This window comes from Nicrophorus vespilloides, unplaced genomic scaffold (assembly GCF_001412225.1).
Source record: "Nicrophorus vespilloides isolate i.1.1-1 unplaced genomic scaffold, Nicve_v1.0, whole genome shotgun sequence".
Taxonomy (NCBI): Eukaryota; Metazoa; Arthropoda; class Insecta; order Coleoptera; family Silphidae; genus Nicrophorus; species Nicrophorus vespilloides.
In genome coordinates, this window is record NW_017096265.1 from 3739 (window position 1) to 75827 (window position 72089).

General features: G+C 37.7%; 3 protein-coding genes across 5 annotated transcripts; 2 read left to right on the forward strand and 1 right to left on the reverse strand.

Moving 5' to 3' along the window:
* The first annotated feature begins 13285 nt into the window (after nt 1-13285).
* On the forward strand, nt 13286-49324 carry LOC108556465 (transcriptional activator cubitus interruptus). 3 transcript variants are annotated; one of them, XM_017912595.1, is made up of 10 exons: nt 13286-14102; nt 41587-41711; nt 44922-45649; nt 45711-45860; nt 45919-46083; nt 46304-46537; nt 46598-46762; nt 46826-47206; nt 47271-47522; nt 47622-49324. In XM_017912595.1, the coding sequence occupies exons 1-10, from the start codon at nt 13918-13920 to the stop codon at nt 49263-49265; spliced, it is 4029 nt and encodes a 1342-aa protein (XP_017768084.1). In that variant the 5' UTR covers nt 13286-13917; the 3' UTR covers nt 49266-49324. The 3 variants fall into 3 exon arrangements, with proteins under 3 accessions (XP_017768084.1, XP_017768086.1, XP_017768085.1); XM_017912597.1 differs by lacking the exon at nt 13286-14102 and adding an exon at nt 26141-26430; XM_017912596.1 differs by lacking the exon at nt 13286-14102 and adding an exon at nt 35450-35722.
* Nucleotides 49325-50724: 1400 nt separating this feature from the next.
* LOC108556464 (60S ribosomal protein L7) lies at nt 50725-52463 on the reverse strand. The gene is made up of 3 exons (XM_017912594.1): nt 52366-52463; nt 51800-52099; nt 50725-51244 (listed from the first exon to the last, which is right to left on the reverse strand). Exons 1-3 carry the CDS (start codon nt 52374-52376, stop codon nt 50788-50790), a joined length of 768 nt encoding a protein of 255 aa, XP_017768083.1. The 5' UTR covers nt 52377-52463; the 3' UTR covers nt 50725-50787.
* A 251-nt stretch (nt 52464-52714) lies between these two features.
* On the forward strand, nt 52715-57195 carry LOC108556466. Its single transcript, XM_017912598.1, has 8 exons — nt 52715-52862; nt 52916-53154; nt 53217-54444; nt 54503-54684; nt 54742-54972; nt 55026-56282; nt 56341-56556; nt 56618-57195. The coding sequence occupies exons 1-8, from the start codon at nt 52745-52747 to the stop codon at nt 57155-57157; spliced, it is 4011 nt and encodes a 1336-aa protein (XP_017768087.1). The 5' UTR covers nt 52715-52744; the 3' UTR covers nt 57158-57195.
* The last annotated feature ends 14894 nt before the right edge of the window (nt 57196-72089 follow it).

Here is a 72089-nt window from a genome sequence, read left to right on the forward strand (position 1 = left end):
CTACGATGACACCATCATCATCATAAACATCGTGATGATCATCATCATCCCCTTCTTCATTTTGATGATGATGATGGTAAAGACAACGAATTTCGCTCACACGTTACTTATTTATTTACGTTCTTGGAGATGCGACGACGAGTCTATCTCGAGGATTGGTCACGATTCAAGCTAATCCGAAGACCATAAACTGAAATATTATACACACACACACACACACTCTCACCGAGTGCAGCCTCCGCGGTAAGAAATTGCATTTAATAAAGGTACGAGAAAAAGTCTTTATTACTTCATAAACTAGTCGCGGCCCCGAGACGACCGCTCGTTTTTATTCCCTCCAACCTTCTTCTCGCATACCTCTTCTTCGCCTCAGTCTCTCATCTTCTATCTTATACATCAACATAAACAATGCTTTTGCAAATCTTCACCCCCCACACAACAGTTTTACAAGTAGTTCCAAACACTATAAATGTAATTACTATATTAGTAGTTTTAAATTGCTTCAAGTACTTAATTTACAGTATTACTAGTACTTTTTAGATTTGATGTAATTTGAGCTTTAAATTTGTGGCAAATTTAATATCAATTTATTAATTATAACAGTTGCGATGTTTGCGTAATTTACTTTCAAGTTATTAAGGTCTTTACAAAAAAAAAAAGGTAAAACTTTGATTAATTGTAAATGAGACGACGTTGTTTCGTAACAAACTATTTACGTGCACTTACTTAGCTTTGATCTGGTTAAAGGAAAATGAACGACATTCGCGTAAGGGGAACGGATTTATTTGTGGTCGCGAAGATTGGCGTTGGTGGTTTTCACTGCGAGAATCTCGTTTCTCTCTTCAACTTCGAGAGTGCGTGCTCGCGTTTATTCTAAAGATGTTGGAGAGGAAGGAGCATGATGCAAATTGCGTCGAGTACTTTTTTCCCTCTATATCCTTCCTTTCCGAAGCGGTGCAATTACGCAAAATTATTATCACTTAAATAACTTAATAATCTGGCCATACGTGATATTGTTTTGCATGCGAGAGAAGATGAAGATGCATCGATGAAAGAGAAAGAGTGAGAGAGCGAGAGATGAAGAGGTTCAGGCCCGAGGATGAGAAGCGGGTCTTCCCTCTGTGCTCTGGTCTCTGGGCGAAGAACGAGATTGGTTCTTCTTCGTTCCTCATTTTGTTTTCGTTTGACTAGACAGGTGTTCACAACAGCTCTTCATTATCGTTTAGATGACTTTATATGCCGCCCCATTACCTGATCACACACATGCTGTTCGCCCCACGCGGCGTTTTCGCGAAATTCGTCTTCGATGTTCGTGTGCGTGCCACATCTTCTTCATCATCATCATCATCATCTTCTTCGTCATCATCATCCTCTCTGTGCAATCATCTTCGTTTCTGCTGTCTCTCTCTCTTTGTGGATCGGCGAAGCATTACCATTTGAATCGAGTCCAGTTGTTAGGGAGTCGCCCCAAATTACATGTTATTACGCCTCAAAACGCTTTTCGCTTCTTCCTCTCCTCTCCAGAACCCAATCTCGGCACTCACTCTCTCATTCCTTTTATCCGAGTGCAAACATCTTAAACGAAACATAATGGAATCATTAAAATATTTGCATCTGCATCACGAACGAACCATTAGATTCTATGCAAATAACTCATCAAAAATTGAAAAACAAACAACATTAATAATAATTATAATTTATTTGCGTCTCTTAAAAAAAATGCAGATATTCTAGGTTGTTATAGAATTTAATTTAATGATTTTGTCTGTGCGCCCGTTGTTGGGTTTTTGTTTTTTCTCGTGCATCGATAATGATGATGTCGTTGTGGTCGTCGTGCGAGGGTTGCACGTATCGAGGTGGGAAGTGGAAGATGGAGAGAGGCGAGCAAACAAAAAAAAAATTGTAATGGAAATAAAGAAGGAGCAAGAGAGAGTTTAAGTTCTTAATCGAGAATCCGCTCGGATCAACACTAATGAAGACACAATTTGCATTTTACGCGCACGCTAAGGCAAATGACCCGAGCATTTTGGCCTTCGAATATCCACGGCGACATAAACTATGCACCAACACACAAATACATGCATGTGCAGACCAAGTTCCACGTAACCATCGTGGTGGATGAGGAGGCTTCCACTTCTGCTTCCATCGAGATGACGGTGATACGAATCCATCCCGTGACCGAGCAATTATCACATGCTTATTTACACCTAGAAGATCTTCGGGTCAGCAAATAAATAGCGTTTGCTACAACCTTTCCAAAGAAGAAGAAAAACCAAACATCGTGGGATACAAATGATAAGTGCTGCAGATTTACGGCTGCGTAAATATATAAAGATCTTTGCAAAATCATAAATTGTTAATAATAAAGAGGTCATTAAATCGACCGATGAAGCTGGACGCTCGTCAATGCTTCAATGCGGATTATACAAATAAATCAGTTTAAAAGATGCAATTACACTCTGATTATTTCGCTGCGCCGTTATTACACGTTCGGCCTTAGATAAAACTTAATTAATTTATATATACTAGCTGTTTTATCTCTTTTTCTTCGAATTAGTATAATGAGGTTCGGATGATGATGATGATGGAGGTTTTTTGCGCGGCGCTCGACTTTGAATTGGTATCGTTTTGGATTTAATCGGTAGCAGTTGGTTAGGTGGAATTTTAATTCGCCGACGTGCGGATGGGAAAACTGCCGCAATTTGCGTGGAATTAGCCGGAGCGTAAATGTATAATAATAATAATGATAATCCTAAAACTCTTGATGGAGGGATGCAACTGCATAATACCAAATCACGGTCATCCTAAGTATGATATTGAAGCGGCGGCGGCGGCGGCAACGGTGGCTAAATCGTCGTATCGGATGCTGGAATGCATCACATCTCCTCTCTACTCTTCTCTTCCACTCGGATCGGTTAGCATTTTGACGAATCTACATCGCCGCCTGTCGCATTTCAAATGTATCTTCGCCGTCAATCTGCGGCCTCGCGAACACAACACAAGACTTCTTGCACTATTCCTCCTCTTCTTCTCCATCGTCTTCGTCTTCTCCTTCTTCATCTTGAGCTGTTGTTGCTCTTTTTTTGTGCAGTTACGGTCCGCTCCTCGCGCTCTCCTCGGCAACTTGTAAAACCGTGTGTTCCTTCATGTATGTATGATTAAGTTGTTTCAATAAAAACCAGTACACTTGTCCCACAATCACTTACTTCTCCTTACTTGGAAACTTTTCAATTACACAAGAAAACTACAAGGAAACGTTCGCGCCGTGCCGTACTGGAAACAACAAACCGTCGCCGTTTACATCACAACTTTTTCTGCAGCTCATTTATTACCACAATAACACACTCATTCTATTTAGCATAATTAAAATATTCAAACTAATTACTGCGACTGTTACTACTATTAGTATAATCATGAATGAAAAACGAATACGAAAAACAATTATAATTTCAGATATCAATAAACTTCTATAATTTAATGAAATTAAGTTTCAGATTCGTTTCGAAATCCAAGTTGAAATCGGTGTTCCCACAATGTGTTAATAGCGTCGATTCGGATGCGGAGTTTATAAATCCGGGGATTTTATTCCGTGCCGTCGGTCGAAATCCGATAGCAAATTTTGTAACACAAAACGGGGCCAAATTTGGTCGCAACCAACGAGACGGGATTATGATCGGATGGCTTAATGCGATTTATTGGGGTCTTCGCTGCTGCTGCTGCCGTTAAAGAAAGAGAAGATGAAGAAGATGTAGAGACGGAGGATGAGGATGGTCTCGCGAAGCGGAATTCGCTTCCTTATTAGTTGATGCAGACATTAAGCGACCGGAGACAACAGTAACAATCGGAGAGAAGAGGTTTGGTGTTGAAGAGGTCGACGGGTTGCCTCATTACCGAGTGTGCATGTTTAGTGTACGTATGCAAATAGTCTGCTGCTACCGGCGATATCCACTTAATAATGGTGGCTATGCATGCGATGGTTTCAATCCAGAGACCATCGATTTCGGTGCAACATCATCATCATTCATCGGGCATTTATCCAACACTTTAGAGCTTAGAAAATGAGGTTGCTCTTGATTTCTCGATGATTATTATTACAATCATCATCTTTTTGTTCTGGAGGGAGAGATGAGAAGAGGTGTGTGCGTGTTTGAATGCGTTAGTGTGTGCATTATGGGTGGAGAAGACGAAGATGATGAAGAAGATGATGATGATGATGATGCATATGAAAGGGGGCTGGGGCGGCGTTGCATGGAAAGAACAGGGCAGTCGAGTTAATGATTAACATTAGCTAGTCTGGGCTGTTTATAGTGGGCAAAGTATATGAGAAACAAGCATAACGACACACTGACTAGCTTTTAATGAGGGGGTTCCCCGCGCTCCGAGCGCGCACCTCTCCACCTCAACCTCATCTTCATCCTTCAATGCGCATTCCGCCTCGCGACGAGCAAAAAAATAATTACTATATGTGTATTATTTCATAAAAGTGTGCTTATTAATTTTATGTGCTCACGTTTACAACTAGGAGAGGAACCTCATCATAGATCAACCTACCACCCATCCATCCAACCGTCCATCCATCCGACCATCCTTCCACTCACTCACTCACTCATCTTCTTCGTTCTCATCTTCAAGTCGAGTCTTCGGCAAGAAAGCGCGCACACACACTCCGCGCGTCGCACTTTTCAAACCCAATAATTACAAACCGTACTCGGAAACCGCAAATTAACTTTCAGGGAATTCACAGGGTCTTTGCGTAATTGCTAATCCAACAAACATCAACAGCTTTTATTCGCATTTCATAAATTAATTTTTGAAACGCGTTTTCTTAGGACGATGTTGTTCATGATGATGATGATGATGATAATGCTGTTGCTATTGCTTGTTTCTTCTCGTAGAGCACAGGTGCACTTTTTCCATAATTTCTGGGGACACGAATTTGCAATTTAATTCGCGGACTCGAATAGCTACGACCGAATCTCTTCTACTCGGACTCGTCGGTTTCGGAGAAAAAGGCTCGGAATTCGCGGCTCGGAAATTATTTTTCGCACGACATATTTGGCGACGATAAAATCATTATATGCTAACTAGGAATCCTTTCGTCCGTCCCGCTCTGGAACGAGTTTTAATCACGTCACGTTTCGTTTTTCACTTCTTTTATTTCAAACGGAGATAGAGAAAGAATCGAAGAGAGAAAGAAAGAGATTCGTGGTACCTGGATATCGCCAAGAAAAAAAATATGCTTGCTCAAAGAAATATTTAACTTACTTGAACTTGTAAAGACATTAGTATAAATGTCTTTACTGGAATCAATGTAAACAGTTATTAAATTTAGATGAATTATGAAACAAACAAAAAAACGATATGAATTGATTCATCATAAATTAAATGAAAATACCCGAATTGTTTCAGAAAAAAAATAATATCATCGACATTCCGATAGTGCGCTGTGAAACAAATGAAAGATGGCAAAGCATTCTTTGTTCCCCGCATTAATTATCGACGCGTCCATTAATTACTGTACGATTTTTCGTTCTCCTCGTCGCGCTCTTCTACGTCGGATGAAAGAAGATGAGGGAAGAGAAAGAGAAATAAATGTTGTGACCATCATCATTAATTATTACGTAAGGCCGTGTTGTGTTTGGAGAGAACAATCGACTGTCGGGTGAGTTGGTGGATTCCTCCGTCACGTCTTCTCCGTCGAGTGCTTCCAAATTGTATTATTGTTATTGTTGTTGTGAAAATGTTACAACGATAAACGCGATAAAGGGCCGAAGAGCAGAAACGGCGTAGTCATCCCACCTTTTCCTCTCACTCCCTCGCACTCACCGACAACAATAATATGACAATTATACGAAATGAGTCGGTTAGAAAACATTTGCATTGAAGAATCGAGGAAGAGGATGATGATGATGAAGATGGTAGAGGAGCGAATGTGTGTATGTGTATATACGATGTAGAGATTCGATCGGACGAGTAAGTGAGACGTCCGATTCTTGTCGTTTCGATGTGTGTTTTCTCTTTTGGGGGGCTTTATTTTTAATTTATCACAGGGCCGTTTATGGTGCGGTTTACGTAACCTGGGTGGACTCGGACCGAAACAGTTTTATTGATGGAAACAACACCTTCTGACCCACTTCTTTTACGACTCTATCTCGGAACCACACCAGTCGCATAATCTCTCTTCAAAACTATATATACACACACTAACAAAACAAAATAATAGTTTTTTTTTCTTTTGTCTTAATCACACATTTTTGAACCACATCCAAAACGCATCTGCATACAAACGTTGCTGCAATTATTACCCAACAAGGCGCGAAGGAGTCGAATAATTTGTACTGCGGTTAATTGAACGAACGCGCCGGGATTATTTTCAATTAACGCGATACTTCTTCGCCATCCACCGCAACGCACTAATCGTATCGCTTTTCCTGCTTACTCTTTCCCAGCTCATCATCATAATTATCATCGTTTCTCCTCAATCCTAAAACGAAAACCAGACTTAATAAACAATTCAACACAGATTCAACATTAAAAAAAAAATATATGCATACTCTACATCGCACAACCCGAGGGCAAAGTAAACGCAATTTCGCGAAGACCACCATTCTCCGACAGCCCACCTACAAACCATCGAATTAAATGCCAAAAATGACAAGCAACCTGACATGTGATTACTACAGTTTTAATTTTATTTTTTGGCAATATTTAAATCACTTTTATGTTTTCGTTTCAATTGAAATATAAAAAAAATAAAGAATTTTGCATTAAATTTTGCGTAATCACATTTTTTTTTATTATTGACTATTGTATAGTAATAAAATGAATTATATTTTTATTACAATTTTTGTTTGAAATATTTGATCCTGAAAAGTCGGTATATTTTGGAATGTAACATTTTCATCATTGTGAGATAATTGAGAGATTTCAATTTTTGAATGGATGTCAGAAATTTGTGAAATTGCTTGTTCGAAAGGTGTGCAACATATATTTAATTAGATTCCTGAGATACCTGTGGCTTTGGCAAAGGTCGAAAGAGGAGGAGGAAGAGAACGAACCTTGTTAGGTGCTCGTTTCGGTGCCCTTGTTTGCCATTTCTCCATCTCCACAACCGCCCTGTTACAAATCGATTTCGAACTTCTTTCCCCTAAAAAAAGGAAATTTGTAATGCACACAATGGACGGACATCATCTCTCCTCCACAGATCGCATAATTAGCTTTTGTCAGGACCTTTTTCCCCGAACATCCATACCTTTCACGCTTTGTCTCTGCATTCCTCATTGTCTCCTGCATCTTTTCTCTTCCTCATACAAAAATAGAGAAAGATATCTCATCCCAATAATGCACTCGATTTCTGACGTTTTTATTATTCATCTTTCTGGCCTCGAGCGCAAAGGAATCCCACACTCTCTCTCTCACCCTCGGATGACACAATTAAATACGCGCTCTCTTGTATTTTCGGCTGCTGCTGCTTCGGAATGGTTTTCGGTTGCGAGGCGATGCAAGAGTATAGAAGAAGAGAGGAGCAAACAGAGAGAGAGATTGTCAAAGAGGAGAGTTTATAAATCGGCAGTTGCGTGTGTAAAACTGGTAAGGCGCTTTGAATAAATAACTTTTTGTCCAAAATAAATTTCGCTTATGACAGCAGCAACAGTTTTATAACCGACGGCGTTGAATTACGGCCGGCGCGGAGCGCACAAGGGCCTTATTGAAAGCGGCGCGATTTATGGTCGCGCGAGCGATTTTTATTTTCGCCTCTCCGCAAATAAATAAATTACTACCACCGTCGTCGTCATCGTCTCTCTTCTTCCAATCCGCGCAAAACGCATATCATCATCAAACTTATTTTGGATCTTCTGGTCTTTCTGGAGATCCTTCCACAAGCTCCGCCACTGGATTATACTAGCAAAGAAAGAAAAAAGATGCAGGTTCTCTCGTTCGCTCTTTCCGATACCCAAAGAAGATCGGAGGGCTCGGGTTCTCTCGCAGAGCGTAAGATGAAGCAGCAGAAGAGAGGAATAAGACGAAGTAGAAGAAGAAGAAGATTGGGTTGGCCTTGAATATATAAATGAAGTTATTAAGACATTAGGCGGTTGCAGCCACACTCTCTCTCTCTCGCTTCTTTCTCTCCCTCTCTATCTCTCCTTCCTTCATTCTTCATCTCGCATCCTCGGACTCTCCTACTCGCCCGACTCGCTTGAATTATATTATTATATCTCTCAGCGAAATCACAGGAGCTAAATCCAATTTACTCGATGTATTAATTATAGAAAACAATTCATGTCACTAACTACCCACCAAAAAAATAAAAACAGAAAACAATATAAGAAGCCAAAGATTGCTCAATCAATTCAACCATCCCTAAAAATTCCTCTAAGCCGCTTTTACATTTTCCTCTTTTTTTTTCTACATCTTCTTTTTTATTCAGTAATAAATTGGTAGATTTAGTGCACTTCGGGATATCTCTTTCGTTCTTTAAGAAAACCGGCGACAATAGATTAAGTATCGTAAAATCTTTGAGAGAATTAAAAGAGCTTCGAGTGGTTTCTTCGGTTTAGGAAATAATGTCACAGCACGAGTGTAGTTTCTTTATGTCGGACGCTCCCGCTGCGCGCATTTAGGGGAGAACTTTGTTCCAAGCACATTTTTCCTATTGTAGGTAGTCCAGACTCTGTGAAATTCTTGTAATTTGTAATAACAACAACAACATCGACAGAGAAAAAAAATACGTCTTTTTCAAATTGCTTTCATTTGAGTAATAGAGAAGAAAGAAAAAAAGAGATAATAATGAACATGGTGACTTCCTTCACGACGTGAATTTTTCAGTAGAAATATGTGCAAAAATGTATCTGCTTTTTTTTTATAGTAAAAATGAAAGCTGCTTTAATATTGAATACCTTAAGTATATTGTTATTAAATTAGTAATTAAAATTACATTTTTTAATTTTATTTCGTACGTAAATAATAAAATTAAGAAATTTATATCTATTGATAATGGTATTAGCATACTGGTGCTATTTACCGAATTCGAGTGGCAAGCTTCCAAATTTGGTATTGGAATTGTCTGAGAAGAGGTGATGATTCTGATATCGAGGAAAGCAAGTTGCGTTGATTGCCGATGGAGAAAAAGGTGAATTAATTTGGGTTATCTTAATTTATCCGGTGGATGTACACACTACACTCACTGGAGATGGAGAAGGCTGGAGCCCGCTGATTTCTCAATTATCTGAACGCTATCTCGAGGAGAGAGGACCGAAAAAAACGCAACGACCGAAAACAAAGCATAAAAAATGAAACAGAGAAAACAAGAGTCTCTTTCGTAAGTGGAAAAAGGTCCTGGCTCGTAAACCTATCACGACGTTTATTCCTTTATCGCCGGAATTATTATTCGGAGAGCCCTCAGTACTTTACGGCCGTCTCCGATTCCTTATCTTCGACCGGAGATATTCGGTCACCTAACTACAACAGCAGAAGAGAGGAGAGACAACATCAACTTGATGAAGAGTGGAGAAGAGAAGAGAAGAGCGGAACGGTCGGCACCTCTTCGTCACATTCTCGCCTCCGCATTCAGACGCAATTGGAGCCATAAAATCTGCGTAAAATCAGGCGACAAACGGCACGGATTGTCCACGATTTTCACGCCCTCAAACCATGGGAAATCGCGCGCTGTATAAAGTAGGAAATGTTTTCTCGTTTCATCGCTCCGTAAAATATCGACCGGAAGAAGTTTTAACGAACGAATCGAAGAGCACTCGAAACGAAGAAAAAAAAATAACACACTCGCTAACGAATTCGTCGCTGCTTCTGCTGCGATAAACAAATATTTACCTTCCACCTTTTACGAAACGGTTACATAAGCAGTCCCGTAATTAGCTGACACGTTTAGGTGTGCTAGTGTTAATTAATAGGTGAGATCAGAATGTGCTATGCTTCTCGAATTAGCGACTTATCATCCTCAACTGAACTACACTACATTCACAGTTACACAATGCATTCATTTCCTAACTTACACTAACTAAATACATGCATTTACACAATTCACAGTAAAACAAGAGCTTTAATCAAACTAGTTTAGCATCTTTAGAATCAGATATGTAATAATTGTATATTTGTTGATTCAAAAAAGTAACTTATTGAATATCATAATTATTTTACATAAGTATCGTATATCATATATAAACTTATAATAATTTATAGTTTCTAATAACATTTATTACCTGTACACTAAAAATTATTGGTTTTTAAGTAAAATATTTAAATTTGACGATCGTGCAATTTCTCAATACGTAATAAATTTCAGACAATTTTATATGTTTCAACAGAAAGCTATAATAACTTAAGACATAAGCTATATTAATTTATTCTTTATCATATTAACACTACTATTTCATTGAAATTTCATATTTAAATAAAATATATAAATTTGAAGTTCATAAACTTTGATATTTTTTTTTAAAATAATTTATTACATAATTATATAAAATCATTAATGATTTTAAAGTAAAATATATGAGTCACATTTGTTGTTAATTAGATTTTAATTAATTAATTTATATTGGATTGTTTAATTATTAAGAAATATATTAATTGAAAACCAATTTTTAATTAAATTATGAACATTTTATATTAGACTTATTTCTAATTATTGTATTCTTTCCAAAATTTAATGTAATTACTCATAATCTAATGTTCATTTTTTTTTGTCAATTTATAAACTATTATTCAAATGAAACATTCAATTAAACTCAATACAAATGTGATTAATTGCTAGTTGAGAGCTCATGATTTGCTCGAGACGGCGACATCTTTCTCGTTCGTTCGTTCGCATCGAAGAAACCCTTCTTCTTTGAACGATGTTTATTACCTCCGATTATACATCTCTCCTCATCTGGAGCGAATTCCCCCGCGTGCAAAAATGAATTGCCCGCCGTCGAATTAATTAAGAAAGGAACGCGCGTTGGGTCGGCGACGTGTAAATCGTCTAATTAAGAAGTGAAATTCCTCGGCCTGCAGCCGCATTTAATATTCATCAATTAGCGGGCGTCCAGATATGCGTTTATTCCTTTTCTTTTTATTTCATTTCATTTCATTTAATTCCTCAGCCGTCGTTGTTTCTTCTACTTCTCCATCAAGAGAAAACAACAAACAAATAGAAGCATAAAAATAAAAGCTTCGTGGGGGTAATTCAAGTGAATTAATCAAGACGTCTTTCGATGCTCTTCCATTTTCGTGTTTCCACCATTTCTCAAAGAAGTGGAAGAAGAAGGGCATCAAAGTAATAATAACAATAACGAGGCGCGTCATTACAAGCATCTGGTTAAAATATAAAATACCTATCATGGGACACAGCACACTTTACACATACACACACAAAGCATATGAGAGAGAATTCCTTAAGAAACCTGCTCTCGCAGCATTCCACCTTTTTTATATATATACACACATACACACACACTAAACATTTATTCTGTTTTCCTTTTACTTCTTTCTTTTTATTATTTCATCTTCCCTTCTCTCTGATTCCCGTTGTTATTGTTGTTGTTGCCGTTGTTCTTCACCATCTCTTCATCTCTCTCACTTCTTACGGCCGCTCCTCTTATTTTCCTTCTTTAATGTGTTAATTTACATCCCGAATTTATCTGTTTATTCAGGCACCTGACCAAGCCAAACTAATATTTATATTTTCAGAATTACAACTTACTCCTCCGCAGCTCTTCCTACGCCCGTTGCGTAATTCCAGCCTTTCCTCGTCCTTTCCTTCTACATCTTTCAATTATGTAAATCGAGCAGGTTCAACGAATCTCCCCTGCAGAGATTCCTCCTTCTTCAACTCCCAGAAAACACAAAATTTAAAATGATTATTATTATTTTCACGTAACTAAAGTAAATATTTGAAATCTTGACCCATGGATTAATTTTATAATAATTTCGATAATGTATTTGTTTTCTAATTCAAGTTTGCAAGAAGTCATTAAATGAAAGCTCGTTCACTTTCAGCTCGTTTTCTGCGCCCCGGTCTGCGAATACTTGGACATAATTAATGCAATTTATCACCGCACATGGGATTATGGCATTGCTTCATTAAGATTACGCGATTAGTGCGCTTAAATAGACGTTTTCGTTAATTAAGCGTTGGCATAATCCCATAATCGATTCGATTGAAACGAAAGTAATGAAAGCGGAATTAGGGCGTTTCATACAACATTAGAAGATTTTTTATTCTTAATCGTTTCAATGAAAATTTTCATATAAATTTAGTCGAAACTAATTGAATTTGTATGTCTAATTTGTTTTTTAATGTATATTATTAAAATAAAAGAAATAATGAAATTTTATTTGAATTATAACTATAATTTTGAAAATTTAAAAATTAAGTATTTGTGTTTAAAACTATTTTGTTATTTGAATACTGTTACTTTGTTTAACTGTAGTAATAATGTATTTTTATGTAGATATTTAATGTAGTGTGAAAATGTGTTTAGCTCTTGCGTGATGACTAAATCGAACGTGAATTGATGTGTTTTTTTTTCTGAGAGACCAAAAAAAAAGTAAAGCTGAATGGATGCATTTGTGGATGAGACTATTTGTAAACCAAATACACTGGCGCCTCCACATTTATCGCAGACCGAAAGCTATTTTAGAGTCTCCTTCGAAATCCGGTATTGTTGGTGCGATTCGAGAGATGGAAGAAGTATAAATGTAACGAAAAAAAAAAGAGGCGATAATTAGGTGAAGAATAGAGTCCAGTTTCTGGGAAAGAAGCCTGGTAGCAACTGATGATGATCATCATAGAAGGTAGAGAGTATTTGGGCTGCGTGTTTGCGTTCGCATCCTCCTAATTGCTTCCTTAATCTTCGACAGGGCTTAGAGTCAACATTGAGGAGAGTAGAAAACAAAAAGAAGAAGAAGCTGGAGAAGAGCATCATCGATTTCGGTGGAGCGAAATTGGAGGTTTGCAGCAGTGGAAAATAGAATGCAAGAGCCAGAGCTATGCAGCATCATCATGGACACACGCACCGAGAGATGAAGGAGTCTGGATGCGGATTGGGCGTGTGCAGGAGTGAGAGGAGGCGGCGTTGTGCAACGAGGATCGAAGAGGGTAAGAGTGGGAGAGAGATGGAAAGGGAGAAAGAAAGAAAGAAGGTCGGATGGTGGAAGGCGGCTGAAGGAGTGGAGGAAGAGGGTTTTCCGTCCTTCGCGGCACACGGTCTCTGTCTCGTGGAATGGTTTTTAGGCCCCTCCCCGAGCTCTCCTCTCCTCCTCAGCACACAGTTGTTAGTTGAGTTGTAAGGTCTGGCTGTCAACTGTTCTCTTGCCTCTAGTTAGTTCTCCTTAGTCCGCATAGCCTCGTGTGTCGCACTTTACCCCATTAAGCAACAAAACATGCGTCCGCTGCCGCACACGTAACAATTAGCAAATGTCATCGCGATCAGCGCAAGAACTCTCAAGAAGAAAAAGTCGAGGAAGGAAGAAGGAGACGTTAAAGAAGAAGTACTTATCGCTCTTCGTACTTACCACTCAAACGCAACCCCTAAGTTGATTGCAAGGATCCAATTGTAATTGCAATCCTTTCAACAACAAACAAAAAAAAAACATTTCTCCAATACGATCTGCAAAACAGAGGACAACCTTTTGAGCTGCAAGGATAAACGGTGGTAATCGTCCACCTTCAAAGGGTTGTTGATTGTTTAGTATTTTTTTATTTGTTGAAACGAGCAGAGAAAGAGCGCGCGCGCGCTTCTTCGCCGCGATGAAAAGCGATTTCGCCGGATGCGGAAGTGGGTGATGTGTGATCACAGTCGTTCGTTTTGCAAATAGTTGTGTGTTTGTTGTTCAGTTGTTGTTGTTATTGTTGTTTCGGTTGTTTGCTGCTGCTGCTGCTACTGCAGTCGGTTGTAGGTTGTTGCGCGTGTGGCTATGCCAGAGAAAGAAGCGGACTTCCAAGCAGCGATGTCGGCCGGTCTGCCGCTTCAGTTTCCGTCGGCTTTCGCAGCCTTCCACGCGCCTCTTCCCGTCGACCAAAGGACCCACGAAGGACGATACGTCTGGGATCCTAGGATGCAGCCACCAGGAGCACCCTTTCATCCACCTGCACCTCCAGGGTAAGTCACACAGAAACAACAACATTATAAATTTCAGCAACATTCAACAAGGAAAATTATACTCATTTACAATACTTTAAGTAATATTTGCAACAATTCCACGAATAAACACTTGATAAATTTAGTTTATAAACTTTAAACAAAATTTGTTTGAATTCAAGTCTAAGTAAACCAAATTGAGAAAACACTAATTACAAAAGAATTCCCCAAAAACTATTAACAAAATAAATTGACTTATAATTAAAATTATTGCAAATGAAACACATTGAGACAATATGTTTAGAAATGAATAAGAAATAACTCTTTATGTTGTTAAATCGTCTAAAAAATGATTCTAAAAAATAATGTAATTAACTTATATATCTTAGGTAAGTTAAATTATTTGTTACAATAAAAATGTAATATATTCATTTTCTAAAATATGTAATAAAATTTATATCAAATGAATTATTTTATAAACCAAAAATATAAGATGAAATTTTATAATTTACATAGTTTAGGTATTATAAATTTCATAATAGTAATAAAATTGAATACAATTCAATAAACATTCATGACCAACACTTCATAAGATTGAAATCATCTTTATGTGTTGTAATTTATGGAAATATTCAATATTGGTAATTAATTACTGATTTTTCTCTGATTATGCGTGTATTCTTTAAACGGTCTCTGTTTTTTTTTAAGAACGTGGAAAAATGATGAAAAATAAATATACAAATTATGCGGAGATATACAAGAGTTGCAGTGATTGAAACGAGAAGTTAAACCGACTTAATTAAGACATGCGACTCGATCTTTTGACGTTTCCTGTTGTCACGCCTCTCTCAAAACACGCGTAAATATTTCGAAAATCCGTGACCGACGATGGAAAAAGTCTTGTTTGTGTTGTTTGTTCGTTCGTTTCTAACGCGCGCAAAACAGCAAATCAATTACCGCTCGTTCGTTCGTTCGTTCTCTTCCTCTCCTCAGTCGAAATAATTCAAGCCGTTTTAACGCCCGGAGAAACACGAGAATTACACATTCAATTATATTCTCAACTTTACACACAAACACGTCCAATTATGAATGAATGAATATAATTCAATTCGCTTTGAACGTGCCCCAATTAAAAAGAGTCTATGCACGTTCGTTTGTACACACTTGAGACAGGAAGTCCGTTTGTATGGTAACTCGTAAAGTTGGGAAGGTTTAAGGAAGAATCTTAGATCCAAATCTGGAAAAGCGGGAGTGAAGAAGAACAAACACACACTTAAGTCCAATTACCGCTGGACGAATTCCGTAATTAAAGGTTTCCGTTGCATTAGTACACTACTTCGGATCCATAATTCAACTGAATGAAGAGAAAAAAAAAACAAGGAAAGAAAGAACAAATCTATTTCCATTTCCAATAAAGGATTATCACAGCACAGTTGGAGAGGAAACAAAAATGAACTAGTAGTTTCCTTTTTAAGCGAAGCATCCATATGTGGGATTGAAAAACTAAACTAAAACAAAAGAGAAACGAAAATAAACAAAAGTTAATACATATTGGATTACTTAACGACTGTTAATGTTTGTTGTCGTCGGGCGACTTGATTTTTTTTTTCCTTTCCTTTCTCCCGGTGAAACTGAACTTGTCTTGTATTATTATGAACTTGCACTCGTAGTTTGTAGTTGTTATTACGAAATAACGAGTGATTTATTTAATTTTCCTCTGCGCTCCAACCAATTAACGAACTCAAAAGAACAAAGTACGTTTTGATATATATTTTTATACACTGAAAACATTACAAAAGCGAAACGCTTTTGTTCTCTTTTATTAGTGAGCGTAATTTAATTTAAAGAGCCAACAGATTTCTAATTAAGAAATAACACGAAGAAGTTTATGATTTATTGTTTCTTTTTATTATTACTTTTTTTTTTTGCCTCGTATACACTTAAACATTTATTTTACTGCCAGATTTCTTTATGCGAGATGAAGATTTCAGCTTGTAATAAACACTTCGTAAATCACCACATATTATTTTTTTTTTGGGGCGCTCACTTTTTAACTTTATTTCTACTTCATTTTTCTCCATAAATATTTGCCTTTTCTTGACTACTCTATTTTTGGATGTGAACTTAATTAGTTTCACGCTTACAAACTTAATTCATATATTTTATCCTTCAAGTAACAAACAGTTATTTTTGAAATAAGTTTTCTTTTGTCGAAAATTTTACAAAAGATTCCTTTTTCGTGAAACGTTTTAAAAATAAACACTCGAAAGCTGTTTTGCGCTCTTTGAGATTCATATTTTCGAAGCGGATTTTGTCTCGGAGATTAGGTTGAATCATTACGGAGATTTTGATACAAAAGGTATGTAAATATCTTTTTCTCGTCTTCGTAATTCCGACATTGTCCTCCATAATTCTTTCCTTCTTAAGCAGCAAAAGAGTTTCAACCACTTTTTTCTTTCCATCCTCAAAGCGGATTTCATCAAACGCACTTTACTTCTTCTTTATTTTTTTTCTGTTCTCTCGCGAACAATAGTCAAGGTTTTTCGTGAAAACCTCTTCTATTTATCTTTTTTTTTTGAAATCGAATAAATATTCCTTTCGAATTCTTCGCTAATGATGATCGCGTCATAACTGTTATTCTTTTTTTTTAGTGTTCTGTTCTTATTCGCTTTTCAAAACCAATTAAATGGTTGTTAACTTCAAGAACGACATAGTTTTATTTGCTTTTTGTTATATCTAATTTCAATTTCGCTTAATTTTTTTTTTTACTATTTCGTTACCAAATTGCGATTGAATCGTTAAGTATTAATTGTTATTTTACGGTTTATTTTAAGTACTCAGTTGCAATTTAGTCATTAACACTAAGAAATATTCGATTTTCTCTGAATTTATATTTCAATTGAAATATCTTTGTTAATAAGAAATACTTTGTATTCAATTCGACTTAATCTTAGGAATTAAAAAAAAAAGGATATTTTCTTTCTATTAAATCCCCACAATTATTACTTTTAATCCTTTTTAACAGAAAATAAATAAACTTTAGCCGAAATCCCTTTTCTCGAGTGTTTATTTTTTTGAAGCGGTTGAAAAAGGGTACAATATTTGAGCTTCCTGAAGGATTGGCAAAAACCATTGTGTCTATTCATGATGTGTGCAAAGGGATTAACAGAAACTTGCATTTTGGAAAGAACGAAATGTACAAGTTGTTAATCTAAGACTTGAGTTCAACGTTCTAATCTAAATCGTTGGAAGTATAATTTGGTGAGAGGTGAGAGAAAAAAAAATCGATGGTTAATTTGGTGTGAATTGGTAAATATTTTTGGTGATTAGTGGAGGAGTTTCGCTGGAGGAAAATTTCTACAAATATTTGAGGGCCTAATTTTCTGACCGTCTGGTGTTAAAAGTCGGGTGCGGATGGAGCGGAGGGAGAAAAATAAAAAAGGTTGGTGAAGAGATTGTGGATAAATAACGAGCGCCTCACTATTACCATCGTACACATATAATAAGCTTAAGTAAATTTGAGAGTCGTAAAATATAAATATTGTATTAAGCGGAAGGCGAGTTTACTTATCGCTCGTTTTGTGTGCGCTTCTCGCTTAGCACGAAACACGGTAGCTCCAGCACACACATCTTCTTTTCTATGTATTTATTTACACTTTGCTGCTACTCTACATTGTGTTAAAGATGAGTGTGGCGAAAATGTGTAAGAGAGTCGAATTGAAAGAAGTTTGTTTAGTTTGATGACGATTTATTAAGTGGAGGACGTTCGTTAGAGTCGACGGTCATCGAACGGTGATGCTGATGATGATGATGATGATATTAAATGGACGTGGATTTATAGCGATGGGAAAATCATAATAAGAAGTGTTTGTGTTATCCTCGGTGTTATCCTTTCGGGTATTTCATCACATGCATGTTGCCAGTCATACGGAGCCTCCCGATCATTTATTATCAGAAGGATTGTCCTGTCAATAACGGTCTTCGGATGGAAAAAGGCCGAAAAGCCCCCCAACTGATTGGGCTGGTTTTTGTCACGACGACGTCTCGACTCTCGTGTATATGTGTGTATTGTCGGACGCATTCCAGCCGACATGTCTATAGATCACTCGAAATGCCAGAAAGGCCAACAGCGAGACACACATTTTTACTCTCAACCTCCACTCTTCTCCTCTCTTCTTCGCTAGTCCGAGTCCGGGGCGGATGAAGCCATCCCCGAAACAAATCATAAAATTTCCCATTCAAAGAACGAGCAAAAATTCGGACTGACCCTCGAGTCCGAAATCCGCTGCGTTACGTGATTCGCATCACAACGTTGCATGAGTTAAGAAAGAAAGAAAAAAAATGGAGAGAAGGGAATGGGGGAGGGACAAAAGTTTCCCGAAAGCGCATTCATCCGATCTCTCTATATAGGAAAGTATAATGTCGATCGGGTGGATGGATGCATGGAAAGAAAGAATGAAAGAAGGAACACCCCAAATACAGAGACGGGTTTTCTCCGAAATTCATATCGCTTCAAAAGGGATTAAAACCAATAACAGCTCAAGACGGAAACAGCGACAACAAAAAAAGGATCACCACATTTGAAAGGCTAATTGGATTAACAACATCTTTAAAGACCGCTACGTTTCGACAAAGAGAGAAAAAAAAACAAACATTCCGCAAAAACTTATTGGAATATTGAGACAATTTCAACAATTTTTATTTGCATTATTATTAAGTAATCACAATCACAATCTTCAGATAATTAAACTTTATAACTGAAGTAATAATAATTTCTTAATTAATATTAAAAAATTATGAATTTAATAACATATTCAAAATTAATCTATTACTTCTTTCTTTGTTGTAAAATCGAAACAGGATTCGGTTGTTCGATAATTCGAAATCAGGTATAATGACCCCGCGGCTAAACTAATCACCCTTAATTCGATTAAAAATTAGAATAGTCTTCGGTGATTACCGAAAAGAAAAAAGAAGTTAATTAGATGAACACCGGACGGAGATAATGTATATAATGCGAGGATTTCAATCAATCCCCACGTTGATTAAAATGTCGATTTCTTCTTCGTTCTTGGAGGGAAACACCATTAGGTTTTAATGATTTCATTACGGCCGCCTCCGAGAAGAAGCGAAAAACAAGAACAACACCAAAAAAAAAGCAGATGAAGTAGCTTTTCGGGGCGGAGAAGTACAGAAGTCGGCGGCTCGAGGCTCTCTTTCTATTTTTGTTTTGCTTGTCTTTTTTTTTTTGGGAATGTGTTTATGTAATTAATAATAAGTTAGTGTCATTTTTCAAGTCGCTAGACGGCTTCTTAAATCTAGCGTGATAATCTTACAACGCTCGCATGCACTCTGACAGCGCCATCTGTTTACGTATCTTTATAATATTCCTCCTTTTGTAGATTAAAACTACCTAACTATATATATATATATACATATTCATGCATATACATATATAAGCGCACACCTTCGGACATAGGCAGCTACCGCTGATTACGGGATTATGATGAATGCACCGCGCTTTTCTCCCTCTTCATCTCCATCTTCTGCTTTGTCCTCCTCCTCCTCCTCCTTCTACTCTTCATCTTCTTTTTGTGTTGTGTTGGTCCTTGCGTTGGAAATACATTTCCATGCGCGCATCGCATCGAGACAATGGTAATTCCTCTTCGACCCGGAGTCTTAATTGCCCGCTCCTCACCTGTGCGTTGACAAACGCCGCTCCAATTAACCGGATCGGCGGTAATTATTGAATCCAGTTTTCGGCTTTCGATTCCGACATCAGCCTTGACCACAGCGCACTCCCTCCCTCCTTCATCCATCTCATAATCATCGTCGTCATCTTCGGACTGGTGTCAACCGATCCCGACATTTGTCTTTGTCAAGATGACAAATGATGTTTACACTTGTCAGTGGGTTTATGCAACGAACAGCATGTCGATGTCTTCCGCCGAGAACAATGAGGACGCGCACCAGCGGGATCTCAATTAAAGCACCTCTTCCTATCATCCCCGAGTCCCGACGATGCGAAATCTCTTCGACCTCGTAGATGGATCCATTAAAACGAGGCGATTCAAATTCGTTGCTAATCTTTCCTTTCCTACATTCTCTCCTTTGTATACCTCTTCACCGTTCATCAACCGCTGAGCTGTTCCTCTTTTATATATAAATTTTTATTTACTTTTATTAGTATTTTCGTCATTTCCTCTCTCTCTCTTCATCGCTCTCTTTGTCCCATCCTCAGCTCTACGCTCAATTTATTTTCAGTTTCCGAAGAAGCGAGCGCGTCTTTCTTAGATAGAAGAGAAGTAAAGAAGAGAGGAGAGAGCTTCTCTCGCGCGCGCTCTTCCCTCCGCGAACTCGGAATGCGGCTCTATTACGGATTCAAGTTTCTTCCAAACACATGCATTAACACCGAGCCTCAATCCAATTTACATCTCAATATTATCATCATTATCGCATCGATCCCTTATGCATCGGGATTCCAACGATCCTCCTCGTTTATTCAAATATGATCCCCGCTAATGACTTAATCCACCATTAAAGTAATTGCCTTTTTCATTTGTTTCTAACTCGCATTTATAGCACACAAAAAAACTATAATTTGCTTCTTTAGAAGTCTTAGTAAACGTTTTATTCTTTTGTCAATTAGCCAACAAAGTATATATTACTAATAATTGAATCAATTAAATTAATTATAAAATTATATCGATTTTTTTTTTTAGAATTTTTATCTGATGGTCTTGAAAAATGTCATTGAGTTATTTCGTAATTGTTTCTGAAGATTAGAAAACGTTCGTCGGATTCTTATTATGGAACAAAGGATGATGGCTGAAAATAAGAAGTCTTTACACGTGCCCGACTAATGATCGGGCGAAAGGACTCTGAGGAATTCAAATTTGATGTTTCAATCGTGCGGGGTTTGGGGGTTGCGCACGAAGCTTTCAACTTCTTCGACTGCTGTAGCTACCACCACCACCACCATTCTTCGCATCTCATCGTCTTTGTCTTTGTGCGATGCGTTTTCGTCGTCGTTGTCGTCGTCTCTCGTTCTCATCTGGCATCAGCAGCGACAACAAAAGCCGCCCATAAAATTTTACGACAAACTCGAAAACCGTAAGCAAGAAGAGAAGCGGCCGCAGCGCAGCACGAAGAAGGTTCTGATTTTTTTTGCCCTTCCCCGCTTAATTGACGTGTAAGTTCTCTTCGGACTGCGGTCTTTATTACTGGCCAGCAATTAGCGACTCTGGCAGACTGTGGAAGGATGTTGAAAAAGGGAGAAGAAAGGAAGGAAAAAAAAACCAAAGTTCGACCGACTGGTGGTATTTTCGTGTGTTGTCTGAAGAGGCAGAGGAGGAGAAGGAAGGAAGGTATGAAATCGATAAGTAAGACGGATGGCTTCGCGGATTTTCAATTAAGCAGGAGAAATTGATTGATGCGCTCGCATCTCAATGAGGATGAGGTTGATGATGAGATGAGGCGACGAGCAAACATCAATTCCGATACGAGGAATCTCTCTGTCGCTCCTCACCACGGGGAAGAGGAGAGAGGAATGCGATGAGAATGAGGAGAGAATACGGGGAAACGAGTAATTATAAACCAGAGGGAAATTAAGTCCAGGTGCTCGCGCGCATTTAATTTATGGCACATTGTGCCAGGTCATCGTCTACAGATAATTATTTCGCTCCAACGTTCATCAAACATCCTCCTCCTCCTCCTCTTCACAACATCAAACAACATAGAGCATCCAGAATCTCTGGATGTGAGACTATCTCCGGAGATTACGTGGAAGCTGTGGTCAGCCGCGGTTCGCTTCTCCCGTATTTTTATTTTTATTTATTTATATTTATTTTTATAATTAATTAATACTCCGGCTCCGATCGAGAACAACTATAAATAATTTAATTATCGCTCGCGTTTTCCCACCGACCGGAATGAATCCGACTACGCAAATAAATCTCGACATCATCGCGCATTGCCGCTGACGTGCTGCATCTAATTCAGCATTCTATCCAATCCTCCGCAACGATTGCATCTAATTACCTTCGAAGACGGACCACCTCCTTCTCCACTTATTCTCTCTTCTACTCTCGCGAATATTCATCGTATATCACCAATTCGCGAACAGCGTAAAATGTGTGTTGATTTTCGTATTCAGCTCCGATGCGCAGGAAGTCGCCGTACGCAAATACAAAACACCTAATTGAATGCCATCTAATAAACCGAACCTCCTCATATCTAAAACAAAAGACGGACACAGGGACGAAAGGAGACGTGAAAACAATTAAGCATGCATAACTGTTGCGTCTCGGAAACCGTGCCATTTCAAAGAACTGTTGCCAAGGAAACGATCACGACATCAACTTAATTATGATCAAATTAAACGCAATCACGTTACATCGAATTATTATATTAATTGAGTTTAAGCATGCGAGGACATAAAATTAAGACATTATCAAATATTCAACTTAATGTCTGTAACGAAATGAAATCATTTATTGCCGCAATAGTTTAATTGTTTTCTGGTTGCAGCAGTTCATTCATTCATACATTACGAAAGAACAATTGAGTTTGAACTTTGCGCCAGTTTTGGATCTCGTTTTATTTATTTTTTTTTTAACAGATTAAGTAGAAACTATGATGAATGTCGATTATCATTCAAGTTTGGAGTGGAAACAAAACGGTATTTAGAATGATGTAATTGAAAAGAGGAAAATGATAAAAGTATGGTAATAGATGGCGTAATAGAATGTGAAATGAAGGTTTAGATTATGGTTAATTTAGTTGTTTGTATTGCGCGAGGGTATTTGAGGATGACCCATTAGATTACCATGGATTTCTCATAAATTACCATTGATTAGGAAGCAGGCGGGCTTCGGGAATAGAGCGGAATGGATCCGTCGGGGATTGAACACGAAATAGAGTTGAAAACAGAAACATGCAACGAAACGAAAGAAAGAAAATAAATTGAGAGAAACTAAATAAAAAAGCGAAATGAATGGAAGAAAGAAGGAGATCTCTAAGCGGTCGTGATTTAATTATATGACTTCTTCGGATGGGCCGTAAGTAGTACAAAGGCATAATAAAACTATAACACCAGAAATAGAGGGGGCGCTTTTTTGCGCTTGCTGTGTGCGGCCGGGCCTAATAAGTAGAAAAGGCAGTCGTCTTCTCTTGTTGTTTGTTCTTCGGCTTCGGCTGTTGCTGCTGCTGCTGCTAAGTCTTGTTCTTCGCCGTGGTCTTCTTGGATTCGCGGCCGCGAAACAAACGAGCATAAAACGAGAACACGAAAAAACCTAGTTGAGACAAGTTTTTTGTTTTGTTCTTCATCTTCTTTCTGCGCTCTTTCCGATCTGCTCTTCTCTTCTCTCCTCTTTGAATCGCCCTCCGTTCCGTCGCTCTTCGCGATCTTTTTAATACACATATATATAAATCGTCATTATGTGCAATGGCAGCATAAAGACATACCAGCGGGAATGTAGCTCTCAAAAATAATCGCTCCAACACACATCCATACGTCAATCTCGGTTAATATACGATCGGGACCTTCGCAAACCGTGTACCTTGTTGAAGCAGAGATGAAGAGGAGGAGGAGGACGAGAACAACAACAAGAAGATGAAACGGAGATGGAGACGAGAACTTTTTTTTGCCCCGAACCCAAACAGCAACAACAACAGCAACAACAAGTTGGGTATTTCAGCCAGAACCACCTCACGAACGTCTCCTTTCCACACCAAAATTTTTGCACGCGAAAAGAAACTGGCTGGAAAATCGGGTGTTTGAAGAAGCGGTCCGAACCGAGAAGTCGCACATGCAAATCGGTAACCCGATATCGGGTCGACTTTATTGTTTTCACGCCGCATTTACACCATTTTGTATTGGATTACCACCGTGCGGTTTTACCTTTAAGCATCGCATCGCCGAAACCTTTAAACCGCTTCAAGTAATTCGCATCAAGGGAGAGAGAGAGAAGAAAAAAAAAACACGAACTTTGCATTGGTTATCCAATCATCATAAAAATTATTTCAATTTTAAACGGATTACAATTTTACACAAATCATCTTTGAGATTGAAGATTTAAAAGAGCTAATAAATTAAGTTTGTTTTTATCGTGAGAGAAATGGCTATGAATATGGACTGGAATTATTTTCGGAATCTCGATCGAAGTCGAAGCCGGTCGTTAGTTTCAGTCTTCCTTCCATCTTCTTCCATCTATACTGATTTAGTTGTCTAGCGTATCGTGGGCGTGTAGTGTTTGTATCTGGAGGTCAGAGATAGTATCTCTCTTTCCATCGGAGGATGAGGAGGAGAAGAAGTAGAAGAGAATAGTGGAGCAGAGAAGTGTAAGTGCATCTTTCTCGCTCCTCCAACTCTTCTACTCGATCTTCTCTACTTCTCTCTGCAGCACTGGTACACTTCTTCTCTCGGGGATGCGCACGATTTATGAGTTGAAGATCCATCCGCTATAACTCACGGCCGTCGTGATACCGCGGGGTTACTATATCCCATTGTTGGGAGAGACCGTGTTTATACCCCTGGAGAAACTGTATCATCCATAAATCTGTCCGTGCACTCAGATTTCTCTCGGCTTCTTTCCATCTTCTTTTCCAACATCCACCACCACATCGGAGATGTTCCCAAGATCGAACGAAAGCTCACGGCTTAATTGCTCCTAATTGAGACCCGGACTAATTCCAATTGACACAATTATTACTACCGCCTACTCGACAGCCAATATTCGAATCCAACTGTATTTACTCATTGAAAATCTGATTTAATTGAGATACAAACTTTTTTTATTTATTTGTACAATTAGCATAGGAGAGGAATGACACGGAGACATGACGAAAAGTCATCGAGAACGAAACGAATTCGACGCAACGAGTGGAACAATTTGCATTAAGTGAATCGAATTAGCGGCGGTCGGCGAGGACGCACCATTAGATGGAGACGGATTTGATTGTTTTCAATTAAAATTATTTGAGAAGAAGACAAAAAAAACAACAACGACGACGACTACAACAACAACATTAGCAATGAAACGGAAAGAAAAACGTGGAATTGGAGAGCCGTTGCACTCTCGAGTAGTAGTAGTAATTGGAGTTAATGCGTTTCGAATTGCGGACAATCACTTGTGAAATTTTCGGTACATTCACACAGATCTACCAATTCTTCTGGCATCAATAAAAAAAATACAATTTCAAACTTATTATAATATAATTGATGATTCAATCAATGTTTGGATACTTGTAGTTTTCGCGAGATGCGAAAGAGCTGCAAGGTTATATTGGTGAGGAGGATGATAAAAGGAAGAGGTGAAATAAAAGTATCGTTTATGAATTATCCTGCTTGCACCACAGAGTATGTGTGTGTGTATGTGTAGATGGTCGGAATTGTTCGGAAACAATGAATCAACTAATCACAAGCTGACACGGGATCAGTGCATTCGTTTGATCGGATAGCATTGTGCGGTGTAAACAAGTCCCCCTTTTCACCTGCATCAAAGAGCGCATAATTAAACTGAATGCCATCAGGTAGATAATAGACCCATTGTTACGACATTCTCCTCTTGTTACGACCGAAATCGCCGTGGCCGAAAAAAGACGAAACGAAGCAAAAAAAAAGAAGAAGAGTGAAATAACATTGCGAGAGAGAGAGAGAGATGAGATGATGACGATGAAGAGAAGGTCCGAAATAATCGAGGCGATGGAAGAGGATCGCAATTACGCCCGGCAATTTGTACTTAATTAACCCCCCGGCTTTTATTACATAATCAGAGGAAGAAGCGGCGGCAACTCTCGTAGGTGGACTTTCCTTCTACAATTCTATTCGCATCACCTCTATCATGTGGCGGAGGAGGAAAGAGGGAGGTCGCAACATCCGCTTTTAGCCTGGAATACCGACGGATGGACGAGAAAGGACGTTTTCCCAGAACGCACCCTCTTCTCTCTCGCAAAAGGGCATCGCTTTTTCTCTCTCATTTCCATCCATCTCCTCTTTCATCTTCTACTTCTATTCCTCTGCTGCTCATCGTCGTGTCCCTTTCGCATTTGGCATTCAGTTATTGCCCCAAAGTCCGAGAACCAGGATCGACTGTTCGTCCCTAAAACCTCATGAATTATGCGTCACCCGAAGAACGAAACCCCCGAAACTAGTGAGCTCATGTCATTCATTACACGCCTACTTACTTACCTGTCCGTCGTCGTGTACCTTCCTCTTCAGTGCCGAAGAAGTGCTCGCAATGCTTACGGTGACGCCGCGCTGAACCGAAATCATTATTAACTTTCTGTTTCTGTGTGTTTCCATCGATGTACACCAGTTTGTTCTCCGGAACGGAATACACGCAATCATGTAAGTTGGAATTTATGCATTTATTCATGCACAAACATACACACACAGCCAGAGCACAAGAGCATGAGCCCATTGTGCGCCGCATCTTGCATTCATACACTCTCGCATTCGTACACAAACACACATACCATCATCCATACAAACACAAGAAGAGATGCATAAAGCAAATATTCGATTCATAATTTATGGCGGTCGCTGGAAACACAATTAGTTCAACAACTTATCGGTTAATTACCTGCCTCTCGTCCGAGCCGCTCGCGGATTCCGCGACGGACCGTAAAATCTCTTCTTCATCATCATCATCATCGTCTACCATCACCCAACGCCGCATCACTCATCCTAATCACTTTATTAACACACTTCCAATTTTGGCACGGATTCTCCGATTCCCCGCATTACATGCATACCTCCTCTCTCAAGTCATTTCCTAAACTCAACATGGAAAAGTACTACTGACGCTAAAAAATCTTAATGTCGATGTTTATTATTTCCATTTGAAACTACATAAAACTGTTTTCATTCTAACATAATTAAGAATGAGTACTGAGGATACTTTAAATCAATTAGACAATTGTCAAGAATGCAGTTCACACGATTCATCATCATGGTGTGCGTGTATACTTGAAAAGACCGAAATCGTCTTCTCGGAAAGCAGCCGCCTTGTTTGCCTTTCGTTAGTTTCCCTGACTCGCAACCCCCTGAAATCCGGGAGCCGCAGGGGCGCAACGTTAAGAAATCTTTTATATTTAGATAGACGTGTATAGTCTATATATATATATATTATACAAGTCAACCCCGAACCTACACCTTTCTCTGAAATCCTCGAACGTTCAGGTATTTCAGAATTAACTACAAGTGGCATTTTCGTTGGAGGAAAAGAGAAAAGCATACGCACACAAAAAAGGAAGAAAAAAAAAACGTGACAGGGCCAAATACAGGTGAACGAAGAATTATGTTTGAGAGAGGGTTGCTGCTGCTGCTGGGGCGCTGTTAAGCATTCCTTCACGAACGTTAATTGTGATGTATATGCACGATTCCTTCTGACATTTTAAGAGGTGGCGAAAACAAGCACCTTCGCGAAATTGTCACTGTGGAAAAAAACAAAAAGAAATTACGTTTCGCTTCAGTTTCAGTCGAAGTGCAAAGGTTCGTAACCTTTTGGTACATGTGTATGTGTGTGCAACAATATCTGTATGTGCGATTTCAGAATCTATATTTGCTCACTCCTGCTGCCGCCTTTTATTATGTCTAAAGCTCGCCGTTTGTTTCCGACTTTCGAACGTCGTTTTTCTCTTTTGCATTTCCATCGCCTCCCTTGTTTTCGTATCGGTTTCGGTTTTACTTCTTCTACTTCTTCAGTCGTCCTCAACTCTCGCGATGTACCCAGGACGGAAAGAGACGAGACAGAGAGAGAGAGAGAAGGAGTCTTTTGAAAATAAATACGTTTCACTGGGACATTTAAAATATGTGTTGCAGGGAGAGAGAGTTCGTGCTGCATGTGCGAATTTTAGTTCTTTATGGTCTCAAGTTTGTTTATGTTGTGTTGCATTTGTATTGTGCATGGGAGAAGAAGATTGTTGTATGTATGTTGCCTGCACTTGGTCGAGGTTGAGGTCTGATCCTTCGTCGTTCCCCCCATCTCCAAAACCCCCCTTTTGTTCACTCTCTGTCTCTCTTTCGCTGCTCTCTGCACTCGCGCGTTTTGTAGTTTTATTTCGCTGCATATTTCAAGATATACACCTACATTCGTGTTTGCTATAAGAGATATAACACAGCTTTTAAACCGTTTAAAGCAGCCTTCACACACTGCCTCGCAGCTTTTATTTTTCACTCTCTCTCTGTCTCTCATTCCTCCAATACGTTCCATTCTTTATTATTTATTTTTTTTTCTTCTTCATCAAATCCCAGTTACCACTTCGTTGCATACATTTTTCGTCATTAATTGCTCCGCAACTTTATGCATCCACATTTCACAAAACCTAATAACATTTTATGGCCGTATAGAAGATGGTTCCTAGCTAATCCAACTTTTCCTATTGACAGTTCAGGTGACCATTTGCAATGAAGCCATACCAAAATATTTGGCATATCAAAGAATGTTTTTTTTTGTAAGAAAATTCGTTTTTCTATTGCAGCACGTAAAATCTACCTGTGTCTGCATAATCCGTCTATAATGTACCTGGTTCCATACAATCTTACCTTTAAATTTTGACACTAGCTGTGACCAATCACGATTTACGTGCTTCCCCCGAAAACTATAATACAATATACAAGAAGAAATTACTCAGAATTCAAACACTCTATTCGATTGTTATACAATGAAAATTCTTACCTGATTTTAAGGTTTATTATTCTTTTCAATTATTGCATAATCCAAAGACATTACATTTCGGAACAAATTTAACATCAGAAATGATCAAATAACTTGATATTAATCAGCTGGATTTAAATAGTTGCATTGACTGCAATATTTGCAATTAGCATAAATGCTGCAATGAATGAAATTTTCGGTTGTCAATGTTAAAGTTAATTAATTGCTTTTTAAATTCATGTAGCGTGTTCGATGTTGGCGTGTCGAAGGTTGAAAAATTATTATTATTATATAGTTTTCAAATATTAAGCAGTTTCTAATTGGTTATTAATATGGTGATTATTGAAGAATGTCGATGTTAAATACAAATCAATGTTTTGATGTTTGCTTGTATGTAGGTTGAAAAGTAACTGTTACATTTGTTTGAACGTTGGGGCGAACGGTTAATTGGAATTCGGTTCACGTCGAGTTGAGGACGACGACGTCGTTGATGATGATGATGATGTATTTAGATTGAAGTATAAAATTGATGAGGAGCAAGATTAGAATGGTAAATAAAGTAATTATTGTGTGTTTGTGAATGCGTGTGTGTGTGTGTGTGTTTGTGCGCGCGCGAGAAGAGGTTTATGATTGGAAATTGCGGCCACAGCCGGTTCTTGGTAAATTGAGTGATAAAGGAATTCGTTCCGAGAAGTTCCGTTTCCCATAGAGCTTGCGCGCATATCAATTGAGACATCCCCGGAGGTAATTTATTCGCGGTGCGCGCATAGAAGACTATGCACCGTCGTCTGCAGCGGAGACCACGACCAAGAAGAGAAGAAGAAGCAATCGGGACTGCTTCCCAAGAAGAGCTACTACTGCTGAGGGACGGATATCTCTCGAAAACACACTCATTATATGTATCGGAGATCTCCCAGAGCTCCGCTCGTAATTCCGCTCCTCCTCCACCTCCACTACCACCGTCGTCGATGCCGAAGAAGCCGCTGCAGGAGATGCGTATCGCGGAAAAACGGGTTATCATCTGGTCGATATCATCGAACCAGTTCGATAAACGATTATTATAACTAATAATCATTGCCGGAGAGAGAGATAGAGTGGAGATGAGATGCGGAGAGATGAGAAGCAGGAGGAAGAACAACAATAACAACAACAACAAGAAGAAGGAAGGAGGATGAGCCGAAGAAGAAGACATTAGAGAGAGCGTTTCGCGAGACGAAAGTCGATGATCAAAAGGGCCGAAACTAGTCTGACCAGTTCCCTCCTAAATGTAAGAAGAAGAAGAAGTGGAGAAAAGAGAGGCCGTTGTGCGGCTGCTGCTGCTGCGAGAGCAGGAGAACAAGAAACAATCACTTCTTGCCGGAGCGCCGTTCTCGCATGCACACACAAACACAAATCCCTTTTTTTTCCAAAACCAACCTACCTTCTATCTCTCTACCTACCTACTACTGCTGCATGTACGATGAGTATGTATGTAATAGGATTCCTTCAGCAGCAATGCTAGTAGTAGTTGATAGTAGTAGTAGTTGTGCCTTTTTGCCCAACGCGAGAGCCGGGGGACCATTTAATAATCGATTTTTGCCCGCAGTGCGTTGCTTACTAATTGAAGGCTGTGTACTTGATGAAGGTAAAAAGAAAGAAACGGCCGAAGGCGATTACATGTGTTCAGCGGCTCGCGGCTCGACTTGATGCGACGTTTTTAGAGCATCGGCATCCAGCTTTGAACTTGCCTCATTCTCCTTCTTCATCTCCATCCATACATCCTCCACCTTCTCCTTCTCTCATACTATTTCTCTCTGGATGACCGCCGCCGCCGTCGTTGTTGCTGCTGCTGCTGCTGCCGCCGATGCAGCTTTTGCTTCTGATTACTTTTCTACGGTGCGATCATGCGAACAGCACAGTCCACGTAATTAACTGCTATTTCACTTCACTTTCAACAAGAATGTAACACAATTTATCCTTCATTTTTCCATCCAACTCGTTCATCATCCATTCCGCATTGATGGTTACCCAGTTCTGCGCAACTAATCTGCACCACATCTTACATTACACAATCATTATTTTTGGCACAACCACAACATTGTCTCTCTTACTTTATTTGCTTGAAATTACATTTTAATGAAACTACAATTAATAATAAATTAAAATTGGATTATTTCAACTTGACGTGAGCCTACTTTTTTTTTTCTGTGTGTGAAATAAACCGCTAATTCGATTTATTTAATAAGTTTTCTCTAATGATTTTCTCAATTTATTTTATGATTGAGTCGATTTAATTTCGGTGGTTTTGGCTGATGAAGACGAAGAACGATGCAATAATGGGTTTGTGTTTTATACAAGAGGTAGTGAGAGAGCGAGAGACGCTAATTGAAGAAATGATCATTTATGTGCGTCCTCCGTAATAACAACGTGTTAACTTTGATGACTCCCTCCCTCTCTCTTTCTCTTTATTCCATTATTGTTATTATTCTTCACTCGTTATAACTTAATTGCTTCTTTGTTTCTAAAGATCTATCCATGGCTACCCGTGTTGCCCGAGACGACGATGATGATGATGATGATTATCGTCCGTGAATAATTCGTAATTTTAATTTAATAACATGAGCAAACCGCGATAATACCACTCTTCTCTTTCACTCTCATCTCTCACTCTGCCATACGCACAAAGTATGTGTTTATCTCTCGTTCTCGCTCTTTGGAAATCCGTTTTTGTGGTCGAAAATGCAATTAAAACTGGTGTCGTCTCTCCGCCTCGGCCCTCTGGAGTTGTCCGGAAAGAAGAGGGCTGTGCCTTTTTTTGCCTTTTCTTCTTCTTCTTCTTCTCTTTTCATTTATTTCGGTGAAATTAATCACTTAATAAATAATTCAGAGGAGTGCCCTAAGGGGGGAAGCAAGCCCTCTTTCGGTTCTTGTGCTTCGTCGTAACAGCAACAACAACGGCAGCAGCAGAAGAAGAGAAGAGTCCGCTTTATATGACACGTGTGTGAATACCCGTTTTGGACCGCTCCTCCACCTCTGCCATCGGGTCTTCGTCTCGGATTACCACCGGGCAACGCATGAATTTTAAGCAGATATCTTACTCGGTCCACCACTTCAATTATTCAATTTCGAACTCACTTCAAATCCTCGTGCTCACAATAAACATTCATTTGACTTCCTCGAAACGCAAATTATAATTTCCTTTCAGCTTTCAAAAATCATCAAGCACTTTTAATACTTTATTTGCGATTTTGTATGGGAAGTTAGTGCTTACAAATGGAACGAGTCTGCATTGTATTCCCATAAATTTAGAGCTCTAACTACTAACGAATGTAGTGGTTGTTATATGATTGCTGTACGCGCAATCAGAGTGTGCCGTTTAATTCTTATTATTATATTAATATTTTGTGTTTTGCTGTGGAACGTAGGAGAGGAGAGCGTTTTGATTTATCGCGACGAGTCCTGATTGTATAAAGCTAGCAGGTGGTTGCAGCTCATTACCCTCTCGCCAAAAAGTCCTCAATTTGTTCGGTTTTCAATAAATATAAATCTTCTTCAGCTGAGTTGTAATCTGCCGGTCGGAGCTGAGCGCTTTTTCACTATCTATCTCTTTCTCTTATATACACACACACACACACATATTCTCAATTTATATATCTGTCTTTCTTTTACTCTCGCATCGCAGTGTCCGTCTCAAGGTATCTCCTCTTCTCTCATCCACTTGTTGCTGCATCTCTGTTTAGTCCGCGGCGGATAGAAGAGTTGGAGAGGTGAGTTGAAATTCCTCTTTTCGAGAGAGCAGAGTGCGTGTGTCTCGGGCGGAGGGCGGAGGAACGGCCCCGTCTTCTTCTTTGGGTACGTGCACGTTTTATGCCTCGTGATTGAGATGTATTTAATAATTACTCAATCATAAAGGAAAATTGCCCTCGAGCGTGTATACTCCTTTCGAGAGACCGAAAATCCACACGGCTATACAACAAACATAAGCAACAGTAACATCATCGTCGTCGGTTTCGGAAATGCAAATGATGGAAAATGGTCGAAACGAGGAAACGCTTTATATGCAAATCGCGCGGACGTGCCTCCGGCGATAAATGGGGCGCATTTTCGAATTTCCCGGCGCGCGCGCGCTCGAGACGTAGAAGACGAATAATAATAAAAAAAAATACAACAACGAAAAAGAAACAAAAGGCGCGACGCGATCTGCATGCTAGATAAGATAGTAATCAGCGTTACGTAAACGCAGAAGATATGGCCTGGACGCGACACCCATGACAATGCCATAATTATTCCTCCACCTTACATGGATGGCAGCATCGACACATTTCAATTACAGTAGTCGTCGTCCCTCCGTTAGTTCTTTTGTCTTATAGCCACAGACCCGTTTTCGGTTTTGATTATTTAATTGCTATTTACGACATCTTACTCATCGTCGCACGCTCCGAATATTTCACCACGCTATGCACGTTGTTACAACAACAACAGAAACATTATATCAAACAATACCATCGACGGACAACAAATACAATTCCCGCTATCCCCTTGCATCTCTAATCGATCAGTCTTAATATACGCAACAATTGTTTATAAGTTTTAATCGAGCAATTTAAAAAACAAAACATCGTGCGTTATTCAAATGCAATATTTTTGCATTTTATTTTTAACTTTAATTGAATGATTTAAAAAACAGGCGACTTTCAATTTGATTATCATTTTTTTTTTTTTATAATTGCATTGTTAGTTGTGATCAAGCAAACGAGACAGTTAGACGCCTATCAAAGTTGTTTCTTTTTTTTTTTTAAAGTTGAAATCGAGACAGTTCAGCCTGCGGCCTCACAAAGTTGTTTTATCTTTTCGCTGCTCGCTTGATAAATGTCTTCATTTGGGAACGTCTCTCCATCAAAAAATCTCCATCGTTTTTGTTTTAATCGAGTTGTTCGTTTCATCTGATGTGTTATTAACCGCGAGACGTGTGTGTCTGAGGAGAGTACGCGTTGGATTCGAAGCTAGTATTTATACCGTTCTTCCTCGTCCGAGTAAAGTATTATTTTTAAGTTTTCTCTTTTATTTTTGTTTTGGTTGGGATCTGTTCTCGCAAGAGTGGATTTAATTGTGGAATGATTTCGGGCAAAAATTTAGTTTTGCGGTTTATTTATTTCCTTTTTCGATGCACAAATTAAAGATGGAGAGAAGAGACTAAGAAAGAAGTGTGTATATATATATACTTGCATAAATGTGTGTGTGCGCAGTCTCTGGTCGACGCTGGCCGAGTGTGCATAATATAGTAATTGAGATATGAAGAAGAAATGAGCTCTCGGTTTCGTTGAATCCCCTAAGCTGTGGTTACATGGGCGGTCTCGAACCACGATCCAAAACCCATAATTGCGGCAATTTTGTTTTCTCATACTTCATTTCACTGCGGCCTCCTCCGTCCTCCCTCCCTCCGTTCCTCACTTTTGAGTCAAGTTCGGTTTTTCAGTCTGCTTGTTTCATCATCCACCCAAAAAAAAGATACTAATAATAATAAAGATTTGCTCTTTTCTACGTTCTATCACAAATAATATAGTCACTTCTTCACGAGCTCGGAAACAAGTAGTAATATCTTAATTTACATAACATCTGTTAATGATGCAAATAATGAAAAAAAAGGAATACACGAATTATGGTGTTAGAAAACGAGTAGTTACGGTAAAAGTTGAAGTAAAGTGATATTATAATTTACATAAGACGGCTTCATAATGCAATGTAAACGAAAAAACATGAATAAAAGCAGTAGTAATGAGTGATGATATTCTATTAAAATTACGGCTAATTAAAGTATTAGTTACAAACTGGTAAGGATATTAAATTACAGTTTAGAAGAGCAAAGATGGAAAATTATAAATTATTAATTTTAGATTATTCGATTTGCTACAGATAATAAGTTGTAGTTAAGAAGTATAAGGTTTTTGGGGATCAGTATTGTGTAAAATACTGAATCCAGATAAAGATTGGAGAGAAAGAAAGGGTAATTAAAAAAGCACGCGAAGGTAAAGGAAGGAATTGTTCCTTTTCGGGATTTGCATTTTGGGCCGGTCTGAGAGGAGCCCTCTTCTTCGACCAGCATCGAAATCCAGTTTTGCGCTCGCTGCTCTCGCGTTCCTTTTATTTGCGCAGCTTTTAAGTTGTTTGTACAACACAGGTGGTGGTTGTGGTGATGATGATGATAGTTTCGGTGGTGCACACATCATCGAGGGTGTGCAACTAAGACGATGATGTTGACGATGTGAATGTGAAGGAGACGGAACAGCATGAGGACGAAGTTGCTGTTGATGATGATGATGATGGTGCTAATAATTCCAGCTGTTACCGAAATTGCGAGGTGGAGCGACGAGAGCAAGAGAACAGAAGAGATGAAGAGTGTGTGCAAGGTGGTAACGCCATCTTGGCAGCCCGAGGCAGTCACAGCTCAATCATCCTCCGCGGTCTTATTTCGTCGTGATTGTGTTTTATTATATTGTCGGTCCGAGAATAAGACATTCTGTGCAGAGATTGGTCTATCGGCTTGGGTGGTCGGCCTCCCCGCCCGTTCGACTCGCCGTGGACTTCAGTTTGACTTCAGACTCTCTACATCTTACTACACGCGATACGTATCGTCTCCTTCTTCTCGTCGTACATCGTCGTCGTCGTCCTCATCGTCTCCGTACTCTCAGCATCAACAACAACAGTCCTCTTCGTCGTCGTCGTCATCTTCAGAGTGTTTCGTGCGTGCTCTCGCCTTTGGTGATGGCATTCCTTGACCCTCCGGTTCGCGTATTCGTCAAACGCTAAACAAACCCCTCCAGAAATCGCTTGTGATTTTGCCAATCCATGTCTCTCCTCCGCGTTTATGACACAATATTGGGATGATGCCAGTGTGATATGCTGTGATAACGAAGAGAACGCGGGTTTTGCTCCGCGAAGAAGAGAGGGAAGAGGAGGTGGAGGAGGAACCCGAACGCCGAGCCAGACGAGCAACCCGAAAAAGTAAGACAAGACAAAAATTTTCTGCTGCTCCTCCTCTTCTCTCTCGCTCTCTCACTATCTCACGCACACACACACACAACTCTTCTCTTCGATTCGATTCTCCACCGCTTCTCTTCTCTTTTTCTTCTCTACTCTTCATTCCTCTTCAGCGGCGATCCGGCGGTCCCCTGACCCGAAATGGAGGCGAGGTTTAAATGATGATGAAGTTACAAAATCCGGTTCTCTCTCGCGAAGGGGCATAATAAAGTCGTTTATCATCTTACGCATTTGGCCCGCCCCACTGATATCCGATCTGGGCTTATGAAATTCTTATGCACCACCAGCAACAACCAACAACACGAACCAACAACACCGACAGAGAACAACTCTTCTTGTTCCCGCTCGCTCCCACAGATTTTATTAAACGATATTTATATTTAAATTGTTATTAGATAATTAAAGGCGCGGCCGAAACCACCGTATGCCACCAAAGAATATTAAAAACAAAAGAAAATCGATCGACTGCCTCCCAGAGAGATAGATGTCTTATCACAGTTTCCATCGATAGATTCACTCAGAAATTCGAAATTTTAATAATCCTCATTCTCGAGCAATAAAAAGTAACACTACTTTTATTCCATCTAATCCACTTACTATTTACATAATTCAATAAGTAAAAGCTTAAAATACTTATTTGATTTCAAAATAGTTTTTAATATTGAAAAATCTCAATTGGTCTTATTATGACCAAAGTCTTAATTGATTAATTATACATATAATAATGATTGTGAGAGATATACAAAAATTAAGAATCTCTTTACCAATTGCCGGATAAGAATCCAGTTTGTTTTTGAAAGATGATGATGTGTGTAGGTAGTTACGAACGGAGTGGTGTTTCCATGTGTTCTTCGAGCGTTTTCCTTTCGTCCTGAGAGCTGCAGCAGTACGTTTTGAAATAGAGATGTCTTATCTGGAGTTGTAATGCGCGATCGAAGTGTTCCGAATAATTGTCAAAGGAGCGCACAATGGGCTTATAAATAATACTCATTCAGAGTGAGTCCGGTCCGCGAATGGTGGGATGCAGTGTGTGATATCTTAAATAAGAATGTCCTTCTTGCTCTTTCTCTCTGTCTCTCTCTCTCTCTCTGTCTTTATCCAGTCTTCTCCAATGTGTTGTGTGCTCTTCTGGGAGTGCGGGCATAAATAAAGAGAACACGGGACGTGTTTACGCGAAATGGAAGGTCTCCTCTCATGTGTGTGTGTGTGTATATATTCAGCAACACACATGCAGACACAACACATACTCTCGCGTATATAGATTGTATCGGTGCAGGCAGGACTCTTTGCTTAAGAGCAAACACAATATCCTTTATCGGCAGGTGGTATGTGAGGTTCGCTCTCGCGCCCACGCCTCTCCTCCACCACCTCCACCCCCTCTTCATCCTCCACCTCCTCCTTCTCGGACGCTGCCCACGGTTAAATATTTCACCCGAAATAAAAAGGAATATAACCGGACGAAACAAAGGACGCAAACCAATTCACACATCTTCATTCCTCATCGCCGCCAACAACAACAACAACTAAACTTTACGACTTCTATGGTCCTTTTAAACCAGCCCAAAACATCTGCAAAATACACATCTCCGTATATGTAGTAATAGCTTACATAGTTAAGGAATAGTAATTGCTAAAAACAAAGTTGTCCTGGCTTCTTTATCGACGGTATTCGATCTATCGTCTTGGTTTCTCCGATAGGACGTCTTATTATTCGTGGTGACGTTTGACTAATTAGGTCCCGGTTTTAATTGGAATGTGCATGGATGTAGATTACGGGTAAAAACTGTCGCAGGTAAACGGGTGGAAGACCGAAGAGGATAAAAGAGGTTAGGATGAAGGCCTTTCGGTTATAATCTTGAGTAAGACTAATAATTGTAATGAACGCAGATAAGAATATACAAAAAAATAAAAAGAAAATAGAAAAGGGAGGGAAAAGGGAAAGAGTTGATTGATCGCGGCAATAAATATCAGGCGGACACAATTTGTTTTAGAAGAAGCGGGACAAATAAATGAAGATGGAGAGAATAAGAGAGAGAGTATTAAGTGTCGTCGTTCGCGTTAGCGGCCGAAGATTAATTCCAGAGTGTCGCATGGATAATGAAACTGATGGGGGGATGATGAAGTGCGGATTATCGAACGGCGGACTTCGGGTTCTTTTTTCTCACGGTTCCAAAGATGTTACAAGTACGAGAAAGGACGGTCAAATTAATTGGAGAAGATTTCAACAACAAAAAAACAGTCAGACAGAAAATTTAATGTCTAAGCAGCTATAATTATTTATGTTTTTATTAAGTACTAAATAAAGTTGTGATTTTGAATCAATTTTGAGACTTTGCTATAAATTTGAAATATCTTAATTTCGTCGATTGATTTGTTTGTTGTTAATTAAAGAATGTACATTATGCTATAATTGAAAAGGTGGACTTGTATGAGAGTTTGGTGTTTGAGATTATAATTGAAATTGGGATGGGGCGGGAAAAAGAGAAGAGCTGAAGGAGGAGGAGGATGAGGAAGGATGAGATGCACGCAGAAGGACGAGAGGATAAGGCCTATTAACACCTACGGTCACGTGAACCGAAATGCGGCGACGGGGAGGGTGCCGGTGAGGGTAGGCTCGCTCTTAATTGGCATACCCGAGAGGTCCATATCTGATGGGATTACAACGGTCCAGAATGCATCGTCCACAGATCGGCGTCTCTTCGACAGCCGAAGAAGTCCTCTGGTCCGCTGCGTGGCCGTGCTCCGTTCGCATCGTTCACAGCTTAGTTTACATGTTCAGCTAGTTAGTGGACGCTGATCTCATCCGATCTCCACTCCATCGTCGTCCTCGTCTTCTTCGTCGTCGTCGTAGTCGAAGTCCCTCCCGTAAATATTGCCTGATTGCTTTCTTAATGTTATAATTTATTCGGGGAGTAGTGAAACGAAAGGAAAAGAAAATAAACTAAGAGAAGGAGAGAGACCATAAAAGAACATCCAGAGCATCGAATCAATAACGCATGATTTACGTTCGAGGTCCCGCATGATTTATCCGCGACTTCCGATTCCGTCGCTCCGCATTACCGCGTTGACATTTGGACTTGATGCGGGGGCGGCTCTGCCAAAGGTCCGTGGGCGAAGACAATCCACTATTTCGCAACTCTCCCCCTTGTATAATCCAATTAATAGATTTATATTGGTGGACGACGGAGACAAAAGTGTTAAAACACCGAGCGATATATTGCCGACGTTATTATTTGTTCCCCGTGTCCGCATTGTTATTTACTGCCCTCGCATTATTTCATCGGCTCCCAACGCTCACCTGATTTCAATTTCGAAACTCGTAAACCTTCTTGGATTACGGCGATTTAGCGCCTCAATGCAAACATCGAGTTGAGAGCGCGCCGCACCGCAACGCCTTCAAATAAGAAAAGAAACAACAATCCCCCTCGATCAGCATAATCAGAGCAATCACTCAAGTCAGTAGAGAACCTGCATTACTCGAAATTACACTTCATTTATTCTCATTTACCTTTCAATGCGAAAATTAACGAGTTTAACTTTAATGTATGTAATTAGAGTTTTTAAATGATGCTCACCAATTATTTGAAAAGAAGTAATTACATACGCAAATATACTTATTTCATTTTTAATAGCTTTGCAAAAAAAAAAATCAAGAAATTACAGTACTGAATTATTTGCTGTTAATTGCATTCGATTTCGAATCCTTGTTATTCTTTTTTTGTTGTTGCTTCTTGGGGATGTAACGAGGACAGTCGAACGTGTGATCTTCTCTGCATGTGTGTATGTCTCCATTCATGAATATTTAATTCAAAGATTGGAAGCGGGAGATTAGAGAGAGTCTTATGCACTCGCGGACAGTGCATAGTCCTGCCAATTACTGCGACTATCTCGCGCCGTTCCAGCCTTTAAGAAATGCCTATAAACTCGGCCGACTTGTAAACTAGATTTCCGACTACTACCCGACACACGATTGTGTTACACTTTTCTCGGAACTTTCCAAATCGACCAAAACTAAATAAGTAAATACGAGTGAAAGAAAAGCGAGAAAACTAATTCGCGCTCGACGTTCCCTCAGGCCTTCGAAGAGTTGACAAAGTGCTGGAGGATGTTAAAGGAAGAACTACGACGACGAAGCGAGGAACAAAACAGAAGAAGTTAGAGAGAGAGAGAGAAAAAAAATGGAGGAGTAGAATTTCTCGTTCCCCACGCCTTTTCTTAGGGACGTGTTCTATGCAAATCGGTCCGAGACGTGCATTTGAATATGTATAACGATAGCCGGGCCTTGGACAAACAAGACAAAGCCAAAGAACGTATCTCTTCGTTCGTCGCAGAAGAGGACGGACGACGATCGTGTCGTATATTAATTAATTTAAATTACTCCTGCGAGAGTGACCACAAAGTGCGCTCACATTTTCTATTTTAATTAATCCCGATTTGAATAACCGACCAACCCGAAGAAGGAAACGGCAATAGAAAAATTGCTTTTTTTTTCTTTATTTTCACTTCAATTTTTATCTTCGGATGCGACATAAATCGAACGTCCACTCTTTATTTATTTATTTTTTATCTCGTCCATCCGTCGTCCGCTCGACGTGGGCGCGCAGAGGATTTTATTGTTATTACATTTCGAAACGTAACTGTAACGATTGGAGACTATTCAAATTTCCAGACGCTCTCTCGCACACCTTTCTCTTAAAGGATAATTGATTTACGCTTGACAATCTTCTTTACTCCTACACCCTTCCAGAGAAATACAAAAAAAAAAAAACCAGTAAAGATTACCATCGCAGAGGGTTGCGCAACGAACAGGTAGATTCCTCTTTCTTTGCTCCCTCTACAAAAAAAAAATTGAAATTGGTTTGTTCGTTTGTTTGTTGTCTTCTTGCGATGATTTTGGAGTTGTTGTTAAATATAATTTGGGTCTAATAATACATTGCGACGCAGCGGTAATAATCATAAGACACGCGAGGAACCCCTAACTAAAAAAAAATCTTCTTGGAATTTTTACGTCTCAATTTGCGAGAACAAAAGTATTAGAGAGCATACTTTAGTTTTAATTGACACTGGCGTCCGATAAATCAATATTTTTCGATTTAGTATTAATATGAATGTAAATGGATTTTCGATCCGAGAAGAAAAACTAATTGCTTAATTAAACTGGTCGCCGTATGCGTATACATATATAAAGAAGCGTTTCTTGTTTTCTTCTTGCGTTCGTGTGAAAGAGATTAAGAGAGAGAGAGATGTATCGAGTTGGAATAAAATAGTGGAAATGAAATAAATTGCTGGAAGGAAATAATAAAAATAAGTAAGGGAAGGAGGTAATGGTATGTCTATGTATGTACGTTGTTAACTGGCCCGAGTTTATCTCTCGAGGCCGTGCATAAAATTAAGTCGCGCTCGCCAATAAATCGCGTTTCGATTGCGCCCATCCATGGATGCTTGCATGATGATGATGGCCCGATCCGAAGGATAGATCTCGCGCGGTGTCTGATTACAATGTGGAGCATTGAACATTGAAATCCGCGATAAACTATGTACCAACTGGGGCGTACGAAATGCGTACCACCTTCTTCCTAGTACCTTTTCAAGGTTTCTTTCTGTCTCCATCAATGTCTTAGCCAACTCGGAGAGAGCAAATAATACAAATAGAGAGAGTCCATAGGCTCGGCTCTGATAAAACGATAACGAGGATTAATGATCCAAATAAATAAATGATACATATAAACTCTTTTTATTTTACTGTTGCAGTTGTTGCTCGTTCTTTTGTTTCGAGCGGGCATTGCGCAACGTAGATTTCTAATTGTGTTCTTTTGTCTTTTCTCTAGGGTCAGCGGCAGTCCCGGCGGTGGCCTCCAACTTCTCGGAAGGGAACTGCACCCTGCCTACCGTCTTCCACCCCACATGGAGTACCTCTACTCTCTACAACATTCGACCGCCAACTCAATTCACGGTAAGCAAATTTACAACAAAAAAAACACGCAAATCTTTTTAAGAACATTATTTTACAAACTGTAAATTACATTATAGATTATAGTATAATCTAATAGTAAATTACCAATAGTCTAATGCTAAATTACTAATAATACGATGCTAAATTGCTGATAATGTTATGTTAAATTACTGAGCCGACGTTGTGAATCACGCTACTCGTTAAGTGCACCACTTTGGAAACGGTATAGATACTATGCATTTATTGCCTTTATTTTTTTTCATTCGTTATCAAATGCATTGATGAAAATTGCTTTGGGAGATACTTTGAAATCTTAAATTCTTTAATGTCATTACAAAAGTAACGACTTGATCATCTTTAAATTAATCATTTCTAATTAGTAAATAACGTTGCCTTGCGATTGACAATTTTAAATTTCTATTGAATTATAATAATTGTTAATATTTTTATAAATTTAATTTGTAAATAACATCAAAGAGTTTAAATGATGAAATATTTTAGTTTGAGTTCTAAATTAAATTAGATTGAGTTTGAATGTATGTCAATGTTCTAAATGCGTTAGCAATATTGGCGTTGGCATATGGGTAATGTCAGGAAGATTTTCCTCCTTCATTTTTTTTTCATCTTCTTGTACTCGGTCTTTAATTAGAAGGGACACGTGTAGTTTATATATGTGTGTGTGGACGTTTTCCGAGACGTTCAGTCACGATCCCTGAAATAATATTGTTTTGCTGCAAGGGCTCTGGCAAAGTGGTAACATCCTGTAATCCGAAGAACGGGATGCGGGCGAGCGCGCGAAACAAAAGAAAATCCCCTTCGATTCTTCACCATCATCATCATTATTATTATGGGTGCGAGTGGGTCTCCGATTCGTGAGATCGAAGATCATTTACCTGAAAATCTCTTTCTTGTTCTTTTCCACTCTTTCCATGGTCGAGATCGAAATGGTGTGTATGGTGTGTAGCGTCTCAGTAATAATAATGTTAGAAATGCATCCAATAAAGTGGATAGTTTATGTGATCCGGCCATGTTTGGAATATCAAGCTGAGAGAATGTTGTGTCATTTTATTAGATATTAAAATATCGAACAGGACGACGATAAAAAATAACATGCCGACATTTATGACCCGAACCCGAAGAAGTAGAAGTATATGTATATATAAAAGAGCTTTTAACTCCTTCGGACCTCTCCTTATCGCCGCACGTCCACCTCTCTCTCTCTATCTCTCGCACACCCTCTTTGCAACACATCATTCTCTCTCTCTCTGTCTCTATAACACCATAAAATTCCAAACCGGGGGGAATGAAGAAAGAGTAGAATGGTAAATCGGAAGAGAAAAAGAAAATAATGAGAAACCAGAATGCGCTTCCTCCTTCTTTGGAGCAGATTTTGCTTATTTTTTTCTTCTTCTGTTGTTGTTGTTGTGCGGATGAGGAGAAGAAGGCATCGGTTTTCAGCGAGCGCCTTTAATGATTTATTTATCTTGCATTCTATATTTATTATCCCGTGCGCCGTTCCGTTTATTTCTACATGACCAACGTGTTTATTTTCGTTTCCGGCGCCCCGAACGAATCTCTGGATTCCCCTCTTTTTATTTTCTTCTTCGCCTACAACTACACACTTTCGACGCGAAATCTCGAATAGCTCCCTTCATCATTCACTCAATTCTTCGTCTCGTCTTTTGCAAATGTTCACTCCCGAATTGGGAAAGATGATCTCTTCTTGTTCACGTGTTTAACGCGATAAAATGATGTGGAGAAGAGAAGGTAGAAGAACAGAACAGTGGCGGAGTTCATTAGAAACAGATGTAGGTAAGTGCTGGAATTCTTGACGATTTACTTAATGAACCGTTGCCCTCTCGCTATTTTCAGTTCGTGCACGAGCAGGCTTTGGCTTCTTTGGCTCTGGCCGAGACGGAGACGGCTCTGGGGTTTAATTTTAAACATTCGGCGCTCAAGACATACGTCATGCATATGTCCAATCGTCCAAATAAATATATAAAACCGTTTCCACCTAAACGAGGACGAGAACTAATATCTTTCGCCGCTTCCAAACTCCAGTGAAATTACTACTACGTCTTTCCCTCTAAGAAAACAACCAACAAACAACTCTTCTTTTTTTAACATCTCGCGTTTTTTTCTTCATTCATTCTTCTTTATTAATAGAATGAAATAATAATACTATATATAGAATATCAATTGAATAACTATTTGCAAAATAAAGTGTTTTATTATCAAAGTATATAGAAGAAATGTTGTATTGTGCTAGAAGTAAAGAAAAAAAACAATGATTCTATTAACAGAAATAATGAAAATGCCAACAGAAGTTTTACGAGCATATTGTTTTGTGTGGTTATTGTTGTTGTTGGTGCTTCTTCTGTTGAAGACTGAATGTCTCGTTGCAAGTATTTGCGAAAGGTAATTTCGAAATAACTTAATGGGATGCGAGCGAGTAGAGAGAGGATAGGAGATCGTCGATATTTCCAATATACCGAAAGAAAGACAGAAAGAATTCTTCGCTAATTGCCAACCGGCGAATAACGAGCGCCACATTTCTTCCGTTTATTAATAATTACTTTTAATTGCAGCCGCGGCAATCCTAATTGACTTTTGTCCGTGAGCTTACGACGAACAGATAAACGCACCGGTCACCGGAAAAACAGTTAATTTAGCGATTCGATTCCTTCAGGAAAGCTGCTGTTTCTGCTTCTGTTTCTTCTATTGCTTTTGCTACTGCTTATACTGCTGCTGTTGCTGCAGATGCCGTTTGGTGGTTCTATTGCAGGCAACTAACTGCGAGATGATGGCATTTCCGATGCGGATATTTTCGTGCTTTTTATTGCTCTCCGATGTCTGTTCTTTCTCTCTCCGTCACTCGTGTCGTCGCGCCCTGCGGAAACGTCGTTTCCTTCGTTGCGTTATTTTCGAGCGCGCTTTTAGTGCGCGCTAAAAGGCGACTTTAAAGTTGACTGAAAGATTTAATTATCGCCGGTCGCGGAAATAAAAACTGCGGTAAAATTAGTTTCCAGTTCCATTGACGCCTCATTGCTGAAGTCCGCAACTTCTTGCACTAAACCTATGAAATCGCAAACTCTGATTTGTAGGAAACAAGATGTTCATGCTTCAAGTTTATTACTGACAATGATCACCAGTAATTGATTTATGTTTTTTTGTCGATTGTGTCTAATTATTGTATTTGCATTGTTGCAGGGTTAGGATTATCTCCGGAGTATTTGAGCGCTCGAGGATTGACGGAACTTCATCCGGCTTCGACGTTGGCGAGCAGCGAGTACCATTTCAGCATAGATGGGTCTAGGTTGAACAGTCCGAGGCCCGGAAGCATCAGGCAGTCGAGGAAGAGGGCCCTGTCCTCGTCGCCCTATTCCGACTCCTTCGACATCAACTCGATGATCCGATTTTCGCCAAACTCTTTGGCTTCGATCGTGAACGGCTCGAGATCGTCCAGTGCGAGCGGCAGCTATGGCCATCTCTCAGCTGGAGCCCTCAGTCCGGCCCTCAGCGTCCATCCGGGAGTTCATCTTCAGCAGCTCCAAGCCCATCTCATGCGCAGTGCAGGATCCCTTCTGCCGCTGCCACCAGCCCCGACGCCCCCTCATCCCATGTACTCTCTTGGCCATCATCCTTTGCACGTTTCCTCCTCGGCCTCCCACAACGCGCACAACTCCAAGGCAGACTACAGGAAGAAATCAGACGCGCTTGGAGCCATTATCTCTGTGGACGATGGAGTCGGCGTTGCTTCGCGGAAGGCCCGCATCAAGAAGGAACCGCTCCCCAATCATCCGTGCAACCTCACGGCCAACAACAGCGAGCCCCAAGATCCCGCAGATCTCAAGGACGAACCAGGAGATTTCATTGAAACAAATTGCCATTGGCGGGATTGCGGCACGGAGTTTCCGACACAAGATGATTTAGTCAAAGTAAGCATATACGACTTGCTTCCATTAGATCGAGATTAACGTTCCATCTTTTACATTGCAGCACATCAATAATGACCATATTCACGCAAATAAAAAGTCCTTCGTGTGTCGATGGGAGGGCTGTTCGCGTGCCGAAAAACCCTTCAAAGCTCAGTACATGCTCGTTGTGCACATGCGAAGACACACCGGAGAAAAACCACACAAATGCACGGTAAGTCCCAAATACAATCAAATGTTGAATCGGTAATTTACGTAATGTTATTTTACAGTTTGAGGGATGCATCAAAGCGTATTCGAGATTGGAAAACCTGAAGACCCATCTCCGATCTCACACTGGAGAAAAACCCTACACCTGCGAATATCCTGGATGTTCGAAGGCTTTCAGCAATGCCTCGGACAGAGCGAAACATCAAAATCGAACCCACAGCAATGAGGTAAATATTACTTACAATATACCCAAATATTGATAATTATTTTAATGGAATCTAATGTATTGAATAAAACTAATGCTTTCCTAAGTTTTGGAAATTCTTGTAAGTATATCAATATATTCACAATCTCATTCAATGTTTATTTTTTCTTTTAAGTATTAAAATTATTTTATATTTTAATTATTGAATTTTAATATTGTTATTTTTTTTAATTTTGGAATAGAAACCTTATGTGTGTAAAGCGCCTGGTTGTACAAAACGATACACGGATCCGAGTTCACTGAGGAAACACGTGAAGACTGTGCACGGAGCGGAATTCTACGCGACGAAGAAGCATAAGGGCATCAACGAGGGCGGACCTGATGATAGTCCCACGGGTCTGGACTCCAGTCCGAGAAGCGAAGACATGCACAGCCATAAAACAGCTAGTCTCAGCAGTCCGAGCATCAAGTCTGAGGTAATTCTTGTTAATATGCGAACGTGCGAACGAGGATTTAATTTATTGTTTGATTGGCAGTCGGACGTTAATTCTCCTGGACACCAGCAGCAGGGAAGTCCTCTGGGAGCAACGCAATTGGCCGGAGGCGGATTCCAGGATGAGTTTCCGGCGGATGTTGCCGGTAACGTTAGGAGGACCATGGATGATCCGGCGTGGCCTTACGATTCAGACGGCGGTTTGGAGGTAATTCGTAAATCGATTGTTATTTGGAGAATTATTATTAAATTTCTTGTTTCTGTTTCATAGATTGACGATTTACCGGTGGTTATCAGAGCCATGGTGCAAATTGGCAACGAGAGAGGTGGAGGTATTGCAGTGCAGGATAGGTCGATGAGGAACAGGCTGAGGCCTAAGCTTCTGGCCAAGTCAAATCTGCAAACGCTTCCTCCGACCATCCAAAGGAAAACCTTGGGAATGACTGAGATCAACCGCAGGATAACAGATCTTAAGGTGGAGGGTGGCATCACGAACGGCCCTCAAACCAAGACGCAGCTGACCGATCTGCAAGCAAGACTACAACCTCTCACCCAGGCTCAGATCAGGAGGGACAGCAATTCTACTGTCAGCTCTTACTATGGAAGCATGAAGAGCGCGGATATGAGCAGAAAGAGCAGCCTCGCCTCTCAGGTAATAAATAGATTGATGATTTTATTGCGAAATGATGATATTAATTCGGTTATATTATTTGCAGGCATCCAGCATGAGACCAGCTGCTGCCGCGCCCGGATCATTTTACGATCCGATCTCTGCGGGAAGTTCGAGAAGATCCAGTCAACTATCGACGGCCACCAATGGAGGAGGAAGCGGTGGTGGCGGAGCAGGAGGTGGTGGAGCAGGAGGACACTCAATACCGCCTCCGCCTCCCTCGCATCTCCTTGCCGGACAATTGCAGAGGCTGCAAAACTCTACAAACAAACCCAACCAAAGCAATTTGGTCTTGCAGGTAATTGCTATTTTTTTGTTAATTTTTAAATATATACTATTGAAACTGCACGTTGTGTAAATATTTGAATTAATCTTAATAAATTATTTCTTCTTGCAGACTCAAAATGTGTCGCTTCAACAGGCAGCTTTGCAACAGTCCTGGATGTCAACGGATATGGCGTCGACCGTGCGGCAATCTACTGCGACCAACAACAGCACGGATACCAGAAGAATGTCGGAGCCTTGTCACACCTTAACTGACAGGAAGAGTCCTCCACCGAGGCCCGCATCCGTGAGTCTCTCCCCGATGAAGGGAAGCTGCACGGAGCTCCATCCAAATCAGGCTGTCGTTCTGGACGAAGTTGGAGAAGGAGAAATGGTTGAGAATAAGCTTGTGATTCCTGACGAGATGATGCACTACCTCAACCAAGTAGCGGACACTCAGAACACCGACTTCAACATGCAGTGGAACGACAAAGCGAGCGTACCATCGCCCAACCAAATTCCTCAGAGCTTCCCCATCAACACAAACGTCCTTTCACCCGCTTCGAATCAGATGCTGCATTCGCCCGCCTCCAATTTAAACCAAATGATGCATTCCCCGGTGAATCAAAACATGAACCAAATGATGCACTCCCCAGCATCCACTTTTAACCAGATGATGCATTCGCCTTCATCTAATTACCATCAGGCTCAAATCCAGAATCCGCTGATGTCGCCGGCGCCAAGCGTCGCAGCATCACCGGCTTCGAACATCAATCAGATGGTTCATTCACCGATGTCTGTGAGGTGCCATTCGCAGCAGATGATGATGTCGCCAGGGACGAACGCGCAGATGATCAAATCACCAGTCCACCAGATGCCAAGTCCGAATCCGCAGAACTGCAACATCTACATGCCGCAAAACTGCTACACGGTCAATCAGCCCAACCACAACAACTCTTCTTGCTACGTGCAGAACAATTGGGATAAGATGTGCCAGAATCAGGCAGCCGTAGGTGGTGGAGTGTGTCAGTCGCGCAACGCTCAGCACGTAGATTACAACGGATACCAGGGATCTGGACATTCGGCGATGCAAGGAAACGGGAACTACCAAGTCTGCAACAAGCAAAACGGTTACTGCGCGAGCATCAAGAACGCCAACTACTGCCCCAATCCCAACTACCCTTCGAACTTCAACTGCGCCCCGACCATCGTCGAACCCATGACTTCTCCGCAGGTAGCGGCTCAAGCCCCCAACGACCAAATGATCAATCAACCGCAGCAGGCGCAGATGACCAGACCCTGTTCGCACTACGACCAGCAGAACTGTTTCCGTTCGCCCTATCCTCAGCAACAATGCAACAGCTGCACTTGCAACAAGCAAAACCAAATGTTCAACAACCAGAAGTGTTTCAACAATCCTCCACCCTCCGAGATCCAATGCAAAGATATCTCGCAATCTCAGATGAGCCCAGGAATAGTTGCAGCGGCTGCGGCTGCAAATCAGCAGCAGCAACAACAACAACAACAACAGCCGCAGCAGAACCAATCGGCTCAGCAGCAACCTCTAGGTATGCGGCAAGACACCTATCAGAGAACGCTCGAGTACGTGCAGAACTGTCAGTCGTGGGTGGGCAACACCAACGAAATGGTAACCAGCAGCACGCATCCTCTGGCGAAATGCGCAGAAACGACGAGTTCCAACATGATCATCAACGACATGACCTCATCCCTGAGCTCGCTCCTAGAGGAAAACCGATACTTACAAATGATCCAATAAATTTAACATTTAAAAGTACAATATTATTATATACATATAAACAGACAAATATATTTAAAAACGACAAGTTTTAATGTATAAATTGAAGAAGAAAGGATAATTTAGAAAAAAATATGATTAAATAAAAATGTATATTGTGATACTTAGAGATAGTAAATATTAAATTTCAAGAGCAATAGCAATGAAGGCTTTAAAGATGAGAACGCGTGTGTAAAAAATAAGTAATTAAATATTATTATTAGTAATTTAAAGAGTTTTTTTTTTTGTAATTTTTCATTTGTTTTGTTTTCATCCTAATTGAAATATATATATATACATATTTTGTAATTATTTATATTTTTATATATACATATTTGTGCATAAATTTATAGATAGAAGTTATATGTTGTAAGAGGTTCCCCCCAGATCTCAGTTTATTTTTTAATTTGTTTTCTTTTTGTAATTATTTTAAACCCATCTCGACTGCCATGCGACATGTCTCGCGAATTGATTCTGTTCTTGTATGTAAATAGCTCCATTTATATAAATATTATAAATATTAAACGACAAATGTATTATGTAGAAGATTATAAATATTTTGTATGTGCTACTATAAAATCTTATTTAATAAATAAAAAATGCTTAAAATATTTTATATTATCTTCTTTTTATCAATACATATACTACATATATTCATTTATATTGCAAATTACAAAACTTTATTACTAAAATTGAATAACTAAATATTTTGTACGTGTTTGGTTTTATGTATATTTCTTTAATACCATTGAATGAATTTCACAAAAAAAGCACCTAATTTAAAGCTAGAATTATCAGGAATATGATAGCTACTATTAAATTATTTAAAAATAAGTAATAAATAAAGAAATTACATTTTAAAAAAATATCTAGTTCCGTTATTAATTAATATATAAATCAATAGTTAATACTGCTGTAGAACAAAATTGTTTGATATTTCTTTTTAATTAAAACTTTAATTTAAGTAGTAAATTTAACAGCGCCAAAATAGCTGAACTATAAACTTAAAGCATGCATAGAAGATGGCGCAATATGAGAACACCGGTTTGTTTCTCGGCAGTATACCAAAGGTTATAGTTCAGACCTTTCTGCGGTGTTCTAATTCATGCCTTTAGTATATATTAATAATGCTCATTGTTTACTGTATTATTAATGAAGATATTGCTGATTAAAGTTTACTTCTTACCTCCATCTAACGATATGTTTCTGAACTATTTCGACTTTGAATATAACGTGCTTTTCTTTAAAATTATATAACTAATTTAAACCTCCGAATAAAATCCACCAGTTTACAAACAATAATTGTTTGTTTTGTATCTGTTGTGGAATTACATTGTTGAGGATCGTAAAGACATAAAAACAAGCATACGAGAGAATCAGTCAATGTTGTTCAATTGCTACAGGATTAACAATTTAGTAATTAAAATAAGAAAAATAATAATAAAAATCGTCAGCGTGTATGTATTTTAATTATTTTATTATTAACATTATAAGGAAATAATCCTTAGACCATCCTCCTCAGGAGTTCGTTGATCTTGTCCTCCCTGTTACCGAAGTCACCACCCTCGACGTAGTGGTTGGACTTCTTGCGCCATCCACCGGTTGGGGTGTTAAGCTTGAAGGGCCACAAGAAGTTTGAGGCATGCTTGAAGTTCTTGCCGACGGTGAAGATTTCGTGGATCAAATCTTCTGTGCAGATGATGTCAGTTTTTCCAAGCTGGTTCTCAATCACGCTATTGCTGGTGATCGGGATACGTTGGCCGCGGATCTTTCCGAATCCACGCTTGTAGACCAGCTCGCGCATCGACTTCAAGTTGGGGTAACCCCAGGTTACGTACGGTTCGCAGATACGCAACATGTTGATTGTGGCCTTGTTCAACTTGACGAAGACTCCGTTGTTGATCTGACGAAGACGGAACAGTTGGAGGACCTTGCGGACCTTTGGTGCAACTTTGTTGATACTGAAAACAAAAAGTATAATTATAGCAGATACACATACAAAATTATCATAGTTCACATAATTTTCTGAATCATATATTCTTGTTTAATAATTAATAACTTGGAAGAAAGTATATAAGACAAATCTACAACAATTATAGATTTCATTGAAATAGCTGTCAAAACACAAAAAATACTTGCTCAAGCTATAAACTGATTTAAAATGAATCCTTGATTTGAATGAATCTTTGGTTTTAAAATAATAGATAATTGTACTTTTACAAGCTACTAAGAACTGGAAAGATTTTAAGCAATATTTACTTATTTTTGCAATCACAAGATAGATAATAATACCATGGCAACCAAATGTACTTTACAAGATGAAAAATATAAAATTGATTAGATGCCTCGGCAAAATTAAGAAATACACAGTTCATGCATTTAGATATTAATCCATTATTTAAAAATCAATTTATGTTATAAGATGTAAATAACATCATGCTATGTTGTTATCAGTTAACCTCAAATATACCAATTATTATTTTAGAGTTAATAGAGCAATGAGAACATATATTTACCCTCTGATACGAATAACAAAGGCAAGTTTGGCTTCACCGGGGATGTAAAAGTTGCCAGCGCTCTTGGCTTGATGGATCAAGCGGAGCTCATCCTTCTCCTTGCTCCTGTATTCCTTTACATATTGTTCAGCGCGCTTGAAGATGAGTTTCCTCTTCTGGGTAGCATCAGAGCGCTTCTTGATGGCAGATTGGAGTCTGGCAGCCTTGGAGGTTTCGCGCCTCTTGCGGTGCTTCAACACCGACTCTGGGACGGCTGGTAAACCTCCCTTCATTGTTTTGGGCTTTGGTGCTTGTTTAGCGCTAAAAATAGTAAAAAAAAATTAGATCAATACTCACATTCTTAGCAAACTATGCCAAAGGAAAACAAAACACAACTTCAACTATATGTACACGTTCGTGCGAGACACATGTCTACAACAAAGAGTTTTTGGGAAATTGGTAAAAATTTACACGCGAATGTAATTTAGAAGGTACGCTGAACGGTAATTTAGAGAAATTCTGTTGGGTTTTACTTGGGAAACGATGATGTTTCAAGATTTTTTACGGGAGAACCACGGAACACTTACGTCGGCGCCATTGCAAATGTACGAAAAGAAGGAAACTAGTTGATGCACCAAACTTCACAATTACTAAATAGAGTGAAGTTGCGCGCAACTAACCGCAACCATCAGTAGCATCAATCGAAGAAAACTAAACTCACTAGATAAACACATAAATATAGCTTAACTCTAAATAAATACACATACTTACAATAAAATAATAAATATAATATTTATATAAATAAAATAAATAATTTGAATTAACCGAAATCACATATATTTTAATTTTATGGTTTTGCATGCGATGAAGGGAAATTTGGTTTTTACTTGATTCTTGAAATTACCAACCGGTTAGGGGATTCAGGTGTCAACAAAACCACGTGTAAACATAATTCAAATTCCGAAGATGCCTCCGAAGAAGGTTAACAAAAATACGGATCTGTTCGAGGATAGCTTGGACGAAAATTCCGACGAGGAAGATGTCGAAGGAAGATCTCTGCGAAAGAGGTTTCGTACACCAGAAGGTAATGTGTCTGGAACTTTTGTAAAATGCAAGTTTTAACCTTAAAATGTTTAGATATCTTTGATTTTCTTGACGATGATGATAAGCCCTTCATCAAGAGGCTGAAATTGGCCGAGGTTTTCTATAAGAAAGAGAACTTTGATGTTCAGAATAGGGAAGTGGTGTTGCTGACATGGATGTGTGGAAATGAGCAAACTGATGCCAGGAATCTGAAGACATGTTTATCTTGGGTGCAGTCTGAGAGATTCAAGAATCTGGACATTCCACCACAGCAGAGCAAAGCTTTGTTACTGGTAATTATAGTTTTTGTGTTTTGCCACATGATTTTTATTTAAATGCATGTTATTTTTTTTAGGCAATTTTGAAGAGAGTAAAGGAGTGTGAAGATTATGAAAGTGAGCAACTGACTGTGAGCATAATTTTGCATCTAATGAACACACCATTGCTGAACAAGCAATCTTCCTTGACATATTGCGCTTTTGTTGGGGAACTTATCAATAATATAGAGCATGATGATTTGCTATTAAATTTACTGCAATCACCACAATTGAGAGGAAATTTTATGCGGCCGAAATTTCTTCAGAATTTCATTGAATGCATCGTGATACCTCTTAGTAAAAATGGCTCAAGATACGAGAAAAATCAGAGCGTTTATAAAGAAATATCTTCATTCGTCACGTGGGGATTATTTGGCTTTAAATTTCAGTATTTCAACGAATATATCAAATCGATGTTTGAAGAAACCAGCATTAGGAATGACTATAGTTGTGCTACCATTTTATTTGCACATCTCACTAATATGTATAGTACAAAGAATGCAGAAATAGCATACAAATTAATTTTCGATACGTTCTGTGAATCATCTCACGCCGATTCTCTAAGTAAATTCAGGTTTTTCATTTTGTTGCTGAAACATTTAGGATTTAAACTGAAAAAGCATTTTAAGATGGTCGATGGAGTGGATGGTATTACAATTGCGAAAAGTGTTTGTGATGTTCATAGCTCTATGAGAATTGCTTCTAGTCTTTTCGCGAGTTTTGCGAAACATGAAATTTCCGGTTACTCCTCCATAAATGGTATTAATTTGAACGTGTTTTGTACTGAGTACTTGAAATTTATTGTCGGGAGCTTTGGGGAGGCGGATGTAACGTTGCTTGTACAGATTCGGAGCGTGATTAAATTAAGTCCAACTTCTATAGAGTTGGTCGCGGGGAAATTACTGCAGTTTATCATGAGAGCGGACGTCGTGTCTTGCGGAGATGTATACAGGGAGGTACTCAAAGATATTATGATCGTGTATAGTAAAATGCACAGGATCAGGCAGTTGATAGACACCATCATCACGTGCTTGAAGTTCGATGGAAGCGAGAGTATCGCATCAAAATATTCTTTCTGCAAGAAGTTGGAGGTGACGAGTCCAAGGAATGAAGTCAACAGGATTGAAAATGTTCTCACGGAGGATATTTCCGAGTGCTTCAAGGAAGGAGTGACCAAGTTAAGTTACTCTTTGGCAGTTGAAGTCTACAGCATTTTCAGGAAAGGCATCAAAGAGATATTGGAAAATTTCAACGATTTGGCTACAGGTAATTTATAAATCCAAACTTATTAGTTTATACTAATATTTATGAAATATTTTTTTAGATATAAACAGAGTGACTTATGTGGAAGTTCTTTGCACTTTGATGAGTGATTTCTTCAAAGCTGTGAGCATTTCTGATCGTAAAGTACCGAAAGCTACGCAAATGGAGTTTTACAATTACATGAATGATGATAAATCTGAAATATTAGGAAAATTCGGTGAAGCGCTTTTGCAATTAAAACATGTAAGTATATAATAATAATTTAATATTAACTTTTGTTACAATGTGTGTTGTTTTCAGTATCAAAACTTGATTTCGGTTTACTTGAATTTGTGCTACAGCTGGGGCGAGTTGTACATCCTTTTGAATCATTACTCGATGCTGGAAGATATAAAGTTCGTGCCGATGCAGAGCAACGATAATTCCGTTTTCAATATAGTCTACTTGCACTCGTATCTGTCGACGGCGAAATGGAACTTGATTTACGAGAGGATCGAGAATTTTGGATCGTTGCCTTGCCAATTAATTATGGTGATTTGCTTTACTATAATAGTTTAACATATTTTAACTTTTCTTCGTTTTAGTTTAAATTGTGCATTCAAAAGTTGCGCGCTATGATGATATTTGAGGCGGACGGTGTCAACGAAGAAGTCGAGACCAATTTGATGAACTATTTAGTGCACATGCTCGAGTCGAATGGAAATTTTACGAACATTTTGCGGAATTTCGTGATCGGAGATAGTCTCTGCATGCTGTATTTGCTGCCGAAGATGAAGGGGAAAATATTGCGTAGGATGGCCGGAATATTGTTGTGGGAACCGTGCGAAGCTCTGAAGAGCTGCGAGAGTTTAATCGAAGCTATATATTTCGTTTGTCTGGAGGAGATCCATAAGGTTTATGGCGACTTCAGCAAATCGGCGGTCGTTCAGTATTTCGGTAGATTCAAGCGAGCGGATTTCATGCACAACTCTGATAAATCAGAGGTCATCGCAGAAGCCTTGAACTCGATCAAAGTTAGCAAGAAGGGCTGCTCCATAGATGTGGCTGTTCTTAGGCGTGTGATCGACGTATTTAAATTTTACGATGTTTACGGCTTGCCGGAGAACGCGCTGAAAATCACCGTTTGGTTCATGTATTATTTGATGATGGATCTGAAGATTGCGGAGGTGGAGGCAGAGAAATTACCAGCTCTGCAAAGTCTACGAAGCGATGTGGAGGGTATTTTTGCGGGGTTGTACTCATCGCATCGGATTCCCGGAAACGTGCGCAACAAGAAGTTATTGATGAACCTGATGTCTTTGAACATCAAAAGCACATTCAAGTACGTGCGTCAAAACCAGGATGCGTTGAGAGATATCGCCGAGGTTCCGCTCGACGGCAACGTCAGGGTCTGCACGAGTTTGCTAAGCAGTCATTTGGTTTCTGATGTAAGCGAAAATGATGAGATCTTTAATGAAATCGGAGAGAAATTCATCAATGGTATCGATGAGTTTTGCAGCGAGGATTATATCGAAATGTACTGCATATTCTATAAATACTACTTGAAGGATAAGAAGAAAATGAAGATTATTAGGAGGAAGGTGGATGTGTTCAGAGATTTAGTGGTGGCGAATAAAATAACTAATATGAAAGCAGTTGTCGATATCCTCAAGCTATTTATGAACCATCACGTAGAGAAACTGGACGACGCTTTTATTCACGAATTGTGGAAGAAGGTTTGGAATAATGCGGAGCTGGAAGAGAACGTGCAAGGTTACGGGGAATTGCTGGGATATCTTTTAATTTGCGTTAAGAGCGACGAAAAGTTCGAGGAGTTGCTCAACGATGTTAAGACCGTGATGGTAAGTAAACTTTTTAAAATATACAATTGATATTTATATAAAATTGATGTAATTTCAGAACAAATCGGTGGCCAGTGTGAATGGAAAACGATTCAACAAGTTGGTTGCAATTTTGGATGCTACGATGAAACAGAACTTATCCAATTACAAGCTGAAATCGTTGTACGCTTTAATTGTGAACTTGGCGCTGCATTTGATCGTAGAGGATAAAAGCGATATGTTGGACGGTATGTTCATTCCGATGAGGCGTTTAATAGCGATGGACGAGAAAAGGGTCGGTATTTCATTAAATCCTCATGTATCGATCTCTAAATATATGTTTTTCCAATTCACAGCATATGCCCACTGCGCGTACAATGGAAGCCATCTGCATGCTGGTGTCAAGAAAGCTGGAGTCGACTTCTCCTCATACATTTAATGCTTGCGCTGATCTCTTGAGGACACTTTTGTTGAATCACAAGCTTCTGTGTCACGATCGAATGCCTTCAATTCTGAACCAATGCAGGGCTTTATTCGAGGAACTCTGCACCATGAACAATCAGCTGGAGAAGGCGGATAAGCAGCAGGTGGAGGCGGTGCTCGGTTGCGCTTACGCCTTCGAGAAGCTAATCGCTTCCATCAAGATGTCCAAAGAGACGGTGGACAACAACATCGCCGTCTTCATCATAGTAGACATCCTCAAGCGCTACGAGGAAGTTACGTTTAATCCGATCGTTAAAATTTCTGTAGACAATTGCGTTTTCCATCTGCTCACAAGGTGCGATGCCAGATCCAAATTATACCTGGAAAGCGTTCTATCGCCTGCATCCACGGAGATCTTCAACGACTTGAACACCACCTTCAGGAAGCACTACCTCTACATGGGCGCTTCATAAACATTTTACAAATCATTTATTGACTTGATCTATGTGTATATTAGTTATAATTTTAAATATTTTATATAAAGTGTTGAATTAAGTTGTTGTAAATAAATGTTAACTTAACAAATTAAATCGTTTTGCTGAAATTTAATAAAATCAAATTTGACTGAGTAAATTTTTTTTAAGAAATTTAAAATTATAGAAATGCAAATAGAGTTGCCTATACTTCAAGACGGAACGCGTCGGAACTATAAAGAGATTTCATAATGAAGAATTCCTTTATATTTAATGATACAATTTGTATTAGATAATTTTTATATAAGAACTTAAGCATCAAAGTATATTATTTTCTTTATATGCAATATTAAAAATATTACTTGAAAATTTATTTTATAATTTTTTTTTTTGAAAAGAAAATGTTGCAAAATTATAATTTCATCAATAAATTAAAATCTAATATGATGAATTGGATATGTGAATTTAAAAGTGATGAGAGAAATAGGATATAATATGAGAGTAAAGATTGAATTCAATAATTTGCTAGTGGTGAGAATTGTCTTGTCATGAAATGATCTTATTAATATGTAAAATGTGGTAAATGTACAACGTGTTATATTTTATGAAAATTTTTCTGTAAAAGTAACGAAGCGGTTTGTGCATTATGAATATGCAAATTAAAGCTGATTAAATGGGGAATTAAACAAGGGTATTTACGTATTAGCATAAATCGTGTACGCTCTGTCGCGAGGATTCGAACATGAAATTGTTGTTTGCAAATTGAACGGTTTTGAGGGAATTTACAGGAAAAGTAGTTGCGGGATAACGAAATAAAATGTGCAGAAGTGATGAGAAATTGCGGATAATAGACGTAATTGGTGATGCGGAACCGAGAAAATGAATCCTTTCCAAAAAGGATCGTAGCTCCTAATGCATCCTTTTTTTTTTTATTTCGTTTCGAAGTCCGTTTCAGCGCTGGCCGCGTCCGACGAGGGTGGTTCTTCGTCGAAGAGAAGGAAGAAGTAGTCTCGTCACAAATGAATTGATACATTTTATTCAGTTGATGTATGGGGGCGGAAAGTTTTCCTTGTAAGACAAACACACAACAACGAACATTAATGAAATGTCGCGTCCGTGTTTTCCTCATCGTTTCTTGTTTACTCGGATGATTCTCCAAACGTTATTTGTTACACACTGCTACTCTATATAGATATATTTCTTAGAGAGGAATGGATCCGAAAGAGGAACTAGATGGAAAGATACACGAGCCAACATCATCAATACATCGACTCCAAAAAGGCAGCATCAAAAATAAACCATATATATAACAAATAAAAAAACAACAACACACATACAACTCAAACTCTTTCTCTTCTCCGAGAAGAGGGATGGATGAAAGTGGAGCAGCAACAACAAAAAATCGCCAGCGTCACATCCGGTTTCACAAAACGCGAATCTAATCCCGGGGATCAATTAACCTAATTGATTTGGTTCTATTACATTTTTTGATTGAACGTTTTTCCATATATTTTTTTTCGCTGACGAGAGAGGAAAATAACAACACACACACACACACTCGTATATCAACCCCATATGCCGCCGCACAAAACCCATTGATTTTGGATTGAATAACCAACATGTGCAGCCAAATGGAAGGATTAAAATACTTTTCAGTTACAATAACAGATGCCCGTTTTTTTCTTTTTCACTAATCCCAGTCGCAGATTCATACATTTCAATGAGTTCATCTCCTCGAACCCGTCTGCACTGCTTGTTACACTTATTACATTCCTTCATCATTCGGTGATAATACACAAATCGATTTTTCAAAATCAGAATAAATTATTAAAAATTCAACATAAATTTATTATGAAACGATATTTGAACTAAAATGAAGCTATTTATTGAAATAAAAAGAGAATATTTTCTGGAACATCGCCAAAAGCTGCATTTCACAAATATTGTATAAATCCATATACTTTTAGTTTAGTTTTATATTCATTACAATTACAGTGGAACCTCGTTTAACGAGCAAAATGAATTGTAAGAAAAATTACTCGCTTAACGAGCGATGTTTCGCATAACGAGTGACGATGATAAGAGAAGTCCTGGATGCGCGCCTGTTACATCATTTTTAAAACTTGTGTATTTTTGAATATGTTTCACTGTACGAGTAAAAATCCTGAAATTTTGCTCGTTAAGCGAGGTTCAACTGTATTAGTTTTTAACTAAATATGCAAACATTTTTGTTAGAAATACTGTTAACAAATAAATTATAAAATTAAATGTGCTAAATAATTTGCGTGTTTTTCTTCCTCTTCTTCATAAAACTACCAACTTTTCAGACTGAGTCATGAATATGTAAATTGGAGTTGAACGCAAAGGGCGCAGAAGGAATGTTCTCGTGTACAGGTGAACGTGTAGGAAATTTGATTTAGCGCGATTGAGGAGAATTTGATTGTTGCGCGTTGTCCGGAACGTACGGACGGCCGGAAAAATGGTGTGTGTGTGTGTGTGCTTCCGGGTGGTATCTGATCTACATTTCCGGTGTTATTGTGCCGTTGGAAAAAAAGAAATAAGCAAAAGCGGAGAGTTGCAAGAGGGAGAAGAAAGAGTGGTAGAAGCAAGCTGCGTACGACAACATCAGCAGCAGCAACAACAAACAACAATTGTTTCGAGTCCGGACGGCTCCAACCGAAGTGCATCGGCATGGAACGGTGTCGGTCCGCTTATCACTGGAGCGCCAGTAGCGTCGCGACGCCCGACTGTGCTGGATCTCCTGCGGCGCAAGACGCAACCGACTACAAGACGCAAAAGAGAAGAGAGCACGGAGAAATAAAATTTGTTTTACTTTGTGCGTTGCCAGCAAGTTTCGATGCTGTTGTTGTTATGTGATTTGTGCCATCACCCCAAAGAATAAAAACAAAAAAACAAAAAAAACGAAATCCAAAGAAATAAACTAAAGACTAACAAAAGAGAAACAAACAAAACAAAAACAATGTCGTCGAAAGTTTTTGGGATTTTTACAGCACTCCTGATCTTGCAAGGTATTTAATCTTAATTTTACAGTTTTGTTTTTTTATATATATATCCTAAGGATTTGCGTGCGTAACGATGAACGTCGGCATCGATTAATCCTAATTATCGGAGATTTCGCACGAAAACTATCGGACCTAATTAATTCCAAACCGTTACCCGACCGTTTTATTGGCTGCAGCAGGGTTAATAAACGTCTCGCATTTCATTCCTTTATTTTCGTTTCTTGCATTCTCCCAAATGAACAATTTTTTTTTTTTTCAAGAGAAAACTTTGCGGCGAACAATAACAATCTTCGTTTATTGACTTGAACTTTCTGCGAAAGCATTTCGACATTATCAAGTAAAGTGCACAGCCGCATCGCATATACCGCAATTTATATATGTATGTTCAGACCGGAAAACAAATACGAATATACATTACATACCGTTCGTTCTTATTAATCAATTAAAGTTGTAACTTGTTGTTTTCATTTTCTTCCTAGCTTGTTATTCGCAATATGCAAATTGAAAAAGTGGGAAGGGTTTGTACGAAATATGCATACGGTTTCTCTCCTTTTATTTGCATACTCATTATCCGAAATAGATCTCTTCGTTCATGAGTTACCGGCGTATATTATTACTAAAAGGTTTCGGTGCAAAACTTTTAAGGAAATTTGCAAATAGAATTCCAGAATAAGTTAAAGTGCACTTACATTTATTATTAAAATACATATCATTTTCATTGCTACTTATTTTTATATAAATTACTAAATATTATCAATTTACTAATTTTCATTAACATTCTAATTTAGTTTTTTTATTAATTTGAAATTAAAATAAAAAAATTATTTATTTATTCTGAATTTAATATTGATGTAAAATCTTTGTTCATAAATTTATCACGACAAAGAACTTTCCACGATAATTTCCTATAATAGTTCTAATAGTTTTTTTTTTCAATATTTTTAGAAACTAAATTCTATTCAATTATATTTATATATAAATTACTATTTTTATATAAATTACTCAATATTATCAATTTACTCATTTTCATTAACATTCTAATTTAGTTTTTTATTAATTTGATAAATTAAAATAATTTTTTTATTTATTTATTCTGAATTTAATATTGATGTAAAATCTTTGTTCATAAATTTATCACGACAAAGAACTTTCCACGATAGTTTCCTATAATAGTTCTAATAGATTTTTTTTTTCAATATTTTTAGAAACTAAATTCTATTCAATTTAGTTTTTCTAAATATGATTCAATTTATATAGAATAATTTGTAAATTTTTTATTTTTTTTTAGGTATTAGACTAATTTAATTAAGTTTCATATTTATTTTGAATATTTCATATTGGGAAATGGTTGAATTTATATTGAATAATTAAGAAATTACTTAATAATTATTAAACAGAAATCTTATAGGAATATCATAGAAAACTAATTGGAATTTTTCAGATATTTTACAGATATTTTGCAGAATTTATATTTGTTACATCCATCTTAAATTTTTAAATCTATATTCATAGAAATTTTACATAAATTTTACAAGAATTTTTGTAGAAAAATTACAGATATTTCTTAGAATTTCTTTGAAAATTTTGCAGCAATTTGTTACGAGATTTGCATTTTAAATTTATACCGAATCTTGTAGAAAAACTATAGAAATTTCTTAGCATTTGTTTGAAAATTTTGCAGCAATTTGTTTGTATTTGTTACGAGATTTGCATTTTAAATTTATACAGAATCTTATAGAAAAACTATAGAAATTTCTTAGAATTTATTTCAAAATTTTACAGCAATTTTTTTGTATTTGTTACGAGATTTGCATTTTAAATTTATACAGAATCTTGTAGAAAAACTATAGAAATTTCTTAGAATTTCATTAAAAATTTTGCAGCAATTTATTTCTATTTGTTACGAGATTTGCATTTTAAATTTATACTGAATCTTGTAGAAAAACTATTGCAATTTCTTAGAATTTCTTTGAAAATTTTGCAACAATTTGTTTGTATTTGTTAGGAGATTTGTATTTTAAATTTATAAAGAATCTTGTAGAAAAACTATAGAAATTTCTTAGAATTTCTTTGAAAATTTTACAGCAATTTGTTTGTATTTGTTATGAGATTTGCATTTTAAATTTATACAGAATCTTGTAGAAAAACTATAGAAATTTTTCAAAATTTCTTTGAAAATTTTGTTTTGTTTGTATTTGTTACGAGATTTGCATTTTAAATTTATACAGAATCTTGTAGAAAAACTATAGAAATTTCTTTGAAAATTTTGCAGCAATTTGTTTGTATTTGTTACGAGATTTGCATTTTAAATTTATATAGAATCTTGTAGAAAAATTATAGAAATTTTATTAACAATTTAGAGGAATTTTATAAACGTTTGGATTATCGCGATTTATGGTGATTTATGTATTTTTCTGTTAGTTTTAACGTCTGTTGAAGAGTCCCACAGGATTGGATTGGAAACATTTATTCACATTCATATATTTGTTTACGCACATCCATGGCCTATCCCTGGATATGGAATGTGCTTTTTTTGGATGCATGTGGCCCGAGGGTGTCAGTTTACAGGAAACAACGCAAACGTGAATACAGTGAAAAACAAAATAAGGGCACAAAAACGGTTAAAATGTGTCGAGCACATGTGGCCTATGGGATCCCAACGGAGAACTGTTGTTCAGATCCAAACTCTCTCACTCACTCTTCATTTCATTTTGATGTTATTCCTGACTCCCAGGGTCGAAATTAATAATTATGTAAATACCGAAAAAGCCGATCAGGAGATTGCGTTCCACGTAAATCCAGCAGCCCCGCATTTTGAATATATCCACGGAAATATGTTCCAATCGCTATTGCCAAAATGCAAAAAAAAACAAGCAGCAATCCTCTAGCGAATTCGACAATAATTGCTGCTGTAATACATTCTGTAATATCCGGATTACGTCCATTATAGATTGCGTATTTCATCTGAAACGTTCAATAATGCTGATACACATTATTAAACATGTTAAATCTAAAAAAAAATCGACATTTCGTTACTTTCTATTTAACTAATCAAAAATTAGAATAATTTTTATCAAATTTCAAATATTTTAAATTAAACATTGAAGTTTGGATTAAAGATTGGAAACAAAAGATTGAAAAGCAGTGGAAATATAAAATATTCGTCTGCATTAAATATTTTAATGCTCTATCTCAGTCGACCCGCGCCCGAAAGTTTAATTAAATTCATTAAGAAACTTTAATTTCGAAATCTAATTGAGTGAACCGCCGCGGATCGCGAAGCACAATTCCGTCACGTCTAGTGAGATCTAGTGTTCTTTTACCTCCTCCTCCTTCTACCCTTTACATTATTCCATTTTCCATCACAAAAAATTTTAATTCAAAAATTTATAAGAAAAAAATGTTCGTAATTAAAAGAAAAACTTGACAAAATCAAGAAAAAGTTGAAAAAAAAAAAACTGATTACGAACAGAAACTTTCGGGAATTCGGATAGATGGGGGTCGCAACCCCGGCGGCAGTTGTAGGCAGCAACAGGCTGCCGACGGTGTTTCCCCCCTTCACCCGTCCATTTCGAATTAATCGCAGTTTTCCTTGTAATTATTTCACTTAAATTTATTGAATCCACTGCGCGTTTAAAGAGGAAAATTATGCATGCAAAAAAATATCTAACATGTCCAGTTGAAATGTCCTTTTTTATACTTTTTATTTCTGTAATTATATAATTGTTGTAATTATATCATAAATTTTCTAATGCATATGCAACCAAATATGCATTGATTGTGATTAATTGAAGAATCATATAAGAATAAATTTAAGTATTTTAATATGCACATAACAGCAATAATTCATAAAAAAACAATTTATTTATTCGAAAACTTCTTTCATTATAATTATTTTGTTTCAAAAACATTTTTTTTTTCTGCAATTATTTAATTGTTGCAATATTATAAATTTTTGGGTCTATATCGAAATCCCGACTATATCAAAATCCCGACAATCAAAATCCTGACTACCACAATCTTGACAATCAAAATCCCGACTATATCGAAATCCTGACTACCATAAAAATGTTATTGTAGAAATTTATAATAGTAAAAGACACTGTCGGGATTTCGATATAGTCGTGATTTCGAACGTCGGGATTTTGAGCCAGCCGGGATTTAGAACGTCAGGATTTCGATACACTCGGGATTTCGAATGTCGGGATTTCGAATATGCAACCAAATATGCTTTGATTGTTATTAATTGGAGAATCGTATAAGAATAAATTTAAGTATTTAAATATGCACATAACAGAAATAAATCAAACAATTTACTACTTCATAAACTTCGCTCATAAGAATTATTACATTCTGTACTTATATAATTGCTGCAATAAATATTAGAAATTTTCGAACGTATATGCAACCAAATATCCATTGATACTCATTAATTTGAGATTGATAAAAAAAATATTGAAATAACAGCAATAATTAATAAGAAATTAATTAACTTTCCTCATAATATTGATTTCATTTTCAAAACCGCGAAATTCAAAAAAATATCATAAATAAATAAGTAATAATTCACTAATTTCTAAAGTACAGATTATTGTAAACTAATTTAATCTAATGTAACTTTCATATTGAAAGAGGAAATATGTGAAACTGTACGATTTTTGTTTGCAATCACTTTTTTTTTTGTATATTTATTGATATTTTCGTTTAATATTAAATTTATTAAATTGCGCTGTTTGTAACGTGTTTCCATTTCCATTTGTTCGTTTCATTTATCAACAGTTTTAATTGAATGTCATGTTAATTATGTAAACGGAATTCTGCGTCTGGAAATCATCATTTCAGTTCGATGTAATTATGAAATTGTTTACATTCAAACAATTACATATATGTAGAAAACGTATTAAAATATTGAATATATTTATCAATTGGAAAAATATACAAATATATTAAATTTAGTTTATAGTAAATTATTACATTTAAATTTTTAGAAAGATCGTAACTAAAAATTGAAAACTATTTCGTTGTATTTTTTGTTTCCTGTGTGAACTGAAAAAAGAATCTGAAGTCTATACATAAATAAATAATATTTTTATACAGTGTAACCTCGCTTAACGAGCAAAATTAATTCGCAAAACGAGTGATGATGAAAAGAGATTTTTAAAACTTGTGTATTTTTGAATATATTTCACTATATGAGTAGAAATCCTGAAATTTTGGAACGGATTAAACTCGTATTTGTTTTATCCAGTAAAATATGTTTAAATAAGACTTACAAATGTGTATAATTGAAATCACATGCGAAACTAACGTTAATCACGATACCGAAACGTTTATTGTTTATTAAGAGAACGAACGCAAATAATAAATACAGATTTTCGTTATCTAAAAGTATACAAATCATTCGGAATGTATATGCAAATCCAATTCGAATGAAAAAAAAACAAGCTGGAAAAGATCAATGGAAGTGAAACATGTATGTGAGTGCTTTTTTCTCTGTCTCTCTATGTACTTTGACTCTTTTAATTTTCGGGGGGCTTCTGGAGATAACCATGATGGGCTTTTCCCCCGCGGACGCACAAAACAGAAATAGGCGGAATTGGAATCCACGAACAACGTCCTTTCGAATTACCCCACCAGGACACTACGCGATACGTGTTTCCGGTTTATTGCGCTTCCCTAGTGTTTCTGTACCTTTTTTTTTGTATCATTCCCACCAAAACCCTTCGATCATTTGTTTCATGGTTTATTTGATTAAAGTCAAAAATACTCGCAATTCTAATTATTTTTTTCTTTTACATAAATCTACATTCTTCAAATTCAATTTAATCAATTTATTTCATAAATAATTAGATAATTGATCTATTCATTTTTTTGATAATAATTTCAAAATTTTCAATGTTTTTCTTAAAATTTAAGAGTTTTATTAATTTGATAATTATTAAATCAATAATTACAATTTTATTTTAAATTTTAGTATAATGTAGTTTTTCAAATTGAATCAATATTTCCACTAATAATTTCAAAATTTTCAATTTGTTTTTGTTGATTTTAATTTCTAGTTTCAAGAATGATTTCAATTTAAATTTTTCAGAAATATCAATTTAATTATTAACTAAATAATATTAATTTTTAACTGTCTATTAAAGTGATTTCAATTTGAGTCAATGAAGTGAATTAATTATAATTTCATCTTTGGAGAAAATTTAATTGAATTTGAGAATTCCAACAAAAACAAAAAGCGAATTCTCAAATTAAATTTAGCTTTTGTTTTCGTTAATTATGTTCCGCAGTTTTCAATTATTAAAGTGAGAATTCGTGCATTCTTGATTATTTTTTTTGTATATAAAACTTTGTGGAAATTGATTTTAGCAGTAATTGAATGAACACATAATTACAGTGAGGTTGGTATAGGTCTAGTTGTGATATATTCTTAGTCAGTGTAGGTAAATCGGGGAATCACGCTGCGGCGTTAATGTAAATCGGCGTAAATTGAGCCGGCGTAAATCGAGGACTATATAGCAATATAGCGCTATATTGCAATATAGCGTTATCATTTGTTTAGCGTGGATAATTTGATTATTAAGTGGAATGCGCGTTTTTAATAATCCTCCGGTTATTTTCGTGGGAGAAAAAGTTGCCGAACAATGCGAGACACACGCAGAGAGAGAGAGAAAGAGGGATCCATTAATGTGATTAATGGATGAATGCAGTTCTCTTTCTCTTCGGGCGCTTTCCACATCCACTTCCGGTTTATACAAAAAAGCCGACGAGGTAATTAGAAGCAAGAGGCGACGGCTCCGATAAGTTTGTTAACCGCTTTATTTGGTATGCACGTAACGTTCTTCTCTCTCTCTTTCTTCTCGTCATAAATAATATGGAAACTGTACGAGAAACACCGTTCTCCATTTCCACAGTTTTGCATTTATTTCCACGCTCCTCCTTTATCCAAGTATAAATTTGCGTATCGCGCGACAAAAGTTGCAATGGGCGCATGCATTGTGCGGCGCGACGTTCCGCCGCCTAAACCGAAACCGCCACCGCCCCCGCCTGCTGTGTGTGTGTTTGTGTTGTTTTGGGGGCGGCAGAATAAATAAATAAAATCCAGCCTGCCTCGGCTCCATTTGAAAGTCTGACGAGATTCCGAGTAAATATATAAGTACATACATAAACACCGCTTTGTTGTATATGGGATTAGAAGTTTTCGGTGGAAAATGTGTACACATCCAGCCAGAACCCGCGAGGGGTGGGAAAGTGAGAGAGAAACGCAAATCTCGCCAAGAATTTATCAGCGCTTTTCCGCAGCGTCGCACCGAAAACATACATAAATATCACAAGACACCTCAATAATTAACAACAGATTTTTAACTTATAAACAAATACTAATAATAATACATAGAAAAATTTTACGTTTCAATAACGATACATTAAGTTGTATAACAAATTGTTATTGAATAAGACAGAAATCAAAATTGATTAACAATTTTTATTTTCAAATATTTAAGTTTATAATTTATAAAAACTTTTGAAAAGTTTTACAATTCAATCGAACTTGAATATTTAATCTATTAATTTACATTTACATTAAGTTGTATAACAAATTGTTATTGAATAAGACAGAAATCAAAATTGATTAACAATTTTTATTTTCAAATATTTAAGTTTATAATTTATAAAAACTTTTGAAAAGTTTTACAATTCAATCGAACTTGAATATTTAATCTATTAATTTACATTTTTTTAAATTAATATTTCCAAATTATTTTAGTTCATTGGTAAAATAATGATTAAATGCGAAAATATAAAAAATTTGTTATAATGTACGGTGCTGCCGAAAATTTCAAACAAGTCTTCCGTATTCTACGGTGCTCACGAAAATTGTAAAAGTCTGCCGTGGTTTCTAAAACTGCAAATTTTAACTATAATTATTTTTTACATTTTACATTTTTTTAAATAAATATTTCGAAAATATTTTAGTTCATTGGTAAAATAAATGTTTAAATGCGAAAATATGAAAAATTTGTCATAATGTACGGTGCTGCCGAAAATTTGACAAGTCTTCCGTATTCTACGGTGCTCACGAAAATTGGAAAAGTCTGCCGTGGTTTCTAAAAATGCAAATTTTAACTATAATTATTTTTTTATATTCATTAAAGATTTTGTCATTATTTAATATGAATAAAATAAGAAAAAATAAAGTAAGATTTCTTTTAAATTATAGAAATCTGTGAATTTGAAAGAAATTTAAAGTTATTTTTTATTTGGTTAAACTGTAAAATATTGTAATATTGAAAATCGCATAGAAATATGTGAATGAATCAATATTTAATGAAACATGTAATTATAATCTTCACTAATAACAACAGATTTAATTACTGCTTACAGTATTAAGTTAGATTAGGTTGTAGCAATTAGGAGTATCGGCTTTGTTTGTCTGCGAGCATCGCAATTGTTTTGCTTGTATTTGCACAGAGCATTAACATTAAACTTAATGTAAGGAAGGAAACGCTTTAATTTTTGATGCGATTACAATTAAAATTAGTGCGCATGCATAGTGTAGGATTGTTTAAGGACAAATTCGAATCCGAATCTGAAAAGGTAATGACTACAAAAGGCGCGACGTTTCCGGCCCAAAGAAAATGGGGAGACCATGGGCCCGTGACGATCGCACGTGGCCGCACGCTTACTCGAGTAATTACCATATAATGTTTATTACACTTTTCTTCTTCCTTTTCCTTCAATTCCTATGAACGCGGGCGAAATGCAGGCAGGGTCAATGAGATCCGAATCTGGGTCCTTTCATGCCCCATTTCCTACATCTGATTAGGCGATCGGCAAAGCGCTCCAGATTTAATACAAACAGCCCTCCTTTGCATAACCACCCCTCAGTGACTGTCTAACAGCAAAGAGAAAACGAAAATAAAAGTATGAATAAACAGCATTTCGCATTCGCATAATTTCATGTATTACGTCGTGCTTTTAATTGCAAATTCATTTTGTATATTCATGTGCCGTGCTCCCGTTATTTGGGTTAATTAGAATTGCTTTTACACTGTTTTATTATTACATTTTGTTTTTCATTCTTTTCACCAGCGCCACCAAGACATGTTTACAATGTTACAATTTTTTATATATATATTCGGCACCATCGATTTTTCCTATTTAAAAACACACAATTACCAACACAAAGATAATTATATCATTACGCAACTGAAGATAAACTCAGATATTTATTATTAATTGCAAATAGAGTTGCATAATCACATTTTGAATTTTCACCATACGATCACAGGTATCTGTTGCTGCCTTACGTAATAGCTCTCGCGATAAGATTAGATAACTATATCAAATGTAATCCGATTGTATTGTATTTTAAAATCTTTACATAATTCAGTTTTCTTCCTTATTAATTTTACAAACTGTTCCTTATGTTAATTTAATGTTATTCTTTTAACGTTGCCAATGCACCTGTGATTCCATTAGGATCCGCGTCGCGCACAGCGAAATTTAATTAAAACCTTTTATTCGCGTAATCCGACCTCGGTAACAGAAACAACTGAAAAGTAATACGAAACGAGAAGAGAAGGGAAAATACAGGGTATAAAAACAGAATGCAGGATTCTGATTTTTATCCTGCGAAGGATTAAAAAGCTCGTGCGGCGGAACGCCATTGATTTGCGAGTGCCGTGTAATTGGATTGACATATGCCGTTTCCTATTATTATTTTCTTTTTTGTATTCACAATTTTATTTCGATTTTTCGTTGTAATTTGAAGAGTTTCCCTCGGAATGCACACACAATGCAATAATTACTGGGTTTCCTCTTTCGCCCTCTGAAGTGCTGCACGAACGTCAACAAATCCAATAGAAAATACAGTGTTTAGTGGGTGTATATGCCTCAGGGATATTGTTTTGTTTTTGAAAGTTTTGTCATATTGAAAACAAAACAGTTTTTTTTTGTATTTTACTATTGTATTTACATTTTTTTTCTAAAAATACAAGTAGAATAATTCTCCTTCAATATTACATTATAATTTTGTGAATATTTAAAAATATATTCATTTTTATTCATTTTATAGTTATAAACAAATAGTAATTTAATTACACAATTTATTTTGCAGGATAATTGTAAATATTTATTAGTTTTTTTTTATTTAAAAGATTATTTTCATTAGTAAAAACATAGATTTATTATTTAGTATTAAAAGTGTTGATGAAATGTAAAAATTGTGTGTAATTAATTGGAAGAAAATTATTAAATTATTTGTATTTATCGAAGTGATCGATGAGAGGAAATGTATTCGTGTAAATCATGTAGAAATAAGTGAGTGTAATAGGCAATATTTTATAGGAAGGAAGGAAGGAAAATTTGATTAAACTCGATTCGATTTAGTTCATAAATCTCATCAGCGATACCTTTGATCTTTCCTTTTTCGCTACTTCTTTATCAGACATTGAGTGAAATTCATTTCGATTACGTTCCGAGCGCAACTGCATTTCCATTTACATGTAAAAGAGGAAATGTGTATGCATGTAGTTATATAATGGTAATAATTATTATTATCGCTCCGACTTTGTGCGCGCCATCGTTTTCATCTCTCGTTTTCCCTTCTCCTCCTCGTGTCTTCTCATCGCTTTTTGCTTCCCGCGCTCGCTATGATGCTTGCGGCCGACATCTATTCGGAACGGAATTAAATTCCGCCCCCGGGTTCACAAATTTAATTACATTTTACAGCCGAAACGGCGATGAGATGAGCAGTTAATGGCTCATGCATTCATAACTTATGCTTTAATAATGTTCATTTTGATGAACTTTCCACCTTGCAAAAAAAAAAATAATGAAAACCCGAAGTGAAACTCGTGGAGGTGAGGTATTATTAATCAAAGTGGAACGGAATAATTTGTTATTACGCAATAATTGGATGATTGTTAGAGGTCAGGTCATGGGAGAAGAAGCAGAAGGAAAGGGTGGACGAGATGCGTACATGACAACTATGAGGGTTGAGCTTTTGGTTAATGATGCGATTGTTTTGAAGGCATTGTTTTGAAGCAGTCAAGGAAATTAATATGCGTGGTTGATGCTAAATAGGAGGTTTTACTGAGGGGGATTGCGAAAGAGCTTTTCCTTGGGAGTGGACAACCCATTTTCCTGTAATTTCCCTTATCCTCTCCTTCATCGATCGGACAGGTGGAGATTTAAAGATTTTCATCGCCCAGCACGTTCTCAGTCCCGTATCAATCCGCTTCTGTTTCCCTTTTTTTTGCCCTCTTTTTCGAGTCGCGTTGCGAGACACATGTCTTCTTTAGAACGGACCTAGGTGCGCGACGGATAAGCTCCGTGCGAAAGCAGGAAATCAGATTAAACTTATCCCTAGATGCGAATCTGCATCCGTCTGCAGACGTAATCCCTCAGGAAACGGCCTAAACAAACGTGCAAAAACGAAACATCTCTTGGAAAACATGACTCCCAGTTTCCATTCTTATTATCGCCGCTGCACATCATGCAGGTTGTTTGTGTGTGTATGTTCTCTCTCCTTAGGAAGGGCACGACGGATGAGGCCATTACCGGTCCTGTGTATTTTCACGTTTTCCAACGAAAGTGGATAAACGGTGGCGGCGCGCGATACAAATATTTGCTGAAAGCAATTTATCATCGCCCGAGGAATTGCAACGTTATTAAAATAATAAGTCGACCGAAGGCGGGGGTGGAGAAGAGGTGGGCGGAGATGGCGGTTGAGGGTTGAGGGCATTATCAAACACGGAAATAACCTATTAATAACACGTTTACCAACCTCACCCTTACCCCATCGCCGCCGTCGACATCGTAATGTTTTTAAAATGCGTTTTCAGCGCGTTTCAGTTTTTGCACTTCAACCCCTTTTCCAGTTCAACATTGAACGATATGGTAATCCA

Excerpts from the sequence above, each read along its gene's own strand:
- LOC108556465 (XM_017912595.1), top strand. The coding sequence starts at position 13,918 with ATGCCAGAGAAAGAAGCGGACTTCCAAGCAGCGATGTCGGCCGGTCTG. Across the intron at positions 45,650-45,710 it reads CACAAGATGATTTAGTCAAA|CACATCAATAATGACCATAT; the intron begins GTAAGCATATAC and ends TTTACATTGCAG. Across the intron at positions 47,207-47,270 it reads AGAGCAGCCTCGCCTCTCAG|GCATCCAGCATGAGACCAGC; the intron begins GTAATAAATAGA and ends TATTATTTGCAG.
- LOC108556464 (XM_017912594.1), bottom strand. Across the intron at positions 51,245-51,799 it reads TTTGTTATTCGTATCAGAGG|TATCAACAAAGTTGCACCAA; the intron begins GTAAATATATGT and ends TTTTGTTTTCAG.
- LOC108556466 (XM_017912598.1), top strand. The coding sequence starts at position 52,745 with ATGCCTCCGAAGAAGGTTAACAAAAATACGGATCTGTTCGAGGATAGC. Across the intron at positions 53,155-53,216 it reads AGAGCAAAGCTTTGTTACTG|GCAATTTTGAAGAGAGTAAA; the intron begins GTAATTATAGTT and ends TATTTTTTTTAG. Across the intron at positions 54,973-55,025 it reads TGCCTTGCCAATTAATTATG|TTTAAATTGTGCATTCAAAA; the intron begins GTGATTTGCTTT and ends TCTTCGTTTTAG.